Here is a 72,089-nt window from a genome sequence, read left to right as displayed (position 1 = left end):
TGCAAGTTTAACAATACCATAATGGGGTATTGTATCAAATGCTTTAGCAAGGTCAAGGCAGGCAGTATGCAGTTTCACCCAGATTCATTATCTTGGTGACCCTTCTCAAATAAGTCCACTAAGATCAGTAGGCATGACCTTCCTCTGACAAAACCAAACTGGTAGGGATCCATTGTCTGAACATCTGCCATGTCTTTATTGATTACTTCCATAAGCCTTTCTACAGTTTTGCATAGAAAAGACTAGCCACATAAATGGGTATGTAGTTTCTGAGATCATTTTATGTTCCACCCTTATGAAGAGGGATGACCATTGTAATCATCCATTCTCATGGCATGAAGCCTATTTTGAGACTGCACTTAAAAAGCAACTCCAGTGTCCGTTAGGTCATATTTTAGACTATACAGGAGGCATCCTGGGGTATTAATTGGGGTCCATTGAGGCTGTGTTCTTGGCCTTAGTGAGCTGAGGGGTTATGGTTCAAGACATTTCTTGGGGGTTAATTAGAACTGAATTTGTCAGACAGCAGATTCACTATATCATCCAGGTCAGTGAATGTGCCATCATTAACCACCAGTTCAGCGCACTGTGTGCTGCCTTTGAAGTTTTTAACATAGCTGGAAAGCACAATATGGTTACTTTTTTGCCCGAGACCTATCTTGACCAGAAAATAGCATTATTAGACTTAATTAGCCATCTTAGTTGCCTGTTTAATTTTATGACAAAGCTACTTTTATGGGAGTTGCACTTCCTGATTTTAGTCACGATTTTTTTTTTCCTTTTGTGTAACCTGTTCAGTTTTGGATGCTATCAGGGTGGTTCATTTTTGAGATAGTTTTGGGCTTACTTCTGGTAGGTATAGAAACCTCTATGCAACCACTGATGTGGTTGTACAGAGTTTCTGTGATCAATTCTGCATAGAATGATATGTTATCTGGGTTTGCAGGGGCACTGAATTTTGACAAACTATCGCTTAATAAAAGGTAGTGTGCCTTGAAATAGTTTCTGTTAATAGGGTTAGAATTTATTTTGATTTTGAAGGAGACAGCTTTATGGTCAGACCATTCCAGGGAGGACAAGACATTGCAAAGGGGGGGGGGGTGCAGGGTTGTCCTATATTTGTGAATCAAGGGTGTTTGTATTTATGAAGTCCAGGAATCTCTGTCCATGTAGATTTGAAGGCATGTAGGATTCCCCATCTATAGAGGGTGTCAAGTCCTCCCATAAGTAAAGTGTTAGACCTACTACAGACACATGTCATCCAACCTAAGTATGTGCTACAAGTTTTGTGGGACAAAAAGGATGACCTATACTGACTTTGGATATTACATTTCCCAATTTAACAGTAGAAAAGGATAAAAATTGGTCAGATTTTCTGTAAGGTTTTGTCTGATGCAGGTAAAAACATAACTAATTGCAGGCATAAAATACAAAGTACATTTACCTTTGTACAAAATATTTGGGAAGAATGACCGACAATTTATGGACTGGTTAATAGAGGATTCAGAAGCCATCTTAGGAAGAAAATAGAAGTAGTTTTTCAGGGACACAGTCTCTGTGAAAAATTAGGTAAGGATGATTTAGTAATGTCCTAAGGAGGAACTGGGTCTCTAAGTGGTGGGCTTAGAAGAAAAGCCTTGGATAATGTAAGAGAAGCTACAGGCATGTAATTTTCACCTACAATGAAAGAGGATATTGCAGCTAACTGAACTCTGATAGTGGAGTGGCTGATTCCACAATGCAAATGATGGGCAAGAAACTCCAAAATTTCAGAAAAGGAGCTGAGAAAGTGTCACAATTTTTCAGTCGCCCAATCTCCTGTAAATTTTCCTAGTAGAGGGTTTCTGGGAAGAGGACATGAAGAGAACCTGGACTATCAAACCAGGTTAGATTTGGAGAAAAGATGCGGAGAGTTTGAGGGGTGCTTGGGTGAGGCAACCCTGACAGGTAAGATCTGGGTCTGAGCCCTGTGCCAAGAGTGGGTGGTCTACATGAGACCAGAGGGGGGGGAAAAAAAGACACTTGTCAAGGCCAATAATGAGCTACGAGCATGACTGACCCACATCACAGATACTTTCTGTAGAAATTTCAAAATCAGCGGCATCATAAGACAAAGGAGTCACAGGAGCCAAGGGTGTGCTAGAGTGCCCCTGGGCGACTCCCCCTCTCAGGGAATTAAGATTAAAGAACCTTTTGCATTTGGTGTTGGGGGAGAGGTGAACAGGTCGCAACAAGATCAAACCCAATGTCTGAAAAAACACAGTTACCAATGGATTGAGGGAGAACAGACCTGGCTCAACCTGTCCGCAAGGATATTGGACTTCCCTGGGATATGCATTGCTTTTAGAAAGTGACGAGAAGATATTTCCCCACTGCCACACACTCATGGTCTCTCAGCACAGGTATTAGGCAAGATCTGTTTCCTCCCTGCTTGTTGATGTACCAAACAGCCATGTTGCCTGTCTGGATAGACATCATATCCAAGGAGAGAGTCCTAAAAAGCCTGCAACACTAGCAGAACTGCTTTCATATCCAATATATTAATGTAAAGACTAGCCTCTGTTTGGGACCATGTACTTTGGACAGTCTTTCCCAGCCCTGGTTTTGGGGTCACCAATGCCCCTAGGTGATGTTCATTAAGTTTTCCCCTTTGCCTCAGGAAGTTCTTTCAGAAGTATCAGATGTAAAACCTTGGGATTTACAAAACAAAATTCTCTTTCCTCCCTTCTGGTTTCTAAAGAGGATCCTTTGGTGTGTGCAGAATTTCATTCCTATGGCAAACAGAGTTTTACCATCCTTCTCACTTCGAGATAGTCTCCTTAACCTTTAGACCAAAAAGGGTTGATCATAATATGGGCATTGAAATCGGACGTCTTGAAATATTCTGCAGTCACAACTTCATCCAGGCATGCCTTCATATGGAAATACCTGTGCCAACTGCCCTACATGCACCCTCTGTGGCATTACAGATGAAGCCTATAGAGGCACTGGTAATCAACTGTGAGTCAATATATTTTTTTCATCCACAGGCAAGGTCCCTGGGAGACATGTGTGATTTCCTTGATCATATCCCTCTGGAAACGCAATGCATGCCATTGAAACACCCTTACCAAAAAAAGTAGACAGTGTAAACATGCTTACCAAATCTATCCAATGCATGTGAATCACTGTATTGTGGATTAACAGAGGAACTTTCTTCTGAAAGTTCCTTCTCACTGGCTGCTTCCACTACCCTGGAATGTACCACAAGCCCCTTGCTCTGACAGGGACAGTCTTTGGCAGCAACCAGAAAATTTGTCCGACTTGTGGATAGGCTCAGCTGTGTCGGGCTACTTCCATGCCATGGAAGAAATCAGGCCTACCCATCTCATCGACCGGGGGAACTACCAAAATAGTAGGTCAGCCAGAACTGATAGTCAAGGAAAACTAACTCTTCCAGAGAAAGCATCTAGGAAGACAACCCTCCCACCCTTCTGTCTGTGAAATTAGTGTCTATGAATGAGACATCCTCTGGGGGGGTCTACATCCTTCTCTCAAAGTCACTGTCATTGGTAGGGGAATTCCTCAGGAGAATCAAAATGTTTCCTTTAGAAACTTGCGCTTCCTGTGTACCTCTTCTGTGGGTTGTTCAGGAGAGGACTCAGAAGCTGACAGTTTCTGCCAGAACTAGCTCAATGCTTCCAGAAACTGTCTGCCCCAATGGGACAACAGTAGGCTGCACCACCCTAGTAAATCCTATGGGGAGGGCTGGGATCCAATTCTGATGGGGTAGACTTCTCTCTAGGTTGAGAGAACACACTCAAAAGCCTTGAATGCAGAGCACAACACAGATCCAGGGAACCTCACTGTAGTGTGAAACTCCTGAAGGTAGCTCAACCCTAGATGCCATTCAGCGGGGATCAGTGACTGATGCCAGAGCCAAACTATCAAGTGCAGAGCTCCTAGAGGGAGGATCTTATCCTACCCCTCAAGATTGATGTAGACAGTTCAGCTCCAAGACTCAAACAGGGTCACATCGGACTTCAAAGAACTCATCAGAGTTGAGGAAGTATGCTTTGATGCAGACCTGGCCTGGGCAAGAGTCGGATCAGAGCAGCTATTACAGAGTGAGGGAAAGTAGTGGTTCCTGTGACTCCACCAGCGGATGGAGTCAGAAGGCCCCCCAACTGGACCAGAGTCCAAAGAAATTTCAGCCTGTCCACATCTGCTTCAGTGAAACCAAGTGTACCTAGCTGACCCAAGACAAAAGATAGAGGAGAGTTGCCTAGAAAAACAAGGTCCGTCCTGTAAAATTGGAGACCGGGAGCCTAGGGGAAATAGGATTGTGGGAGTATCTGGGAGTCATATGGGATCCTAAGAATACAGGCTATGAAAAGAATAATGTTGGCTCAGGACTGCAAATTTTATGCACCTGACCAGACAAGGGCGTCTATCCAAAGATTTTTTGTTTTGTTTTGTTTTTTTTTACTAGCAGACTGACTTCTCTCTATCCTTGTCTGAACACTTCAGTTATCTTTAGATTTGTCAGACGCCTTTTTAGATGGAGGCAACAGCAGGAGCAGATTACCCTCCCATTCCAGAAGTTTTTTTTCTTTCTCCTGTGGAAAAAGCTGCCCCTTCAAAACGGGGTTTTCTACTTGCATTAATGGCCATTGGCCGAAAGACTCAGATACAGCGGATGCGAAGGACCCAAACAGTATACATACTTTTGTGCATCCAAATGTGGAAACTTGTGTGAAGCAAGCTATTCTGCCTGAAGGCTTATCAGTCAACATAAAAGAAAAAAAAAAAACACAAAAAGTACCCTTTTTAAAATTATATATATATATATATATATATATATATATATATATATATATAAAGCCCCATGTTAGAAGCTAGTAGAAAGAAAAAATTGAAAGGGAGGGCAATATACACAAAGTGCTAACATACAGGTGTACATTATGTATGTAATACAAATAAAGCTAATCCCTATAAAGAAATGAAAGCCATGTACTCACTGTAACGTTAGATCAGTGTTGTCTTATTTTCATTTGGTTCAACTGTTGCTGTGGACTCTGATCTAACTTGAATCCAGTCTTGGCACCTTTAAACCTTTGGATCCAGGGCTCTGACTCCTCCCTTACCCAAAATTCCCCTTCTACCATCAAAATACCTCGGATCAAATTTGCCTTAATATAAGGATATGTTTCTAGTACTGAAAATCTCACTAAACATTATGTTCAAAACAACAAAAAACAGAAGGGGATTTTCCCTGCTGAGGTTTTCATTAGCAAGACTCTCCTAGAGTGCCACCCATTCTTCAAGGTACAGCAGGTGACAACTTGGGAGGGGGATACTGAACCAGACGAAAATAGGATTACCCTGCCATTATGGTGAGAACAAACTTTCATTTCCGTTGTCCCTTTTCACTTGATTCGACTGTTGGGACAGATTCCCCGCCTACTAAATTGCCTGGGCAACATTAAGGAAGGACTTTCATGAGAACAGCAGAGCCAGGAGGAGGAATGAGACTTGGATTGTATACCCAGCTTACAGTGAGACTAAATTATGTAGGGTAGGACCAGGCAGCAGTGGCACAAATCAACAATTGAGAGGTTATGTTGAAAAATTGTGGAAGTTGCCAATGTCAAATGAGCTGTCATTTTTTGGGTTAAAGATAGACCCAACCTGTCAAACAAATGCAGCACAGTTTGAGCACCACCTTGTGTGTGTGACCTTAGAAACACATTTCAGTTTAGCTTTGGATAATGCAAAGAACTGGTTTGATTTCCTAAAATCTTTAGTTATGTATAATACACTTCAAAGGTGCCAATATGAGCAAGTAGCTGCATCATAAGCCCAACACATGAAACAAAATGCTCACAAAAGAGTATGTTACTCCAGTCTCTTTATTGTTAAGCGCTTTCTTTCCCAGTATACACCTCGGGGACTTCCTCAGAACAAGAAACAGAAGAAATTACATTGCTCCAAGTAAACACCCTTTATATGCAATGAAACAATCAATTATTCTCCCACAATTTTAAAGACAGACACTAAAACACTAAACTTTTGTACTTTAAATATACACACAAACAACTTTACAAGAGGCAACAAAAAGGGGGATACAGAAACCAATACAGGTAAATGGTATCTACATACATTCTAATATTGTGCTGACTAATAATGGCAAATGTGCTTCTTACGATGGGTTTAAGATCTATATACCGATTCCGTTTTGGATATAAACTATTTTTCTTTACTTAGGAAAGGGTTTAAGTTTTTCCCCACCTTAAGACTGAACACAGTGGATGTTATTACTGAGTTGAAGTTATTTTACTAGGAAACTAAATTTTGTTCAAGGGACAGGATCCCCCTGGAAAGGAAAAATTGAAAAAGAAAAGTTTTTAATCCACCACTGCACCCCCTTATTCTAGCTTTTGAAAAATCTTGTGAAGTAGATATTCCGAACAAGTTTAAATACTAAGCTTGAAAAACATTTTAATTGGAGTATTGAACAACACACTTTAAACAATTTAGAACAAAGAGCTAAGAATTATGAAACCCGATAAGGGTGGGGGTGTTTTAACAGTATTGATTATATTAATAATCTTACAATGATTTTTGCTGACAATGAAAAATATCAGGTTGCATCTAGAAATGAAGTCATGTTAGAACACAGAAAAATCCAACTATTCTTAGAAGATTCGCTGTTAAGAAGCCATCCATCTACCTGACTTCTGAACATCCATTTATCCCAACAGCCTTTAGCATCCCAAAAGTACATAAGTGCATAGATGATTCCCCCATTTAGGGTCATTACTTCAACACGAAATAGTTCCACGTATACCCTTTGTACATTTGTAGATAGAATTCTTAAGGACATGATTGGTTCAGTGGACTATTTGCTAAAGGATTCTTGGGACTCTGTCTAAATTTAATGAGTCTTGGTACAACTATAGCGTTATTTTTTTCCACTGTAGATACAGTGAACTTATTCACTTCCATCCCTCACAAGGAGCGTTTGGATTTATTCTATGAAGCAGTTAGAGAACGCACTACAATTTCTGATACTATGCTGAATTTTTTGATGGCTGTTATGTACCACATTCTGTCCAATAATTATTTCATATTTGAGGGCGAATACTATAGGCAAACACAAAGGTTAGCAATGAGGGCAACATGTGCCCCCATTTACGCCAATTTGCTTTTATATGCATGGGAAAAGAAACATCTTCACAAGTGCTTTTAAACCTTTATGGTGTACATACTATCGCTTTCTGGATGACGTGTTTATTTTATGGAATGATTCAAATGTGGACCTTGATGGGTTTTGGACCACATCAATCAGATATGTGCATTTTTTTAAATTTACAGCCAAACATTCAAGTGAGAAAAGAAGAGTATTTGGATGTGATTTCTAAGGACACATCCAACAAACAATTTGCCTCTAGAATATTTCGGAAAGACACCTTCTCCAACAGCTACCTTGATTTTCAGAGTAGTCATCCCTTTCATATCAAGAGAAACATCTATAAGGGGCAGTTGGTAAGGTCTGCGAGAAGGTGTACTGCATAAGACACCTTCTTGGAAGGTGTTTAACATAACAAATGTTTAGGGTAAGGGGATACCCAAAATGACTTCTTGAAGTAACAAAAGGAATGATGAAAGGATGGGGATCAAAATATAAGCCCTTATTGGGAAGTGTGACCATTCAAAAAACGGGTAGTCATACTCGCAGGGTCAATTTTGACACTAGTATGGTCATCCCTTATGGTTCAGGTGAACGTGCATTGGGAGACATAAAAGAGAATTGGCATACATTCAAAGGAAACTGATATTTTTCACACACATGGTGAGACACCAAGCTTTATATACAAAGCTGGAAGGAATTTTAAATATTTCACAGGGCACACTTTCATCAAGACTATGTGTAGCAAAGGAACTGCTAAGTTGCAATCAATGTCCCTACATCTTAGATAGCGACGTGGCCCTGGTAGCCAGGCATGTTAGGGGCATTCCTCTACACAAGGGTAATTGTAATACGGGAGGTGTTCTATTTGTTTGCCAAACATGTTCATATTACTATATTGGCAAAATGGAAAGGAATTTTAAGACCAGAATATATGAACACCTTTATGCCATTAATAAGGTGAATGTAAATAATGCATTGTAGAGGCGCACACTAGTATGCGAGGGCGATACAAGATTTAAGTTTGGCATTTTAGAGGTTATCCAAAGGAATTTTAGAGGTGGTTGGTGGGAGCTTCAGGTTGATCTTAGAGAGTTTTATTGGATTATTAGATTAAATGCCACTGCTGAACCAGGGTTAAACTACCATATTTCCCTGGTTCCTGTTCTAAGAAAAAGCTTTAAACATCTGAATTTTTATTGTATTTTGTAGAATATATTTTTAATAATGTAACATTCAACATTTCCTAAAGTTTTTTGTATGTATATTTTAAGTACAAAGGTTAGCATTTTAGTCTTTACTGCGGTGGTTGTGCGGCGGTAGCATTGTCGCCTCACAGAAAGATGTTGTCCTGTTCAATTCTCAGCTAGAGCGTCTTGTGTGGAGTCATGCGTGAATGGGTGCACCTTCGTTGAAGGTTGTGCATCAGGGCCAGCAACTCTGCACATAAAAATCTACTGTCAATCATTAGCGGACCGGAGTTCCGCTGTGGCAACCCCTAACTGGGAAAAGCCAAAAGACACAAACAACAAGTGTCTAGGTCTTTAAAATTGTTGGAAAACTGATTGCTTCATTGCATATAAAGGGTGTTGACTTGGAGCAATGTAATTTCTTCTGTTTCTTGTTCTGAGGAAGTCCCCGAGGTGTATACTGGGGAAGAAAGCACTTGAGACTGAAGTAACATACTCTTTGAGCGCATTTTGTTTCATGTGTTGGGCTTATAGTGCAGCTACTTGCTCATATTGGCACCTTTGAAGTTTTATTAGTAGTTTTTTGGTGCCTTATCAAACGGATTTGTCGTTATTGGTGTTTGAAGTTTAGTTCTATGCAGACAGATCTGAAGTAATCTATGAACATCAAGTAAATGCAATTATGTATTCCACTTCATTTGAAAACTTTGGAAAGAAAACTGGTAGATTAATGGACAGATTTATGTTGGACTCAAGATATAAACCAGAGAAAAAAAAGGAGGCGTGGTGGCATACAGACATGCCAGTACCTGCTGTTTTAGCAGTTCCATCAGCTGCAGTAGTAAATAGGTGCATGTAAAACATACAGTAGGAATTTAAGGTAGATAGCAGAGGAGCCCACATTCTTCTGGGTAGCCACTGGCAAATTACCAGAACGAATTGCTGATCTCTTGGTCAATTCTCTTTGGAAACATGTAATGGTTAAAATAGTTCAGTGCTCAAGGAAAAGGTTGCTGAAGCCCAAGTCCATTTTCCAAATCTGTCCAGAGCCCTGGATTCCCTGTTGGGAGTATACACATGTACTCTTTGAAGAGCTCCTTCATTGTGGTTGCTGCTATGACCATAGCATCCACATGGGGAACCTTTACTCCAGGAAGCTCTACCCTTGGGTGCTGCCAAAATCTTGCTTTGTTTTGTGAATAGTCCGTGCTTTATTAGGCTCCTTCCAGGCCTTCTGAGCCACAAAAATCAATGAGGGAGTCAAGGAGGGGGAGCATCTGGGCAGAAGAGCCAGCTTCAAAAGCCTCCAGGAACAAGAATTCTTCCCTGGGATGTGCATCAGTGGCCTAACCCCCCTTTCTTTCATCAGTTCTAGAATTTCGCTAAAGAGGTTTCCAATGGGGGATCTAGAGGAACCCTCCCAGTCATCTAAATTAGTCTCTTCCATGGCAGATTTTGGTGATGAACCCAAATGCTTTTGTTTGTAAAGTTGTATTCTAGGGACCTATCACTGAAGAACCTCTGGTAATGTGCCCTAGTCAGCCTGGGAGCAAAGCAAGAACTTGAGGCTTTTGACAACTGACTTTCCCCACTGATGAGAGAGGGGGCAAAGTCTAAAGTAGTACAAGGAGATCATCAGGACAGATATGAATAAGATGGAGGCACCTCTCAACTTGGAGACAGCCTGCTGGAAGGATGAGGCCAAAGAGGAAATCAAGAGTTGAGGATCTCTGATGGGGGAACAGATTTATCCTGAAGCTCTGGATCCACCCTGGCTCCAACATTGGAGCAAAGCTGTAAAGAGTGCCTTGAGGAGGACCTATGTGAAAATTTCAGAGTAGATCGGTCCCATTAAGCACTGCCCCCACACTTCAGCTTTTACTCTCATTTCAATCTGACAAGATCAGAAATAAGCCAGACTAGGACACACCCCTGGAGAAGCCCATGCTGGAAGATGCTATCAGTGTCGATGGAGCTGCTCTGAGAATGTTTGGATCCAAGGGTTTAGGTTCCAATGATTGGACTTGGAACAGTGTAGTCAGTGTCTCAACCCAAGGGAGCATAGCAGAGACTATTCCCTACTGTGTCTGCATTCAAAGTAACCTGTCACTCTTTCAACATCCGATTTGGTGAGCCTCCAAGAACAGGCAGACCTTTAAGTGATCAAGAAAGCCCTGGACCGATGCTGCCATATCGGTGAATGGAGATGCAACCTAACTAGCTCTGGGGAGAAGAGATTAACAGATCCACGTAGGCTTTAAATCAGAAAGATTTGGTACTTTCAGCACAGATCCATATAAACTGCAGAGTTAGATTATTTTCTGGCTTTCTCAAGCTCTCAAGAGTATTGCTCTCTCCTTCTCTTTTGAGGCAGATGAAGGGGAATGTCAGATTCCCTCAATTGAGCAGGAAGACCCTTTAGAATTAAGCTGTCCCTTCTACTTAAGGGCTTTGTGACCAAAGGAAGCACAGACCTCAGTTTGTGTCACTGTGCCACTCGCAAACAGTAAACAAAACAGTGAGGCTCTTTAGGAAGAATCTTATGGTCACATTTTGAGCATTTCTTGAAACTTGTTAGCCATGTTGGTGGGGGGGGGGGTGTACACACCAAACAACCTTAACTTTTAGAAAAAAGGGAGAATAACTCCAACAGTAAAACGTTAAACTACTTATGACACTATTCAAAAGTTATGTAAATATAAACTACTTGTGTAATGAATATTTTTTATATTTTAGATAGAATAGCCAAGGACAATGGTTAGGGAAGGAAAAAGGGTGCAAAAACTAGCTAAAGCTGAAATAAAAATATTGGTCAGAATAATCAAGAGACTTGGCGAGATCAGAGCCCTGCGACCATTCGGTTCAGTTAGAAAACAAGATCTGGGGTATTTTGAAGGTGGAAGGGGAATTACAGGTATGGGAGGAGTCAGAGACCTGGATCCAAAAGGTTTAAAGGAGCAGAGCCCAGATTAGAGTCTGATTAAAGCCCCCAACAAGAGTTAAATCAGACAAAACCGGACAAAATCTTCTAAGAAAGGTCACTAAAGTCTTTCCTGAGCACCAAGACTAGTCAATTGCTTAGAGAGCAAACAAGATTTGAGGTAGCTCATTCTCTACATAGGGTTTATGGGCAGGGGGAGGAGCCTGAGCACCAGATCCAAATCTTAGAAGTGGCCAAAGTCAGATTAGAAACCCTACATTGAGGAAGAGACATCAGACTTTAATAGGATGGGAATCAACTTTAAACAGAAGCACTTTATACCCCAGCATTAAAGAATTGCCTCTTTCAACTAGTGTTCCTTTTCCAGTGTTCTGAACACTCCTTCCACTTTGTGCAGCATTATGGGAATTTCAGAGAAAGGTTAATAAACCTGGTGACAAAAAATGTTATGCACTTATGACAGAGCAGTAGGAGTGGAGGCGTCAAACAACTTGCAGGATTAATGCTGCAAGCATTAGGACCACTTGGAAGAACCCACCCCACATACACAGTCCACACTCCAGATCTGAAATAGCTGTGCAGAGGTGCACAAAGGAACTTAACACCTTAACCAACTTGGACAAGGTAGGTTGCATTACCAAGTAGTCTCACTTCTGCACAACTATGCTGTGGGAATCTCTACCATAACTAACAAATCTTCCAGGTACTTTTGTATTGGTGGATCTTATTGTAAAAGTACTGTCTGGGGAGGATTCAGACCTAAACACCAGAGGTATTAAGGCAAATAAGTGGCAGGAGTCAAATATCAGCCTTTTGAAAAGAAAGCTATGGACATAACCACGTCTTCTTAAAAAAGTGCTTTAATAATTTCAGAGGTTAGTTATGTGAAACATTAACATAATTTAATGCACTCAGCAAACAGTCATGCAAAAGATAAAGATATTTCAAACTAGGAGTTGATCAGAAGAAATTGAAAGCAAGTCTGGTTTTGCTGCTGCTCATGGGAAGGGTGGAGGGTTGTCCAGCAGAATGAGAGGAAGGAAAACCAGAACTGAAAGAAAAGGAATCCTGTAACCCATAGATAAAAAGTGATGCTCACCTCCCTCCCCCAACCATGCATGACAACAGCCTGTTATGCCAACAGATGGAAGGACAAATTGCTCCCACTGCCGGCACAGAAGCAACTGGGCAAGGTTTAATAGCTGCTGCAGTCACACCACTCAGGAGAGCCACAGCTGCCTATTTACTGACCAGAACCAGTCTGCAGGTGTTGCGGCTTTTCAGAAACAAACTGATTATTGCTCTCCTCGCCAGAAAGGATGTTATTCTGACTAACAAAACTGACTCAGGAATTTGATTCTTGGAGGAATGCTGCCTAGGTAAACTTGCAGCATCTCCATGGTACAGTTTAACCTGAATCAGTAACTTTTGAACCATGGAATGAACCCTCACCCACCCCAATAACTGCATGGTCATACAACAGAGAAAAGAAAACCACCACACAGTGAATCAGTGCTGGAGTGAAAACATCTTCTACAGAATTGGGGGTATAATGGGATGCTGACCATTGCAATCTACACATACTTCGCTAGATTCACTCCTCCAATAACTTCTAGGATAAGAATAGACAGACTTCTATACTTTTCTATCAATGGAGTTTTCAGTCAAATGAATTTTCAATTTAAACTGAGTTTTCAATCAAATCAGTTCGACCATTTGGGTTTCCAAAAAATGAACATTCAAAATGACAGACTCCTGGGGAGACCATGTTGCCACATTATCAACTTGGCAGACAAATGGGATGAATCACCTCCTAAAGCTCTTCTGCAGGAGTCTACTGCAGACAGTAGACTGGATCAGAGGCAGTCACCAGCCCTACTGCTTTATCAGCTCCAAGACCTCTCTGGACTTGGTGTGGCCTGGGGGAAATATACCTCTTGCATGCCAATCATGAAATTGAAGTTAGAGATGTATAAAAAAAATGGATTTTTTCCCATATGCCAAATAAAGAGATCCAGAAGTTTCCAGGTAGCCCACAGCCATTCAGATAACGTGGCACAGCAAAAAAAGTTACAAAATAAGACAGCCGGAACTAGCAGTTTCAGAACATATTTCTGCTGACTAATCCCATGACTACCAGTGTTGAACATTTCTTGCTAACAAATCACAGAAATCAAGTGTTAATGCAACATGGAAGTAAAATATTAGCAGTACAATTAAAAACAGCAGTGCACACAAGTCAATTTTGTTAATGTAAACTATACTTTTATAGTAATTGTACATTAAAATAACACAGAAGATGGTTAATACTTTCTCTACCTACACCCTTACAAAAGGGAAGAAAAGTGAAGTTTTCCTGCACCATCTTAACTGGATTTAAGAGACTCTACAAGTGCTGCTGTTAAAGTCAAAGTATGACCAAATGCTAGAGTTGAGAAAGTGCCTTTAAGCTTCTTTATACCAACAGAAATTTCTGTATTTCAGCACTGTTCATTGCTACTACTCCTAGACTAAATTTGAGAAAGTATAGGTTGTTGGCTTCCCCCAAACAGCTTCTGACAGACCCAGCTGTAATAGGAACTATTCCATTTGCAACAGTAGTAAAAACCTTGCATAGGTCAAATAATGTTAGCTCTTTCATGAAATATTAGGGTCACAATAGCATTCATGCATTCTAAAATATGAGCCAGTAAGTTCACAAGTTTCTCCCAAGAATATGCAGATGGAATTCAACTGAAAAGATTTACAAGAATCAAAGTTAAAAAACACCACCAAAACAAACCACACATCAACATAGTGGAACCTTCATTATTCCCTGCAGAATGTTGTGGATCAAACCTCTATTAGTGGGTGTCAAAGACAACAGCGCCCTTCTCCCACATCAATATGAACCACACAACTACATATATTCAAATAGTTGTTTATTAGACAAGTAACATCTCGTAAAAACAGCAAAACATCAAGAAACAAAATGACTTTGGGAGAGAGAAGTTGCATTTCATTAGTCAGACTTGACACTTGGGAGGAAAAAAAAAAAAAAAAAAACACGAGTACACAAGCCATGGAGGAGAAAATCCTGGGTAATGTGTACAATTAGAATCTGATGGAAACTTGTTACAAATTCTAACTACCCAAAGCTTAGAAGTACTTTTTTTTTTTGCCCACTATGAGAGGCACATTTTATTATGGCTAAAATATACCCAAGCTGTAACCCTGCTCACTTAGCCTTCAATAAAAATCTTCATGAACTGCTGCTAGGGATACAGAACAAGGTCTCGATAAATAGATAAAATGTGCAAAACTATTAAGGCAAAAACAAAACAAAAAAGGGCAAATGTAATTTGGCACAAAATAAAATGTTAACACTTCAAGTGCAGGTTTCCCTTGTTTGAAACAGTGCTTACAGATAGCAAAGGCCATTACTAAATGCAGCAAAAGCATTTTTTGTGCAGTCAGTTACTTAAATTGATAAAATATAAAGTGGTCACGGCAAATTTTACCTTAGCTGCCCACATTTCAGTCTTCAGACAAAAAAAAAAATTAAAAATGTCTCCAGTCTTCGCTCTACCTTTAAAATGACCAAGAACCATTATGAGTCTAGAAAAACTGAGGGCAAAAAAACTACTAGCTGGTTTCAAGCCAGCCACACACATTTTACAATTAAAGATATATGCGCATATGGATGGTATCGGGTTGCAGCTATACATTTAAAAGAGGGTATACAAATTGGGTCATAACTGAACTAGCCCAGCATTGTGCTCAAATCCTGGAGATATAAACAGAAAGATAGAAATTACAGAGGTAGAGAATTTCCCCCTTTTGGATTCAGTTCGGATACTAGTCAGAGGAAAACGCAGCAAAGTTTCCAGCATTTAAAAATGAATCAGCACCATTCAGAGAATGAACTGAACATAGTATGAACATGCTGAAGTACTGGGTATAGCAGTGAAAAAAAGGGGATTTCAAGTTAAGCACCAAACTACAGTGCATGGCAGGAAAACTAAATTTGCACCCCCCAAAATAAAACAAATGCCAATACGGAGCCTTGGCCCCTTTTTTTGTAATTTCTTATGGCTAGGCTATGAATGCCAGTTACAGCCATAGTTTGCTTTTCAGACTATGCAAATTTTGAATTTTAGTTAAACAGGATGAATTACAAGGATAGGTCCTCTGTCATGAACTAGACTGCAGCAAGCTCAATAGCATTTAAAGGGAGATGATAGAAAAACTGGAGTACATGGAAAAATCAGACAGAACAGAGAACTTCACACAGTGACTAGAGATTAGGACTGAAACCTAAATCCTGCAGATGTAATGCAGGACCTTTAAGCCACCAGAGTACACGCATGAATTTAAACAGGTACAAGACCATACAGATAGCTGTACTATACAGGCTGGAAAGGGTTCTACAGTCATTTCTTTAGAGGTAGTACTCATGAGGGAGTGTTCCTTCTTTCTCAATGAGTCTTATAACTTTGTTTTCAGTTTCTACTAGTTCTTAAGAACACTCAGACAAGCCAAAGACCTATTCTTAATGCATTTCCTCTACTGCTGTTACAAGTAAACCCAGAACTATACTTGGCCCAGAACACAGCATCTGCTACATGCATGCTACCGTGTTTTGAAACAGGTTAATTCATCCCATGCTTTCAATTAATCCATGCTTTGAATTAACAATTACAACCAAATACAGTCTGCAGCAAACAAAACGCAGGTTAGCAAGTGTTCTCAAAGATATTTTTACAGTCTAGTGTGGATCCTAAATGATTACTAGGGCATCCACAGAAACCTTCACATTCAAGGACAAAAAAACTCTACAGCACTGACTTGACCACTGCAGTTTCACGTTAATCATACATATAGTGCAATATGAAAGGAAATGTGTACTACACTTCCATTTGCACATGCCTTACTTTACAGTAATGTAAAACCACTTTTGAGAGGAGTGATATGGGAAAACTGCCCTACTTATTAAAATACTATTTAACCCATTTGACAAGTGACTGGTGCTCAATTCAGATAGTCGCTCATTTAAATTTCCATGTTGACAGGCTTCCTTCCAGGTTCCCAGTCCTTCTCCAAAGGGCATCCCAAGATGCATTTAAAAAGATAAGGGAAATTTTGGTCAGAACAGTGAAAACTTTTATTCAAGTCAAATAAGTGCCATACAAAGGGGGCAAATTCACAACGACCACCATAACAGGCAGTCAAATTTGAACACCAGCACTTCAGAAAATGGTTCTGAAAAAAGCTGGAAAGGACTTGAATTCATTCACCAAGAGAATAACAAGGCTGTGTTACAGGGTACAAACAGCCCAGCCTCAGACGAGACACCCTTGCAGTTTAAGCGGCAAGCGAGATCTGGGCTTAAGTTTACACATTAAAGAAAATACAGTTTGGGAAGCAAACCAGTAGTGACCATAAAAATGTAAGACGTGCTCTTGCCAATGCACGTGCCCAACTCTGAATCCTGCAAGTATACAGATCTGGAATATCCATTCAGTATTAGAGTAGCATTTACATTATGTAGTAAGTACATTAATACTACAAGTCCACAAAACAAACCCAAGACCGTCACTGAATACCTACTCTCCAAAATTCTAGCTTCTTGTAGTATTTATATATTAGCCCTTTAAGTGTAATATGTTCAGTACTGAAGGAAAAAGTTAAGACCTCTCAGCCAGCTGCAACCAGTTTTTTTTTTGGGGGGGGGGGGGGTGAAGTTGTAAAGATGAAATCCTTTATAACCCCATAAGTGAAGGCAGTTAAATCGCCAATTAAACACTGCTGCTGAAACGGTCCCTATGCAGTTACACACACACACAGAGGTTACACTTGAGTACCAGAAGAGAAGAAAAACTTCCGCTCAAAATAAATAAATCATATATTAATTTACAAACATTTTGAACAAAATATATACTATATACACTGTGTAAATACAGTATTTACAGCATTCACATAATTCACAGCATTTAACAGATAAATCGGGACTAACCTGTAACAAAGATATAGTAAATGCAGCAAAATGTGTGATATAAAACAGGCACTGTTACAAGTAACTAGTCTTATTTTCCTGACCAGATGAAAAACAGACCCTTGGTGTTAAAATCATGGCATCTGTCACTGTTAGCATGTAAATAACCTGTAGCAGAAGTCCCAAGCCTGTCAAGGCATTGTCTCATCACTATACCTATACACCCCTGCACAATAGAAAGAGCTGTCAAGTATGTACACATATACATTATATACAAATACACAACTATTTACATACAGAAAAAAATTACCCAGTATGAAAAACTACAAAAATGGTTATGACACGTGCATTTCCTGAAGAAATTCACAGGAAACAGGACCCCATAAGTGTGGGACTTTTGGCCATCTTGGTACTAAAACCATTCAAATTGGGATTCAGTGCTGCAGGTTAGTTCTGCAAACAAAAAGCACATGGTGCTCATACAAAATTCTAAAGGTCAGTCTGGAAGAAAACTTCCTAGTACCAGTCAAAAGCAGCCCCTTAACTCTTAGCGAGACACTATTCGAGAGGAGAGTGTTTGCTGTAGTTCTTCATAGCAAAGGAAGTACTTCCACACCAGGTGACAGAGGTAAAGTGGTAAATGCAGTTCAATATGGCAACATGCCAGCACATACGTTATACCCGCTTCACTTCGGTGAAATAGAATTGCGCCGGTTTGAGGTGGGAAGGCTTTTCATAATGGTGACATAGGATTCTTCAGTACAGTGGTGCGAGCCTGCCATTTACTGAAGTAAACTCAAGTTGTTTCAGGATACAGCAGCAAAAATGTTCAGTTACCAAGGCACAGTCAACTGTCAGGCAATGTCATCATCCATGCTCACTATTTGTCTCTGTAAAAATGCAAATAAAGGTTTGTTTCAGTAAAGGGATTAAGAGAGAAAACACAATTTTCTACAAGATGGTGTAAATGCAAAAAGTCACCAGAACAAAAGGGCAATGCAAAGGGCTCAGACAGATCAGGCAAGCTTAAGTCAAGTAACTTATAAAACAAAGGATTTCAACCTTTAACAGCTCAGCTACCTCTGGTGTATAAACTAGAGTTAAAGCATGTCAATTTTGAGATTTGGTGTTAAAATACAAGTCAAAGATTTTCTTTTCTACAAAAGCAGAGGAGAAACACCACAGATTCAAGTGTTCTGGGTCCATAGTATAAATGGACACACACACAGCTAACATAATGACATAACTCACTTAAATTTAGCCAACTTTAATGAGTAAAAGTAGTATCAATATATCTTCCCCCACCATGACCAGTTTGCTACCTTTATTAAATTTAGTATTAAAAAAAAAAAAAAAAATATATCAGGACAGTCATTTTTACCCCCTTTCAAAGGTCCAGAACCATGCAAGCACAGTGACCACATTTGAGAGAGAGTTGCATGTGCATAGCCCAATGTGGAGACTTTGGAACAGTAAACAGGGCCCATACTGATGGGTGCAATAATGCTCCTCTCTGACACAGGACTTGACAGCAACTCTCCCAAGACACCACTACAATAAAGAGGTGCCATGAGACAGCCTTACTGTAGACCCAGGGATAGTAACGGATCACATATTTTTGCCTTTTGTCAGGACAAGCAACAATTCAGAAATGCTGCAGATATGTCAGTGTGCATGGTGTGACTGTGTACTTATAGTAACAGTTCTGCAGTTGCAGAATAAAACAGTATTTAAGCTACCATGTACTAAACCATTAGTGTTTTTTGTACTTATAGTAACAGTTCTGCAGTTGCAGAATAAAACAGTATTTAAGCTACCATGTACTAAACATTTTTTTTTTTGGGGGGGGGGGGGGTCCTGCAGTGTTCTAGCAGAAATGCCAATTTAGTTGAAGGTACCACTCAAAACACTATGTTATTTTGATCACAAACCACTATTTGTTCTCTTCCTGAAGTGGAAACCAAGAAGTGCACACGTCTGCCCAATGTTTAAACTCCCATTTTTCATCTACAGCCTTTAAGATAACAATTCCACTTAAAATACTGCTACACTGTCAAGAGGATCCGCAATACATCTTACTGGTTAATACATCATGAAAAGCACTTTCATATGGATGTTTTGCATTTACTACATCAAAAGTTCAGAATGGGGAGAAAAGCATGTGGCTCCTCACGTGTTGCAGTAACCAGGTTACCAAGGGTACTCACTTAGCCTTGGTGCCAGACCATGTCCTAACTCTCTAGCTCTACATAAAGCTCAGAACTCCAGTTCATATATGTGAACAGGGAAGTCCATCCTTTAATCAACTCAAGGAAAGTTGTGAGTCTAGAAGTCCCAGTAACCCATACAATGCCATCTATTCCTACCACATAATCCAAAACAAAAAAAAAGTGTAAGAATGCCAGTAAAGGTGCAGAATGCAAGGACAGTGTTAAGACTTTCTTGAATAGGACTGCACCCTAAACTAATGTGGAGACTTCCTATAGGCAAAAAGATTCCAGAGAGAGAAGATAATCACCTGGTTTAAAAGGTATTGCTCTGCTAGTGGGATACCAAGTCAGATAAGTGGTCAACAAGAGTCCTATAGTTCTGTAAATAACTGTTGACAGGCATTCTGAAAAGACCCTGGGATTTACAGAAAATAGCCAGTGCTCTGAACCACAGCTTATGCTTCTTTCTTCAAGCTCAGGAATCCGAGAGAAAGCAGACTGATTTTAGTATGAACTATTGACTATCCACTACCCTGTGGGGACTGGAAGCAGAAAACTGCAAGCTCCTTTGTGTGCTTGATCAAATGAGTATTGAAATTTGCTGTGAAAACATTAAGCATGTATTAAACATTCTTGCAGTCAATGTCTTGGCAATTTGATTGGTTGCAGATGGCCTATATTTTAGCAACTGTGCAACTGAGGGGGAAGTCTCAAAACAAAAGCACACTACCGCAAGAATTTGTGCATCCTTTGAGTGCTTGGGAGGGGGCAGAACCCCCCACATCAGGGGAAGCATCTACTTTGCTAAACTGGGAGTTTAGTAGCAAGAGAAGTTTTTACTGGACAGGAGAGATTCACACAAGATGGATGAGGAAACCACAATATTATGCTCCATGTGTATCAAATGGAAGTTGGATAATCATACCAAAATTTGTACAATTGTAACACAAATTTTAATTTCCCAGATTAGCTGCTTTCTACCTATACTCCATGGGGCTAACTGGGGAAAATGGTCCAATGTATTTAGAGTTTTACCAGGTCAATTTCTTGTGATGCAAAAAGATTCAGGAACATGGTTAGCATTCCATAACATAGCCCCAAAGGAAATGCTGTAGATTGTTATAAGGGTACCTCTGCCCCTGAAGTGCTTTTGAACCTCATTGTGCAGTATCTGGCAGTCATCTCTCACCTGCTTTAGGTGGCCCAATAAAGAGATGTAAACTAATATGGTACCTGCAAAAATTGTGAAATATACATGCAATAACCAAGTAGTATCATACAAGATCCAACAATAATTGGATTCCTTCATCTTCCCTTGCAAAACAGCTACACTTAGTAAAGATGTAGCACTCCTGAAGTGGTACTTTGTGCCAAATGGGCTTGCTCAGTTAGCAAATGTTGCTCGTATGAAATAAGCAGCACACAAGGAAATCAAACAAGGAGAGGTCCTAATCAGCATTTTTTTTTGGCAAATGAGCCCTGAAGACCACCATGTTCCAAAACCACTGGGAACAAGAGATGAAACAAAGCGAGCATTCACCCATGTCCAAACACCCACAGGATCACTTGTCCACGAATGCAATAAAAAAGCTCCTCCATGACTAGTTATCTGAAGGGAAAGCATTCAGACCAACTGTCTGCCCACCCAGCAGATGCCAAAAATGCACCAAGGGTCTTTTGTTGGAACATCTTTGATCAAAAAACTATACACTGGCACACCAATAAACATTTCTGCAGTTAATATTTGCTACATATTCAGGCCCACTTCCAAAGAGCAAAGACAGGCTACTACAGCAGTCTCCATCTTTATGCAACAAGGGAATAAGTAGCATGACTTGCAAATGGAAAAAAGTAGAAAATAGTACAGGCTTTACTTCTGCAGTGCCCACTTTACGGAAATCACCTATGCCTGAAATAAAATGTCCTATACCACACAACAGTGGTGCCAACTAAGCAGACGTTGCTACTGTGTCAGCCACATTAGTTCAACCAGCAGGCACGAAAAGGCTCCTGCAAGGGTGACTGTGGACAAAAAGCAGGCAAGTCCATGCCAAGAGACTGCAGGACAGCACTTCCTTGTGGAAACCAAGAGACTAATCCCCACAGAATATGCAGAGCAGAAGAGAAACTATGGTGCATGTGAATGCAGTCAGCTTGCACTGTGTACTAAATTCCTATTCCACAGAATTAGAGTTTAAAAAAAAAAAAAAAAGTTTAGATCTCTGCAAAAATGAGGATCACAAATTTTACTAAGAAATTACAGGGAAAGCAGCTAACTGTTTTAGAGGACTGCTGTTAAGGACAAAGATGCATTATCGAGAAGCATCAGTGTCCATGCCTGCAAAACAAAGTCAGTGAGTGGGCAAGAATGGCCTTCACAGGAACTGCACAGTAGAAAGGTCTTCTAGTGGGGAAAAAGTCTGAAGATGCCTTGCACAAACAATTAGCATATTTTATAGGATTCAGCCTACCCAGACCATTCTGAAAAAAACACATCAGGTAATCACAACCAAGACTCACCCACAGTAAATAGCTACCATTAGTAAATACAACACATTCTAGGTACTAGTCTGCACAGGCCACTTATTTCAGTCATTTTTCTTCTTGGATCTCTGGACCAAGCAGATAAATTGAACCAAGAACAAAGGGTACATGCCTGGATGAAAACTCCCCAAAGTAGATATTGGAAACTGTCCTTTGACATCCATTCTGTTAAAATGCAACCTTTGATAGTGCACACGTGACACGACAGTGCTTAAAGCAAAGCAAGAGACCTCCCCCCACAACACAGAAAGTTACACAAAATGCTTGTAGTGTCATTGACTTAATAGTTAGTACACATGGCTTTCGTAGTAGGTCAGAAGGCTGCGGATTCGATTCCTACAACAGATGATTGTAGTGCTGCATTCCAGTGTGTGCCATCCTTTGTACGATATGTACAACCTACGTCCCATTTGCCAGAGGTGATGAAGCTCAGAATTGCTAAGAGAAAGGGACTCTTCCCAGTGCCCTGGCCGAACTTAGTCTAAATACCCCCAGTGCCCTGGCCGAACTTAGTCTAAATACCCCCCATGAAGATAGTGACGCTAACCCAGGTCAGTCAAAAGACAATAGTGTAAAGCAACATTTCAAAAACAGAAAACTACAGTACACAGAAACATACAATTCCACAAGCAAGAAAGCTGCAGTGTTTGGTGATGAAATCAGGGAAAAAAAGAAAGAAAAAAAAAAAGAAAAATTCGGCCTAGCATTAGCATCCAAGAGAAGAAATCCCACACCATTCGATAGTCGGTGAAGATTCCAGTCTGCGACAACTGTTAAATACAAGGAGCAAGACATACATGCCGCCAGTTTAACTCCATGCCTATGCAGACGATTCTTACCGAAGGATAGCTGTATCCGTCCTGACTTCTGCAGATATGGACCTCATCCTCTGTAGTTTTCTGATAGACTGGATTGTCAAAATTGATGCTGTGGGTATTTTTGAGCCTCCAGTTTTTCCATAACAGGTAGCCACCAAATGCAGTCAAGCACAAGAGCACTGCAAGAAAACGGATTTAAAACTTAAAAACTTGTAAATTATATATTTTTTAATTGATTATTCAAAAACATGTCCGTTTCCAAACTACAGGTGTGAGCACACAGTTACACACATACAAGACAAAAATATACAATCGAGAAGCTAAACAAAATTGGGGGGGCACCTGCTTTACCTTAATTCTAAACAAGGTATTCTAAAGGCTTCGCCACTACTCAAATGGCACATCACTCCAGCATACGTTGCAAGACCCAGCAATTCATGTTTCTTGATCCAGGCACACAAAGTCTCAACACAAAACTAAATGATCTCCTAAAGTTTTTGGGGCGCTCGAGACAACAAACTCTGGTAGGATCCCCCCCCTCCTTACCTTTTCCAACTATATGAGGGGCTGAAGTCTCAACTTCAGGTGGTAGGGAGAGCATTTTTCTCCAAGGCTGTAGAAGGTGCAAGGGGCTTTTTAAATAAAACTGTTCCCATTTAGAGACTTGCAAACATTAGTCAGAAGTTCTATAGTTAGTAGCAGTCTTAATTATTCTGCCTTTCATCTGTACTCTTCTTCATCCACATGAAGTTTACTGCAATGGTTTGCTGTCCTTGGCGCAGTCCAACCTGGCTTACTGCAATGGTTTCCTATCCTTGGCACTGTCTAACCTACTCTGATTCACCATACGAGCCAAGTCAGTCCCAAATCCAAGCAGTTTAATGCATTACTAGTGGCCCAACCAGTAAAGTAGTATTGATTAGAGTCTGCATATAGTTAAAACGATTTGACAAGATACATACTAGATTAAGGAAAGGAGAGAAGATTACTCACAAAAGCCTCTGCTCGATTATCCAAGGCATACCAGTCAGCAGGATAATGAAGGCCCAAGAGGGCTGTAGTAACAATCACAGATTAGAATCTTGCTAAAACCAGGGTCCGAAGTTTTAACTGGTCTAAGGCTTGAGCATTTTTAAACCCCTTTATCTGTACATAGACTATTAAGTGTACAATAAGCCAGATTTATCCTCAGGCTAGCCAGCAAGTTTCTAATCAGATCCTTCAAAAGCAAGAAGCACAAACCCAATCTTTACATCAAGTTTGAAACTTTAAAACTCCTTACCAATAAAAAGGTAACACTGAGCAAAAAATATACTGAGTCCACAAATTAAAGTTTAGGCATACTTGATGTCTAAAATTACTAAATATATTTTACTGGACCAAGTCTCCACACTTGCGCCAAAAGCCTAAAACTATCACTTTGTCCGCACTCCTTCCACCTTCTGAAACTAATGCCATGGCTAGCTAGCTGAAATCCTGGCCCCTACAGACTTTCAAAGGAACATGCAAATTGCAGGCATTTGACATCTGACTGCATATTAGTTTCAAGAGGCTTGCTCGCTTCTGAATTTAAAACTGCCAACCCCTACACATTTACAGTAATGTAAATGCAACTTCCACATCACAACCAGATTATGTACCCTCTTCTCTGCAGGAGTCTCAAAAAATATATGCTTTTTTCCAGTCTATAACAACTTTTTTGGAAATTTCCCCTTCTGAATGAGATCCAACTAGTCTCCCAAAGTTCAGGAAAAGCTCCAAATACTCAATAAAAGGCAGAATGTTTTAGCGACACAACTCCACACACCCTCAACCAAGACAGCGATTACAAACTAAATCTTCACGTGTACCCCCCAACACCACATTTATCACCTCATTCCTTTCTTTCACTCATTCAGCCTCCATCTGCAGAATGACTTTTCAGTAGAGACTTTAACTCTAACTAAAACACCTGAAGTAAAGCACAACTGACATTTGTACATCAAGTATTATATAAACAAACAAATACATACCTATTGGTATTACGATGTATAAAGCAGTGGGGTGCTTTGATGTGGTATCCTCTACAGCTGCATTATTCCGAACTGTCAGGAAACAAATGCAAATAGGTTATCAATTATGTAAGAGACTTGCAATTAACCCCAACATAAAATGTTAAATTCTGCAGTACAGTTCTAACTGATCATTCTAGCATTCGTAACTGCCTCTTCTCCCCACCAAGAACATGGATAAAGAGCAATGTCCAAAAACACCCTTTTCCCCTTCCCCGAGGCAGTGGCAGAACACCCACTGAAACCTTGACAAGACAGCACAAGTGCCTGTTCAACAGATGGAGCCACTTTATCAATTGGTTTTGCATTACCCCACCGGTTAATCCCTGGGGTCCAAAAGATTTACCCACGTGCAAGATCCTGGGCTCCAAGCCAGCCTACGCATTAAATAAGCAATGCCAAAGGCTCCTCAGGAAAAGCCAAAACCACAGGTTGTTGGTCCTTTCTCTGGCTAGAGGCTGAACTGATAGGGAGGGGGTAAAAAAAACAACCTATCCAGTCCAGTCATCAACTGCCCATCAAAAGACAAAGATCCTTAAAGTACCATCACTTTGTTTTTAAACACCTTCATCACCACTTAATGTTTTGTTTGCCTGTGGCTTAACAGAAAAGGAAAATTGCCAACATTTTTTTCCATCTGGGTATGACATACATCACATGTTGCTACCATCAGTCCAACATTACTAAAAAATTGCAGAATTCATGCCTTCCCTTAAACTTCACTTCTCCTCCTGATTATGCATGTATTGTTCCCACATTTTACATTTACTTCTATGTAATTTGCACCCTTCCCTTTTCTAAAGATACCTCCTCAAATTATTTTACAATATTCAATATCTCAAATACAGCTGGTGTAGCTTTTTTGGCAGGTTAACAAACTTAAGGCAGAACTATGTCTAGGCAATTCATATCCTTTATACAAGCTCTAAAGAATATTCTTCCAACTAACCTAATTACATTATCAGAGAATGCAAATGCTTCCAATGCTCTACTCAAAATCCCAGTTTACCATGTCGTTCTATTAATACCATCAAATGTCAAGTCTCCCCTCCATAAAACCAAACTGACCCATAACTATCAATTACAGCCAACACTTTTGCCATTCTTTAGCAAATACAGAACAAACTTTACAAGTGGTTTAAAACTGAAATGGACTTTTATGAAGCTGGATCTGAAGGTTGCCACCTTCTTTTAATTTTATAATACTGTTAAAGTATCCCAGGTTATCACCATTTCCTCCTAATTTCCAAACTTCCAGTGGAATACTATCTGTTCCTGTAGACTTTCCTGAAGACTCTCTCTCATCACCTCCAGTATAAATTAAATGGGTTTCTTTAATTTTTATTACTTAACTCTTTCATTTTTAACCTCCATTTTCATTTTATCCCAGTCACTGGCTTCATCTACTAGTCCTAACTCTCTCCCATTTTCAGGGGGTCATCTATAACTTGATCTCCCTTATAACTACCGCATTAACACTTACTCATTTTAGATTCATGGGATGATACTAGGCTACTGGCCCAGAGGCCCTTATAAGCCTAGCCAAGAATTTCACCCATGTTCCCTCAACATCACATTACAGATCATGCAACACTGTGCAAGAACCTATGAACACTGCCAAAGGGCTAAAAATGAGTCACCGTACATTACACTTTGCACTGCTACTTATATTGTATAGTTTCACTTGGCCTCCTTTGGAGAAGGAAGATTATAAATAAAACTTTCACTGAAAGCCATAATACCTCTGAACCAAAATGCTCCTTTTACATGTAAAGCCTGGGAAAACCTCCCTACAGTTTTTAAAGTAAAGCACCTTAGCTGATGGCGTAAGGGACAAAGCTGTGACAACACAGGTAACCCAAATCAAATTAACTCGTCACTTAAGGGAGCAGGCACAGCCACTTCATTCCTTACTACACCAGCCCTCTCCTTTCACAGTGGAGGGGATGCACATAAAGCATGCTTTCCCTGATGGAGGTGGAAAGTTTGCCAGTGGCGATTAAGGTAAGTGGGCAATAATTTTCCTGGTGATGCAGACAAGGCACATTTCCCCTGGTGCAGAAGAAAGCTTCCTGCAAAAGTTTACTGCAATTGGACTGGAAAGTTCCAGCTGGTTTAAGTCACCTGCAGTGGAAATCTGTGCTTGGCTTCTCTCACTTTACATGTTCCACTTACAGACCACAAAGTACATGTAGCCAAAAGCCAGAGATAGCTGCCTTGGCAACAGTTCTCCTAAACCATCCCCACCCATGCAGTGCAAATTGGTTTGGTTATAAGTATGGAAGTAGACTATTGGCAAGTAGTAGAATACATATTCCTTCAATTAAGGGTAGTAAATCAATGAGAGCACAACTGAAAACCTAAAGCATGCATGCATCCAGATACCAGAAATCTAACTACAAACTCTACAAGAGGCAGCAACAATAAGCAAATATATGCTTAATTTTGAATTTACCAAGCCAAAGGAGAAAAAGAAAATATAAAACACAGGAAAAAAAAACAGCAGTGAACAGTTTTTTTACTTTGGTAAAAATGAATCTGCAGGTTTTAGGGGAATATGCAGCTGTTAAATAGCCGCTTACTTCTTGGGGAAAAAAAAAAAAAAAAAAAAAAAAACTTCATGGCAGAAGTGTCATGTAATAAGGAAAAAATTGTCCGTTACTTTAATACACAAGGATAGGGAAAAATCACAGAACCCAAATTCCTCTAGCATCCTACCAACAGAGATTGGGTAGTCTACCCAATTAAACCCTTACAGAAACAAGTTAGTTAGGGGGAATAGGTCAGGGTCTCACCTTGTTGAGAAAGCATTTCAGAATGAAGAGTAGAGTTTGGAACCACAGTATCACTCATTTGCTTTGCAGCTTCAGTGGTTCCAAGATTTGGTTTTCTAGTAGTCCTTTGAGGTATAGTTTTGGTTGTAGGTGACACTCTATTGCTTGTTGTAGTGCTGCTGGTAGTAGTTGAGGAAACCAATATCATGGAAGCTTTAGTGGAAACAGAAGGCACTTCACCACCTAAAAAGGCAAGCACAGCAAATAAATTAACCACACTGCAAGAAAGCCTAGTTTCAAAGAGCGCCAAAAACTACACTCAGCTGCTACTATGCTTGCAGAGTGAGACTAAAATGCAACTTGTTTTCCAGAAATATTGGGGGGGAGGATACTTTCCTTGACCAAGCACCACTTCCCGAGCCCTCTTGTACAAAACAGTACCAAAGTAATACATCACAGAACGCCAATATCTTTACAAGCATCAAAAGGAATTAAAGGAATTCCTACAACATGTAGCTGTTTAGAGGGGAAATGCAGCACACTGGCAAATTTATTCATGCCTGCTTAAAAGAATATGATGCATACAACAGGTTAACTAGTTCTGCCCTAAAACAGAATGCTCTCCTGGTAAAACTGTCAGAGTACCACAAATATGCTGCAGGAAAGAGAAAGATCATATCCATTATAACTCACAGTAAGAATCAACACAAGATTCAGACGCATTCAGATCAAAATACAGCCAATGATTTTTTGCTGACCTCCATAATTAGTTCAAAATGGAACATAGCACTTACCTTTAATGCAGTTTCTCATATCGGTGGCGAGCACTAAACCATCTGGGCAGGCACATGTATACTTGGGGGAGTGCTTTGTGATCTGAGGAGCAGGCAGGCACAAATATTCACAGCCACCATTGGGGACATTGCTCCCTTCACACCGGTTTAAACCTTGGGGGACAGAAAATGCAAGAATTAAAACCAATTAAAAAAAAAAGTCAATCAATAAGAAATGGATTTTATACGTTTCGACACTTCATACCTTTTGGTTGTTTAAGATGGTGGTACAAAACTAGATCTTCTGGAGAGAAGAGATCTTCTGCAACCCTCACAATATCACCCCCGTTCAGTCGATTGGCACTAAAAATAGCTTCATTCTCCATATCTGTCCAAAACACTTTATCCTGCAATAACAAGTTCTACATTAAGCTGTATAAATTAAGAGGACTGTGACAAAATCTGTTCTAACCTGCCTCAAAACAGAAAATGTATCTATATCCTAGTTATAAGAAATAAAAATGAAAGACTTGTTACCATATTGGGGGGGGGGGGTTACCATGTTACACAATAGGCCAGGAAAGGCTCCCTACTGAATGAAATGTCAGCACTCGTGATGCCAAGTGAGAAAAGCCGGACAACAGCAACAGCCAGACCACAGAGAAAGAGTGAATCTTTGGAGGGAGAATCTAAATCACAGCTCCTTAAAACCTTTGCAGGGGGGGCTTGCCCACCCCTGCTGGAGGCAAACCCCTGAACTTTTATACCAGCTCCAAAATTAATCACACATGGGAGAAAAGGGAATAGTCTGAGAAATGAAATCTTGAACTTTGTATACCAAGTCCAACTTTTTGGCCACTTTCTGAATTTCAGGACTTGGCTCTGGTTTGGACATTTCATATGGTTACTATCAGGAAACCCCATCATCTACAGCAGTGCAGCAATAAGACACCTCAATGCACTTCTCTTAACTAGAAGTCAATCTGGAGGTCCTATCTGCAGAAAACTCTGACTACCAGTAGATTCCATATCATTGAATGGGGGGCACAAGCAAAAAATAAGAGGGGATTTTCAGATAGAAATAATGGAACCAAGCGGACCCAACCTGGGAGTGGTACATACTCAGGCATGTGGTGGACACTGCAAACTGCGTGGTCTTGGTGTATACAGTTTGGAGAGTGGTGTGGTCAGTTGTAATGCTGATCCAGCAGAAATAGGCTAAGCAAACTCGCCCCTAGCACTGAATGCCCATGCCCCCACCCCAAAAGGCCTTATGCCTACACCATTTGAAACAAAAACTGCAGAGGTAAAATTCTTCTTAACACAGAAGGTAGCCCGTGGAACTTTGTTTTACCAGACTGACATTTCACATTCAGCTTGATTTCAGCAGCTGAATGTGCCGCGTAACATATAAAATGAAGCTGTAGGCCAACATGAACTTATATTTGAAAAGTACTGTAATATACTACATTAGCAAGTTTAATATACACGTTACATTTTGAGGTAACCAAAAACCATTAACTATTTTCCATTGTGGTGCAGAGCAATTTACAACACTCAGAGTACCCTCATCAAAACTGCAACAACTGTTTCAGTACTATTAACTGCAAGTATCCCAAGGATACTGTGACACAAGCACTGGCACGGTATGGCCAACAACTTTAATACAGAGATGTAATGCTTTACTCATTGTTTGTGACCACCATTTACTAAAGTCAGAGCAACAACCAGATGGCAGTTGGCAGCGTTTGAAATGCATTTCATACCTCTCAACTGTCCAGATTTTTGCCTCATTTTTAGTGTGTTCCTCATACAATTTGTGGTTTTCTGGCAATTCTGAAATGGCAGTAAGCGCATTTCTCCATAAAGAAAATTATTAGAACAGCTCTCACAAGGCACTACATAGAATTATCAATACGTTCAGTAGGATACAGCACATTTGAGGCTAGTGTGAGTTCAGAGTGAAACCAGGCACAGTGTGTGTGCGTGTATGCATGTGCTAGCAGAGATGGAAGTCGCGCTACCTCTCTGAGGTGAACTGCCCAGCACAGTGGGCAGAGTCCCAGTTCCATTTCACTCAGAACTCTCACTACTATGCCTCAGGTTTCACTTCAAAAATGCCACACCAGCTTCCAGTTTCAGATTTTTGCATTATAATCCATCACACAGGTTTCACTTCAAAAATGCCACACCAGCTTCCAGTTTCAGATTTTTGCATTATAATCCATCACACACACTGGAAAGTAAGAGACAATACTGCTTGCACAATTTATATACAGATTCAATGCCAAATCTAACCTTACAGATAAATAACCTTTACATTCACATCTTACTAAGCCACAATGAAATATAGTAGTACATCAGAATAAAGTTACCTCAAATACAGTTACTGCAAATGGGTGAGCCAGTTTCTCCTGGTCTACAATAATGGTACGACGGTTTCCTCCATTTGTATCTACGCTTGACAAAGAGTGGAGTTTGGAATCAACCCAGTAAAGCCGCATATTTGGAAGATCTGAAAAAGTATACAGTTGTAATTATATATTTGTTGCCCTTCCTTTTAGTAGGAATTAGTACACAGAAATGCATTTTTGAAAAACAACCTGCAGTCAAGGAAGCAGTCCTACTCCTATTAGACTAATTTTTTGAGTTTAGCCACCAAACTAACGTCCATGTCTTCTGCAATTCCTGTACTGGGCTGGCAAAAATAAACAAACATTCTATGGCCTTGTGACAGCAATGATGCACATTTGAAAAACAGCAGCCGTTATACAACTATGTTTACTCTTTTGGGGGGGGGGGGGGGTCAAAGATAAGCAAAACCACACTTAATACTGCCCAGCACCCAAAGACATCAAGTGGTTATAAATGCCAGAAGTATATGGGAACTGTTTTGGTATACTGGCAGGCTGCAAGGGCATTAATGTCAGTGCTTGAATATTTGTAGGTCATGCATGTATCCACTTCAGCCAAGTGTTATGTGAAGATACAATGGCAGCACCTACACTCACCCATCTACCTTTTACCAACTATGAATAACTGAACTGGAATTCAAGACTACTATAACCTACTCACTTACCAAGGGTAATGCCATTAGGCCACTCGATGCCATCAGTCACCAGTGGAACGCGATCAACACCATTCAGGCCTCCTTTCTCTATCTTGGCAGGAGTTCCCCAGTCAGTCCAATACATGAACCTTAAGAAAAACAAGCAAACAGATGACAAGACTAGACAGTAACCAGAATTACTGCAAAACACTACTTTCCTGACTAGATGGGACCCTCTATAGGTACACAGGTGGTTACAAGGCATGCAGTCCAGGAGATTAAGCCTGGCCTAAAATTCACAATTGCTCCAAAGCACTGTCTGGTACAACAGAAAGCAGCCTGTTCACAGTTTAAAGCATTAATCCTCTGTCCTGTCAGACTGACACAAATGGCACACAATGCCACATCAACACTTCATGCTAAAATTAAGTGAAAACAAGTACATAAACTCTACAAACAATTTGCTGTGCAACATTCCAGATGCACAGCAATAAAACAAGTGATGCAGCCCACTTTATGAATAAGGCAACAAAATTTTAAAAACATCTGCTTCGGTATCACATTCTCTGTAACCCATCTTTTTACAGCTGCACAATAAATCTGCATACCATATACTATACACACATACATAAGCATATACACATACATATATAATAACACACACTGCCTAAATGAATCCTCCTATACCAGTTCTGAGGCCATTTTTATGAACACTAACTACCCAACTCTACATCATGCAGTCATGAGACACGCATAAAAGCCTTACTAATTTCCAAGTGCAAGCATACATCAGATTAGAGGGGGGTGTCATTACTGCACACACAGAAACCAAAATTACTCTGTCCCAGTCCTTTCCATCTTGCAAGGGAGCTAGCACCTCCATTATTTTCTATGCAAGTATCATTTTCACTGTATTAAACATTAAATGCTGAGGTCAAGTCCTTAGTTACATGCAACCAGCACTCAAGAGTTTCTAGGGATTCTGGTTTAAGTCAAAGTTCCCTCAAACCCACACAAATGTTGCTTTCTGTAAAGTTTAACAAACACATGAATATGTACAAAAAAAATGTAATTACCCACTGGTAGGATCCACTACAATAGCACGAGGTTTAGCAAGACCATCTTTGAATAATGTTGTCCTCTTCAATCCTCCCGTATTGGCTACAGAAATTGTGCTGAAGACAGAGTCTGTCCAGTAGATGTTTCCATGAACCCAGTCAACAGCAATGCCATCTGGGGACTGAATTTCCTGTTCAATAACTGTAATGTGATGGGAAGAATTCCCTGCTTTGTCCATCAGTGCACTAAAGGGAAAAAAAAAAAGACGACGTGTTGAGAATAATGCTCGATATCTTGCTCATCTTTCAGTGCATGTCTCCAGTGTTCACGAACAACATTCAAAATAAAAACAATTTTGCTACAGTGAACATATTTCAGTAGAATGCTTCAGGTCTCCATCATAAAGACCAGCTGTGGACCTGATACAAGACCATAAATGGTGGGCGGGAAGTGAAGGAAAATATAATGTGCAGATCACAGTGCAAGTCAAGAAAAGGCAGGCACATACTACTAAAATTCACAAACAACTAAAAAATAAGTTATCAAGAAGAGTAAATAAATAAATAATACTATCATCCACACTTATCTGAGCCCAAATACGGCATACTGGGTACATTTCATTCAAGCCGAGCAGACTGCACTTCATTGCATCATCCATACCCATAAAAGCAAGACTACCCGCTCAAGTTCAAAAGACTAGGCTAGCTGCCCATGCAGGCGATTTTAAGCCTAGCCAAATTTCCCGTGTGTTTAAAATAACTTTAAATAATATAACCACATGGGATGATAATACTGGGATCCATGCAAGGGATAAAGCCCTTAGAGCCGCCGCCTCTGTCCATTACATTAGTAGTACTGGGGCAGTCCTGGTGCAAATGTTCCGTTTCATCTTGCATCTATGCAAATATTTACATGCTGGTATAGTGTGGTGGTGTACATGTCTGTGTTTAAGTATTTTAAGATTGCCAATATATAACTTGGGAGTGGGCAGATTGCATAGAAACTTCTAAAGATGCCTTGGGAAGAAAGGATCTCCTATTCCAGTTTTAATTTTGAAGGAAACTACTTTATGGCCACACTAAAGTGAAGAAGATATGCAAGGGATGGTGCAAAATGCTCCCATTAGTAAGAACAAGATCCCAGGTGGTATTCCCCTAGTGGGCACTGTTCCCAGTGCATTTGTATTGACAGAGTCCAAGAATGTCTGTTTGTGCACTAGTTGGTATAGGTTCCCCTTCTACAGTTAGTTTAGATCACCTATGAAAATGGTACTGGTGATAATACTGAGCGAGTGTACCTCCTACAGACAGGCATTTTGACTGTTTTGTTACATTTCTAAAGCTAGCTAATATGTGGTATGGGACCTTTAATTTTGGAAGTAAAAGATTCATAGGTGAATGGTAGGCTAACTCCTGTGAACAGCCATTTTAAGCCTAGCCAATAACCTGAGGTCAGATACAAACCCTGTACCAACTCAAGAGCTTAAAATCCACCAAAGCCATGTTTGAGGCTAAACAGCTATCCTGTACCTTATGTCTATGAGGTGAAGACCTTAATTATGCTGAACCGACCATAATTGTTATTGTCGTCACCTCACAGGCAGCTGATGGGTGTCTGGGTGTCCGGGCATTATGAAGTTCTAGTGTAGCATGCCGATTTATCAGCCTTGATAAAAAGCCTCTTTTGGCTGGAGACGTGACACACCACTTGTCCCCATCCTGTGCAGTGGTCTAAATGTGGAAGTTAATAGCCCTGCACAGCCAAAGTGCTCAACCCTATTTTAAACCATCTCTCAGGTCACTGCAGATGTCAATGTCTGCCAAGGTTGAGGATTTGTAGGGAATAAAGATTCTTGTACAGGCTCCTAGCATTGATCTGTACTACCCTTAATTTTTCTTTGCTTGTTTCATTATGTTGGTTGGTTTAACAGGTTGGCATTGCCTAAAAAAAGGCAGTATGCAGGTAAACAGTCTTTTACCAATAATAGAAACCCTACATGGGACAGGTGCAGTTATCACTGGTAAAGCAGCATGGTCTGTCGATCATATCCTTGCAGGCTGACAAATATTGGCCCTCCCCCTTTTGAATATCACCATAAGCCAAGCCAATTAATGAAGTCCACTTTTTGCACATATCACAGCAATCATCCTTGCAGAAGGTGGGGATGCTGCTCAATGCTAGGCTCATACCTGCCTTGGACAGTCCGAGAGCACCATCTTCTCTCTTCATACGATCCAGAAGTCATTAAACACCAGCATGAATTGTGTCATCCTGGTACTTGATCAAGGATGAGAGTACACGTGTGAGCTGACTGATCCTGGCACCAGACAAGCAACTACACGCTTTCCTTGCTCAACCTGGTAAACAGGCAAATATCTTACAAGGGAGTAGTCTAACAAGAACATCTGGCTGGGTCGATACCTGCCTTACCGGATTCAGCATCTGTGACTTTAGGACTCCTTGTGCTATGTGAGCAAGTAGGCTTAATATGCACAGGTGTGATATGCGATGGCCTTTGAGAGATATGGTGTACTGCTTATTTGGTGTCCATTTAATATGCAAGAGATTTTTGCCTCCAAGAACATGAAATATGTACAGCTTTCACAGTTATGATGTTTGAATAATAGATCAGACAGCATGAAACCATTTTAACCCTGTCTCAAGATACTCATTTCAGTCAGGCTGTCTTGCTCTGATTTTTAGTATCGACACACCAGCAATTTTAGCTTACAAGATAGCAGACATGTTCCTAGGCTTAATTACTCAAATATATTTTAAAATACCACTCAAAGCTGGTATAAATCACAAATGTGACAGGCATACCAGCATTAAATTCTATTTGCAATCTCCAACACCTTTCCCAGTGGATGATAGCACCCTGCCAGTGAGGAATGGGAATAACTGAAGATGGCGAAACCTGACAGAAAAATGTGCGCCCTCCATTTTAAACACTACAGCTTTTACCATCAGTCTGCCTCCAATCAGACCATTCCAGGGGTCAACAGTCTTCTGAAGCTCAGTTCACCTCCCTTGCCATTACAAGCAGTTTCCTCTATACTTATGGGCTAGCCATCAACACCTTTGTAGGATTTCTGTTTTAATATGTGACATCTCTTCCAATCTTCATAGCTGACAAATGCAGAGAGAGAACACTTTGCCAAGTTAACGAATGTGAACTCACATGTACTACAGTTGAGAGAAAGCACACAATTTTGCATCCTGCTTTAGGACATCTACACTAACAGCAGAATCATTTCCGAGGAAGGAAAATGCGGACTAATAAATTTACCTGTATATTTTCTTCTGCGACAAGTCCGACCAGTAGATTTTGTTCTCAGAGATCTCCATATCCAGAGCAACTACGTTTTTCAGACTAGGAATCAAGCTCTTGTAATCACTGCCATGTAACGTCATTCTCCTCACTTCATGCCGATTGGTGAAGAATAAGTAAGCTACTGTTCCTTTAAAAGCATAAAATTATGCGATTAGTTCTACAAATTACTTAGTGTATTTAGACAAGATGCAGCCAAGATTCACATTTGTCTCATTTTTACAGTTCTTTGAGAAAACCCCTTTAGTTTCTTCCCATTGCAAGTCCGCAGTGGCTGAAAAGCCATGAAAAGAATCATAGAGATGATCAGAGATATAGTAAACCTCCAGACACTGGATCCAACCCAGTTGGTTTTGTCAAGGGCAGATCATCGTGCCTACTTAGTTTGGTGGACAGCAATAGATTAGGGTAAAATCATTCACACTGCCTACCTTGGCCAAGCATTTGAAACAATAACCCAAATTCTGGCATCACTGAAACTCAAGAGATTAGGTACAAGCCCATATGTCACCCTGTGGATAGCCAACTAGCTCACAGACAGGACCCAGGGAGTTAGAATTGGGAAGTCCACCTCTACAATAAGGCTAGTCACAAGTGGAATCCCTTTGGGATCAGTCCTTGAACTGCTCCTTTATGGCATTTACTTCTCAGAAGTAAAGGCCAATGTCAGTATCTCTGGCTAACTAAATTTGCAGAGGATTGCAAATTAGGAGCCGTTACTGAATCCCACCCAGACAAATTTTCTCCAGGAGGGGCTGACAACTGGTTAGAGCCATGAACTAAAACTAAATGCCAAGAAATGCATAATGGTACCCTTTGAGGAGTCATCCATCCCTGGTAACTATCATACTGACAACACACCCCTTAAGAGCGGACTTAGCAATCAGGGGACTTGGGGACACAACATAATCTAGCCTTTGACCATTATATGTCTATAGTGGTAAGAAAGTCATCCTAGGTTGCACAACTTATAATGGTATGGCATCCAAGTCCAAGGAAGTCATTGTTCCACTGTATTCAGCATTTATCAGACCCATCATTAATTACAATGCATCCCTTGGTATGTACCTAATCAGGCATATCCAACAACTGGAAAGTCCACAGAGGTTCCTCACTAAAATATTGGACGCAAGCAAAATGTCCTATGCAGACCGCCTCAAGGCCCTATCCCTGCATTCTGTCTTCTACAGGCTTTTGAGGGGAAATCTGTGCCTGGCATACAGAGTCTTGTCAGACACCACTCTGATGGACCTCCTGCATATCCACAAAACAAACAGCACCAGAATTACCCATTCTAAAGACTTAAACCTTACCCATGATATAAATAGGACCTGTTAGAGAGGCATGTATTCCAGAGACTACCCTTTCTATAGAATAGGCTCCCCATCCACGTGAAGCAGAGTTCCTCCCTAACTCAAGTGTAATTTGGTCAACTGGATGGGAAACTGGAAATTCATCCCTGGTTTGGCACCCATGTCTCTAATGGACACAGGTAACCTGTAAATGGTTAATCTCCCAGGCCTATGCTTACACTTTATCAAGGGTATCAACTTGAGAGATTTGGGATGCATGGCTAGGCTTAAAAAGGCCTTTGTGGTTGTTAGCCTAGTAAACATTTATGGGCCTACAAGAATTATGCTAAACTTCCAAGCAGGCTTCTTAAACACATTAGCTAGATTAAATCAAGCCAGTATAAATTAAATACTGCAACACCCATCTCAGCATGGTTAAGTAGAAGAGAAAAACTACACACTCTAGATGTAGTAGTACAGTCTTGTCACAGAATTGTTGGTAGCATTAGTTATCCTTCAGTACCTGCAATTCAGGTCTTAAATTTGTGACCTGCTTTATTAAAAAACAAAATGTTTAAAACGAGCTTCCTTAAGAAATCTTTCCACCCAGATAAGTTGGAAACAAATGCACGATTGCTCAGAATGTTAAAAGCAAAATAGTCAAAAAATTTGTTTTTGTAACCAAGAGCACTGAAGTCTTACCGACTGCCTTGCACGTCTGTGTACTGGGATCCATCTCATACCCAGTGGTGCATTCACACTTATAGCTTCCTTCCAGGTTCACACAATTCTGACTACAGATGTCAGGATCCTCGCATTCATCGATATCTAGGAAACATTAAACAAGACCACCTTTGAGTTACATTTCTCACAAGAGTGCAGTGCCATAACGATTTAATATAGAAACTAAACGTGAGAAGTCTTCACACAAGTTGAAATGCTTCCAACTACCCATCCCCATAATGTCTTACTTGTAAAGGCAACCACCACATTTGTCTACTTAAAATTATTCCTGAACAGTTGTTAGGGAGCTCTTAAATGCTAGAACATAATGACTATAACCACATTGATGTACAATGAGAGGCATTGCTTTAATTCTGTAAACTCAGTCACTCTTCGGGATATTAAACAAGACCAGAGCAGCCAACCTACTGCCTTTTATCCAGTCACTACATCAGTGCCTCACTACTCACACAAGACTTAAAGGTTGGATATGATCAGTGTATATTGTCTGCCAATGACTGGCCTATAAACAATTACATCAGTTTTATTAACTTGCTTCATACAAAGGCACAAACAGTACTTAAGAGAAAAAAAGTCCCTAAATAAATTTTATATAAAACCTGCAAATCCCACTACCAAGGGAAGGGAGGTAAAGATACACACCTTCACACCTAGTCTTCTCCACCAATCTGAAGCCAGAAGGACAAAGACACTCGTAGCCAATTTTTAGGTCATTGCAGATGTGGGAACAGTGGCCATTGTTGTTCATACACTCATTTTCCGCTAAAAACAAGTATAGAGAATTAAGGCATCTTAAATTAGTGCAAGACAGCTTATACAATGAACTATTTCAAAACACATTTCCATGTTTACAGCGTCACTGATTTCTAACTTAACTTTTTTACTGTTTATGACCTGTGCACATTCAGCTCCTGTACGAGTGTCTCACAGATGCATTAACACAAGGTCACGTGGTCCCTTTCTGCTCAAAAATCCAGGGCTCTTCCTACAAATAACAGTAATAGAGATATCCCTTCTCCCCTTCCCATAAACAAATTCTCCTACTCAGTGTCTTTCAAAGATTTATTGTATAATAAAACAATTAATAGCGCTCACCAATCCTGAAACCAAATCCCTTCCCAAGCTCTCCCCATCTCTGGTAGATGCATGTTTTAAAAGGACAGCATGCAGCTCCTGTCTGCTCTAAGCTGTATGAACACTTCCATACAGCTTTAGAGCAGGCAAGAATGCATGCAACACTTCGCATGACGCATTCCAGACAAGCTAATGCTCCCAGATTAACCACAAGCCAAACCAAACAGCTTTACTATTGCAGCAAGAACCAAGTGAACTTCTAGTCTTGGCAACATCCACCTGATGCAGTTTCTCCCTTTAGTGGAGAATCTTACAGTCCGTTTGGCTGCTCCCTTCTCATCATATTTACATTAAGCCAAATGCATTTCTTAAATCTGATAGTCTATGGCAGAGTCTGAACAAGAATGGCCATTAAAAAGAGAAGCCTGGAAGGGAACAGCACGATGGGAATATTCAAGAATCTTTGTCAAGTCTTTATGAGGAAGGGATTTCAAATTACTGAAAATAAAGTGTCCAAAGGTAGCCAGTCGCACCATTTTTTTCTGCCTAGACGACTACTTTCTTCCGTTTCAGAGAAATGGAAACTCCCAGATTAACTTGGGCCAAAGACATGAACATTCAAGGAGCTGCAATCCCATCATGCAAAAGTGATTCAATAAAGCGCCAAGCCACCCCACTACCATCAAGTCCCAAGCCTTCTGATGGATCCACACACACAAGACTGCATCAGGCAATGCACTTCAGGAATTATCAGCCAAAACTAGCTTCAAGTACTTATTTAGTAGGACATACACACTTCCCACCTGTTTATCATTTAATGAAATTAGTGCATCCAAATTCTCTCCCCAGTATGCAGGACCCAAAATCTCATCATATCCTAGCCCTCTATTACTGCCACTACCCATTTTAACAATCGCAATGTACTCTGAACTAAAGTGCCTGTTCTACACAAGATGAAAGAACCCAATATTTTAGACAATCATATAAAATTCCATTACAAACATCAATACCCCTGAAGCCATTATCCAGTTGGCCTTGGCCTTAACTACATCACTCGTTTGAAGAGATATTTCTGACCTCACCCAGATTATTCTGACCAAGTTGTCAATTTTCAACCAGTTCAAATATCCATTCAGCAAGTGACCCATCTAGCATCCTGCAGAGACGCCAGACTCCCTGTAATGCAACACTAAAAACTTAAAATTTTCCAATTTCCAAATTGCAGTTTCTTACCACATTCCTTCAATGGCTCATCAGACCAGTCTCTGCAGTCTTTTGATTTGTCGCACACCTTGTCTATGCTGATACATTCTCCACTGCGGCACCTGAATTTATTTATACCGTCACACTTGGTTTCTGTTAGGAAAATAGAATACAGTAGTACACAAGTCACATATAATTACACAAATAAAAGTCACATATAATTACACAAATAAAAACTACTAAGTTACATTGTTCGTAAACAAATTAGAACCAAAAAACAATGGAGACAAATCAAAATGGCAGGCAGATGCAGGCCACAATAACTGGCAATGCCAGCACAGCAATATTGTATACATCTTACACACACACAGCTGTGTTCACATCAAGTGGTGCACCCTTATACTGTGGCTACAGACAATCTGCATCACAGTCATTATTGGGATCAGAAGCCAAGAGGCGGCCTTCTAGAAATGTTATTCAAGCCCAATTTTTACCCATCTCTATCAGCATGCTTGCTAAAACAAGCGCCATGCTCATAACAGGTGATCAGTGCACAGGTTTAACAGTAATTTTGAATTTACAGATTTACAACAGAAACTACTACACAAGTTTGAGATTCTGACAATTTTGGAACTTTGGGCAGTGCAGTCAATAGTCTCACACAGGATTCCAAATGTCCTAGAGTTACACCAAAACCAATTTAGACACACTATTGCTCCAAAAGTTTTTGTCTACATACCATTGACACAGCCAACTTCGTCACTTCGGTCCCTGCAGTCAAATTCCTTGTCACACTGACGATTCCCACGGATACAAGTTCCATCATCACACTGAAACTGATCTGGGCGGCAAGTAGGTTTAACTACCAAACACACAAGATCCACTGCATTAATTTCAAGCAGATTAACATTTCTACACAAGAGCAGCTAGAGTCTCACATGGATAAGACATTTTCCAAATTTAGAATTTCAGGGGGAAGAGAGACAAGTAGATTCACTATTCACAAAAATTCCAATGAAGCAGAATACCTTGAAGAAAATGTCACTAACAGAATGCTATTGCATAGAAAGAAGGCCTTACACAGGTTTTGGTCACCCATACTGATAAAATAGTGGCAGTCTGATCAAGAAGCAAGTGTCCCCAGGAGTACACACTGGTACCAATTTTATAGGGCATCATGCTAGGCCCATTCTATATCACTTTGTTATAATCAGGCTTTTGATAAATGCATATTGTAGCTTGGGATGGTAGCTTTCACACAAAAGCAGCCAAGCATACATATTTGCAATGCCACAGCTAAACAACCCAGTCACTGTAAAAAAAGCTGCCAACATAATTAGCACCATTTTCACAAATTACAACATAAGCACACTCTACCTAGTCCACAAACAGAAAAGGCTAAAGAAAAACTTACCACAGTCTGCTTCATCAGAATGATCCCTGCATTCGAAGCCACCATCACAACGCCAGTTCATATGAATGCATTCACCACTGCCGCAATGAAACTCCTGTGCGGAACAAGGATTGGGTGGCTTGAGAGATTTCTGCCCATCACAGTTCTGGGGCCACTCATCAGATCCATCTTTACAGTCAGAATCCCCATCACAAGCCCACAGCTTAGGGATGCACTCAGAGTTATTGCACCAAAACATGTTAGGATCGCAGGTCGGGGCAGGGCAGTTTTCCTCATCGCTCTCATCTTCACAGTCATGGTCACCATCACAGACAAATGTTAGAGAGATGCATTTTCCACTTCTGCACTGAAACTGATCATCACCACAAACCTGGGGAGCTGAGACAGAGACATCCCATTTAGAACAGTACTCTGCTTAAGGTCACTTAAGTACTAGGTGTGGAAGCACTTTGTAATAAACACGTTTCTAAAGTTGTGCACAACATACTGTGGTACTTTTTCAAAGCAGAGTAGTGTACAACAGTGCCAGAAAACTTGTTCCACCCTTACTTGTGCAGCTTTTCACCAGTGATCTGCTGTACACCCGACAGCCATGCATCCAGTAAACATATGCAGTCAGATTGCTGCCATTTTGTAGGAGCATCTACATCAGTGTCTCTTCTGATGAACTTAAATAAGTCAGGACCACTTTCTAGAGTTTACAATAAAGCCTATATGCAACAGAAGTGCATTAACTGGAACACAAAAGATCTATACTCCAAAGGGAGTACCTTTACCAGTATTAATGTTTAAAAATCTGTATGAGAGATATCTGGCCAGATGCTCATGACAAAAATACTAGCTTGTAAAAATATACTACCAAAGTCTAGAATCCATAAAACCAACCAAGATCTGCAGGAAGCAATACTGCCCCAAAGCAGTTCTAAGCTTCTTTGTTCTATACAACCATCTCTATGAAGTGGCGCTTTAGTCAAACTCATCAGAAGCTATGCATCAAGCTACCACCCCACTTCCTTCCCACTCCAGCCTTCATTTACTCTTGAAAACAGCATCCAAATCTCTTCTCCTGTAATTATATTTTCTTTCCAACTTGCTCCTCATACCCATTAACCATTCCCTTCAGTTTTATTAACCCTGCAATACATAGTTCACCAGCCTGCATGCTCTTGCTGTGTAGCCACCAGTACTGTTCAATACTCCATTAGGAATATTCCAGTGCCTTAGCCAGTGGAAGATAATCTCATCTCTATTGTCCACTCCTCTGAGATACATCCAAGTATCCGATTGGACTTTGTCCTTTCACAATACAAGGACAATTAAGTCTTGGCAGCCCTCCAACATTACCCCAAAGTACCAATTAATGCACATTTTGTGGGTATACTCTTCTAAAAAAAGCATAACCTCACCCCTATGCAAAGTGTAAACACATACTTTTATCAAGACTCACTCTGCACATTTATGCTTCAAGTTTACTTACGACAATCTTCATCAGAACCATTTTCGCAGTCCGACTGACCATCACACTTCCAATCAACTGGAATGCAACGATTCAAGCGACCACCACAAGCAAAATGAGCTGGACTACACGTCTTGGACTCTGGAAGATTTAATAATGCAACACTTAGACACAAGGAAATAGTTCCATAATAAAGCAGAGACTATGCAAGAACTGCATTCTTCAGCTGCACTTGAGCGACTTATGTTGTGAAGAAAAGCAAATACTCACTGCAAGTTTCTTCAGACTCATCAGATCCATCAACACACTCTGCTCTGCCATCACAAATCCAGCCATGTGGAATGCAACTTCCATCACCACACTGAAACTGGTTCCTGAGACATGTAGAAGGCACTAAAAAAAAAAAATTCAATTCAAAAGTCAATTACTTTCAATAAGGTAATTGAAAATACTGAGTAAACCACAAAATTATGCTTACATAAACAAGCAACTGTTTTACTATAATCTGCAAGTTTATAATGGAGAACTTTGCCATTTGCTGTCCTTCCAAAAGGACAACTGTACAATATAGCACAACAGTGCACATTAACAATGACATCTTTTGTCAGTTACTCCACCCCCACCCCCCCAGGAAAGTATGCATCACAAATATACTCATATCCTATTGTTGGCTACATACCAGTACAGAACTTGCATCAGAAATGGCTCAAAATATTTACTGCACTGTACAGCCAACTCCTAAATCAAAAAGACACTTGCACATGGTTATGCAAAACACTAATCTAGCAAGGTTCTGTCAACCAGTCAGAAATAACTTCCAGTGCTTTTAACATTTGTTGGCATCCTGGTCCCAATATTCTTCAGCCACGAACCAGGCCAAAAGGATAAGAATAAATGCAACTATAGCTTAGTTGGCAAAAATGCATGGGGAAAATGAAGAGTACCCCAACAAATCCTTCTTGCAGAGGGGGAAGCGTCCACACACTGACTGAAGTCCCTGGCACTGGAAGGTAGAGATATTGGTAATTGACAACACTGGACTGAAACAGCTGAAGTGTTAAGCAGAAGCATAGTCGCACGCATCCACACTGTCATAACGTTTAAAATCACGATCACCAAGACACCGTGCTCTCCATTAATTGCCAGACTTTTAGGTATTGGCACCAAGTGAAGCTTATGCAGTTAGGTCCCACAAAACAAATTAAAAAATTTACCGAGGTCAGGGCATAAATGCTCAGGTAAGAAAACCAGGATGCTTATTCAGTCACTCATTCCATTTCTTGGCCTTCAACCTGTTATGAAATAAGGATAGAGTGTTTTCCCAATGATATGGGAATATAAGATACTTGCAAATCCACCACAGGATGACAAAATTGAATAGTCAACTGTTCTAACACTGCTGTGTAAATCGATCAAGTAACCAGCCGTTACGCAGTCCAATAGAAAAACAAGATTAAAAAAATGGAGAACAGTGAGCTGAACATAACTTAACGTGTTCGTATTCACAGATGAGTAACGTTCAGTCCAATACCCACCAGCATTTCAACCCCAGAGGTCCAAGCTTTTCTCCCCAGTAGGTACAGTGTGTGTGTACATACATACATGCACACACTATGACAAACCATATGGCTATCAATTTAATGATCCAGCAAGCTTGGACACCTTTCCCCCACTGCACCCAACAGTTATCTGGAATAAAGCACTCCTGGCATCTATCAGCCTTCATGGTATGCATTACAGAAACCCTATCCACTTGGGTAAAAAAACTCTTGATGGGACACAAGGTCGCTTAGTTCTTTGGTTACAATGCTAAAATAGTTTGAGGCTGAAAAACACCTATGCTCTCAAACCCCAATCCAAGAAAAAATAGAGGTAGTTGTCTCCAGACACCAACCTCTACACCAATGAACTGTGTGATCAAAGTAGATGCCCTACCCTCATGGCAGTGGGCCATGAAGCTTTAGTATATTTAAAGCATATACCAGTTTTGTTTCCAAAGAACCTACAGAATTGTCCTTTACTTTGTTGGCTCACTGTTAAGAGTACAACTGCAGTCCAATGCTCTTGCACCTTTAATGAGAGCTTCTCTGTGGCAGCATTTGACAATTCCAAATTTATTCAGTTAGATGTATTAGCTTATCTTAATAAAATCAGTAAGATGTCAGTGGGAGTGCTGCATAATCCTCTGTTCTCCCTTAGAGGAGTGCAATGAATTTACTGACATTTGTCTAGCTCAAACTGCGTGTGCCTCAAGAGAGATTCTTTTACACAATCAATTTTGACTACCTGATATGAATACAAAAGTTATGGACTTTTTCAAGCTGTAGTTATTTCAACCACTGAAAATCTACTCCTGAAACTGAAAATGTTAAAATATTCAAATTTGGAGGTATTGTACTCTGCCTGCGCATAGCCCGAAACTAAAGTTAATCAGTCCACAAGCTAGGGAAAAAACAAATGATCAGACCATACTAAAAGGGCCAATCAATGCTGACGGGAGCTTTTACTAACTGGTGCAGAAGCCGGACAGACTTCACGTCACAACCACAAAGCTAGTTTCAGAATTTCAAAAGTCTGTTGAGCAAGTCTTCAGACTGAACACCTACATTTCACAATAAGGGTGAAAACAGTGCAGTCGTAATGCATTCCCATAGCTGTATGGAGGTTACCACACTATAATGCTAGTCAAACTAGTAAAAGCACTCTGATACAAACCATTTATTTTTCATACACCTTAGAGTGTTGTTCGGACTGTCTAAATTCAAACCACCCCATTATCTGGGTTAACCTGACAGCAAGTTCACCTTGCCAGAAGAGTGTTTTAAAACAAGAGACATTATCCTTGCGCATGGAAATACACGCTGAAAGTAGAGGATACCAAGAATCAGCAAAAGGGGTTTGAAATTAATTTTTCAAAAGTAACAACCCAGAAGCATAAAATGTTGAAGGTATATATTACTCACTGTATGCGAGCTTGCATACATCATGTTATAGTTCACATGCCTTCGGAATCTTCAAAAGTACCCTGGATATTGGGGGGAAAAAAGCATACAGTAGCATTCCTCTCCAGGAAAGAGAAGGCATCCCATCTTCTAGGCCTTCTTACAAGGAGTACTGTAAGAAAATTGTGACAGTTGACAAGTTTACTTGAACTCTGCACAGAGGCGTCAAGTACAAGCCCCCCTGATCTACTTTCCATTTGTGAGAGTCCACCCTGGTCTTGCTCAGCATATCTGTCACACAAATTTGATCTGACAGAACATAGGATACCTGTAGAGTGAGACTATCATGAAGCTACAGCCCAAGCTAGTCTGCAAAGGGGGTACAACTTTGTTCCCCCCTTGGCTGTTGATTTACCACATGACTGTGGACTGTGGTGAAGTCTGTAACCACCTGAAGAGGTCCATGGGACCAAAGATGGTTCAGTCAACTACCTTGATTAAGGCAAGCATCTCCTCGATTTACCTCCCCCCACACTTATTCCTGAAACTGCTGCCCAAGTAAAGTCCAAGGCATCTGCCGTGACCGATAGTTTAGGAGCAGAGAGGGAAAGGCGAAACCTGGACTTAAGGATATCTGTTGTCTCGAATAATTAATTTCTTTGACAAACCCCAGCAGAAGGATTTAAGATAAAGGGTGTTTTTGTGCTGGGACAAAGATTTCAGATACTGTATTTTTCTCATGTGGAGTCTCGCCATGGGTATCATGAGAATCACAGATGTCAAGAGACCCAAAATCCTGACTAGCAATGACCAAAGTCCTAGTGGAAAACTTTAGAAATAGATGTAGATACTTCAGAGCTTTTCTTCCACCGGAAAAATTGAGTTGACATCCCAGGAAAGTCTCACTTTTGAATGTTCTCATGGAATTCCAGCTTGTATACATCACCCAAGTGAGAAATTCCTGACACTTGGAAATCTATCCATGAAAAAAATGCATCCTTCCTTCTTTTACCAGAAACTATTTTACAAGAAGGATCAATATTCTGAATTAAACCCATTGGCCAGATTTTGTAAACTACTCCTATCCAAAGAAATTTGAAGAGTAGAAGATAAAAGCTTGGTTTCAGTTCCTGACAGGAAAAATGGGTCCAAGTGTGTTGCCTATGGCAGCAGCAGCAGCTTCCCCAGGAATGTGTGCAGCATTCTGATACACCAGGGAAACATTGCCTGTTCCCTTTCCCACTGAGCTACACCACTGGAATCTAGGGTAAAAGATAAGTGATTAGGTGCAATAAATGGTCAAGGCACTCACCCAATTGCTAGCCTGTTGTGGTGACAAAAGCTGCTTAAACGTTTTCTTTGCGGCTGAAGGAATGACTGTAGAACCAGTACCCAGTTCCATGGTAATGCTGAAAATTGTGCCGCTTTCCCAGGTAAGATGAGAATCCAATACCAGTAAGCACTACCAGTATACAAGTTATATACCTGCAACACAAGTAAAACTAACAAATTCTCTACAGAAAGAGAGAGGTTGTTACTATACACTTTTAAAACTAACAGGAAAAAAGGTCCACTCCATCTAATATAAATAAAATGGAAGTTTTTCTCCACCAAAAAAGAACCCATCTGCCTAGCAAAGAAGAGCACAAGCCAACCGTTGATCCTCAAAAGCCACAGGGGAACATGCTCTTCAGTGGCAGTAAAGCTCTGAAGGGCTTTCTGCCATAGCAGTGATCATAGGAACATCCTAGGTTATGTAACTGCATTGTCAGCCAAAGGGTCTATGTACATTTGCCCAAGGTACACCATGTTTAAAGTGTATGGGATAGCATAGAAGCAGCAAAGATATGATTTATGGGGAAAACGGGAAGCACCCTCTACAAACTGCTTCCCCACAGTCAAAGCTTCAGATGTAGAAACTGCCCCTATAAATCAATCCACTGTTTAAACCACACACTGCAAAGTCTTACACTTAGGATAGAAATAGAATGTGTAGCTACAAAAAAAATCAAAGGCATGGACCTGGTGGAAGAGGGGGGTGCGCAGACCAAGCCGTTTGAGCATGTGTCAAAGTTAACGCAAGTCGATACAAGAAACTCAGTTTTTAGATGAAGCAATCTGCTTAACACTGCCCTGACCACATATATATATATATATATATATATATATATATATATATATATATATATATATATATATATATATATATATATATATACCACAAATTTCTAAATATTCCAAAACGTTCTTCTCCCTAAAGGGCAGGATAGGAATATAGCTTGTGAAAAAGCTGTAGCTTTCATTCTATAGCTTGTCAGAGTGTATGATACTGTTTGTATGGGGGGGGGGGGGATGTGATTTGATGCTGTGTGTTTCACCTCTTAACAGGCAGCACTTTTAATGTAGCCATTTATGATACAAACTCATGAAGCCAAGGATGGAGGGGAGGGTTTCAGATTAGAAACTGAAGGCACGACATAGCAGCTCTTTTGGCTCACTACACCATCTTGGAGGGAAGTGTCAAAGGCCTACTAGTTGTTACAGACTGAAGTACAACAGGAAAGGAAGTGTTTTGCCATGTGGAAGATTCAGCTAGGAGCTCTTTAATGAGAGATCAAGGTCTATCTGAGCAAAGTCTTTGGAACATATTTGTTACACTGAAGTAGAAGCCCATATCACCCCTACAGAACACTGTCATTACTGATTAACACTGACAGATGTTGACAAAATCCTGACACAGCAACTTTCATTCCAAGCATGCAGGATTTCTACATGCCTGACTGGGACAAAATTCACATGGAAGGAACTAGAGAGATTGAATTTTCAAGCAACACAGTAAGCACAGCATTATAGCAGAGTTGCACATTCCTAAATATTCTGTGCAGAACTGAAGAGCCACTGCATACAGAATGTATCCCTAAATGGATATGCAAGCAGCCATTTTACAACTATAAAAATATAAACCATGCCACTGAAAACTATCAGAACTAGCCCAAGTCAAGCATAACAGAGTTATTATGGTGCGCTTGCTACAAGAGATTGCAATACGATCTCTTGGAAACTGCTTCTGCAGCCACAACTGAGTAGACAATGTCCAAGGAACCACAGATCAAGAAACTTGACAAGTAATTTCACAAATGCAGAATTGTCGCCTTCAGCATAAAAGCATTTATGAAATGCACAACTGGTTTTGGAATACTTAATACTTTATAACTGCAATACAACAGCTTTCTAGATATGCGAAAAATCGCAGGCCAATAATGTCACCATTTGTTTATCCAAGTAACTTCAGAGGAAAGCCTCTGGGGTACTCCTGCCTGCTTACTGGCAAAAATAGCTACCTGGTTAAACAACCAACATTAAATGGTTATGAAAGAACCATCAAATTCTGGGAAAACCCAAAATAAAAGGAGTGCCTACTGCAGCCATCAATGAAACTATCGAGCAGATTTAAAATAAAGTCAGCACAATAAACTGCACCAACTGTCTGACCAGGAACATATTCTTAGCATAACAAAACAAGTGTCCACAACAGTAGATGCCCTTGGATGTCATACAACTACACAGCAGATAAATGTTTTGGAGGTTCTTAAAAATATTTATGTGGGTGCATGTGGCCACACCTCCCTATACCACACCACTGTTTGGTCTGAACAGTGACACAAAGTATATACAATACAGCTCGGGTCTCAGCAGTATAATAAAACCAGCTCTGTGTTTGCAGTAGACACCACCAGTTTCAGAAAACATGATGTGTGTGTGTGTGGGGGGGGGGGGGCAATCTATATGGAAAAAGCTGTTCCTACAGCAGATGAACAATTTGTTCAATCTAAGCAACAGTAGAGTGTTAGGACAGCATGAAACTATGCAGGATACCACCATCCCACCACTTACATACTGCATTATAAGTAAAGACTTACTTATGGCCCAAAAAGGCACACATGGAGAAAAAAATAGGATGCATCCTGCAGATACTTTGAGCAGGGTAATTGTCCTTGATAAGTTGCCCCCAAAGACTACCCAAGCCACCAAACATCATGAAGGTTCTCAGGAAAGGTCAAAAGCATTTCTCCACAGGCGGCCGCTGAAAATGGCTGCGTTCCAAGTCAGACATTCCTGGTTAACAAATGTAAAACAGAATAAAATAAAAAGCAGTCATGTAACTGCTGCCCAATGAGAACTCCTCACAGGGTAGTTATAGCAACATCTGGTACAAGACCACCACCACAGAATCTTTGTCAAACAAAAATTGAAATGCGAGTGGCACTTGTCTTGGTCACTTCACTAAAGGGAAGAAACATAACTATGATAAAAAGAAAAAAAAAAAAGTGACTTCCAAGACAAAGTTAATCTGACGAAGCAGCAGGCACAATGGAGAGCATGAGCTTTCCCTTATTCCAAGTGGGAACTTATGTGTAAGCAGTGGTTAGGGGGTTGGCAATTGACCTACAAAAACACTAGAAATGGCAGCCAAAACAGACTCCATGCAATGTTTAACGTCAATGATGCCATCATATATTACGAAATGATACAGAGATAATGGGATCCATGTCTCTGGCAGATGTCCAAAATCTTCACCCCTCACATATTCATGTAATAGAGGGAAACCTGCTAGAAGGGATGGCCAAGTATACTGAAGACCTGACAAAAGCCAGTCAACCAGCTTGTTAAAATACAAATTTGACATGCTTTGCCAGATTTGGAATAGAGGTAGTCAAACTAGGAATTAGTAAGAGAAATCCATTCTGTAAGAAACAATGAAAAAAAACAAGTCCAATCTGGACAGTAAAGAGTCAAGAAGTAATTTTGGTGGCATTGCTATAATAAAACTACCCACCATTACCATCAGTTTCAATCCAGTCTTCACACAAGATCCATTCTAAAAAAAACACACCTAACTCAAAAGAACAGTTTTTTGTACAGAATATTGACTGCCCAAAAGTAATGCATGCAAATTGTGCCCTGCTCTACTCAAAACAAGCAGAATTCCAGGTACTACTTTCAAAGGAAAGACAAGAGGAATCCATCTCTCAAAACAACCCTGCAATCTATAGGACTTTTGTGCCTGCAATAGAAAATATATCCTACAGTGTCAGACAAAGCAACATTACAAGAAACTTATTTTATACACATTAACCTGGTAAGCCCAATGGACACAAGTGTCCCTTCAAGGGCAACTCTTGAGCACTGTCTGGTCAACTGACTTACATGGTGACAGAATAGGCAAATAGAGATGAAAGAATCAAACGCTGTACCCTGGACTACAGAAAATAGCTAGCAAACTCAGTACCATAGTCTCCTACATCAACTGCCATTAACAATATAGATTTTTAAAGTAATTGTTTCAGAGTCCTTGAAATTACCACTTCTGGCAAGGAGAACTCATACTTGAGTTTTAAAAAAGCAAATTGCATGTACATACAAGTATGTAACTATATTTCAAAAGGAAGCCTGCAACACCATCCTCCATAGCAGATGACAAGTCTCACCAACTATGGACTACATTATTTTGTAGAATTGCACACAATGTACATGCACCATGACCACTCCAAAGTTAATTTCAGTTGAGAACTAATTCTGGTTATAAAAAATAAGCAAGTACACAACACAAGCAGACTTGGGCCCTTGTAACCCCGAAAACAAAGCCAACACTTCCAATTAGTATTATACTTTAACTTGTGTGCAGTCAATTGATTTCTGGCAAGACTGGTGCTCTTCTCCGCATTTTTGGGTTTGCATATTGTTTAAAGTTTGAAGTCTGGACTGTGTGGGAAGTCGTCAGCAAGGCTATAAAAGCAAAGGCGATGGGGGAGGGGGATTAAAGTTTCACTGGCACCAAGTGAATTTTTTTTTCAAGTGAAGGACTATGGATAAGGCAAGGTGAACACTTCTACAATTTGAGAGAGGAAAATAAGGATATGAACAGGTTCAACTGTAAATCGCCACAACCAACCGAACTGCACTACAAACACTACCCATACACTAACATTTGGGAGGAGCTCCTCCACGTCAAAAAATGTACTTTAGTGTTACTTCGAGAACCCACAATAGCTGTTCTTTTAGGTACAAAGAGAAAGTAACAATGCTTTACAGCCACAGCTAGAAACAGGTCATTTACAGCACAAATAAGGCAAAGCTTGGTGTCAGCTGTCACCTGAAGAAATGGTACCTGGGAAAAAATATCAACTCTACAAACTACTCTAAAAATAAAGAAAAACTCTATAGAAGTACCTGCATCTAAAAGCCATGCATCCACCAACAGTAAATTCAAACAAAGCATTACACTGAACTACAACTGTAAACATATGGCTTTCTTTATCAATGTCAGACTAAAGTGAGAAGACAAGTGACAAAACAAAGATGCACACTGCACATACAATCTCAACAACTGACTAGCCTTTTCAACACAATGCTGCACATTTAAAAAAATTCTGTTCACTTCTCCAATTCTTCATAGATATGGATTATGGACATAACTGATGCATAAAGTGCAGGTCAAATTTTTACTTTTAACCCTACTGTCTAGATGCGGCCACACCCAGGTCTTCAGGAGCCTGAAGTGTGCACTTGCCTGCTAAACAATGACAAAATCTGGATCCCAGACCACAAACCAATTATAAATTAATCTCATCTACAGTTTCCCCAGAAGTTGGGGAAATGCAGCTTTGTTCACTGTATTTCCTCCACAAATTTACATAAAAAAATAAGGTTTGGTTAATTTGTGTGTAGGGAATTCAGAGACTTTAACCTTTGTTTCTATTAGAGACATAAGTTCAATTTCTTTAAATTTGTTTCAATAGTGCAACTGCTGTAAATAACCATTACCCATGCATCTTGTGTAATATGTTAACTAGTCTAAAATCAGTTCTAGGAAGTACCCTTCTTCAAAACAACCAGGTCATTTTACTTCACCCAATCTAAGGGGAGAACAATTTGCCAAAGCTGCAAGAGAAATGAAGTTTTGGTACCTTAAAAATCAGCAATAAAAGTAATTAACACACATTAAGAAGAACCAACAGACTGCTTAAAAAGCATATCCTGGAACACTGAACAAGATGGGATTGTATGCTACATTCATTTTAGGTAAGCTCAAAAAGGTCACTCACCATAGCACACAGTCTTGGACAGACCCACCATTCTCATGGTTCTGCCAGCTTTTTAGGATAGCTCTCCATACTTTTATAGTTCCATGGCACCCCCCCCTCCCAACTCTACTCCCTATATAGGAATTAAATCTGAAAATAATTTTATTGCAAGTCAGGTTCTTGAAGACAAATTGTCTCACCATCTCTACCACTTCAGTTAAGACAAGTGCAATCTCACTGTCCTTGGAGGCAATTCCTCCCGCTATAAAACAGTCATTTTATTGTACTTTAGCACTGCAATATTTCTATTTCCTGCTCCACAAGCTTCCAGAACCGACAATGTGCTAGACTTGGGTATGAAAAACACTGTACAAAGCAACGACACAGGCCCTTCTTGAATCACCCTCCAAGCCAAAACACCCCTGCATTTGGCAAGCCTTAATCACGACCACCCTACACAAACAGAAAGTGCTGAAAACAAGTCTCCACTACCCTGCCCACGCAGTCACATTGGGGTTTACCTACAAGATATTACCTCACTGTTACATTTTAAAAAACGCAGACATTCAAGTTCAGAAGCAAATAACGATGGTGAGGAATACAGGTTCCAGTACAAACTATGTAGTTCACTTTGCAAATGCTTTTTCACAGTAACCTTCCAAGTGCCACCACTCAAAACATCCAAGGGAGGGTACCATTCCACAGGCTTCTCTGTCACTCAGAGCTGACATCACTGTCTCATAAAAACAAGTAAATTTTATCCACTTGTGCAGTGCCCAATACCAGAACAGCACCAGATTTAAAAAAAAAAAAAATCACTCCAGCTTTCACCAACCTCCCAGGGACACCATGAGATTAGCTTTTTTTGAGCCACCCAGTTACAAGGATACCACCATCACTGTGGTTATTTATAACTCTAGGACAGGTAGAGCCACTTAGAATTAAAATCACCAATATCAAAAAGTAAGCAGGCTGTAATAAAGGCCTGTTCATTCATATAATGCAAGAAGTGGAATCTAAAGACACCAATTTCATCAATTCTACTGGATGTTTGGCGAAATGAATCTGAAGTACCTTTTTTTAATCAAAGTTTTAAAACAATTTAGGGAAAGCAAGACTGCTAAAACTAAAAAAAAAAAAAAGAACTTTTTGAGGGTATCACCACCATTACAAAGAGAGTAAAAGAAAAGTTTTGGGAAGCTCATATAGAAAAAGGTGTAGTTAATATGTATACACAAGAAACTAGTTGAACATAGGACAGCGAGAAAAAAAAAAAAAAAAACACAAGCACATTCCACAGGTGAAAAACTAGGATTTATGAATTCAACTAATGCCAAAGAAAAAAAACATGGCAACTGCCACCACAGACAGAAATGGAATAGATTACTTGGTTGCAGCTTTAAATAGCTTCAATTCTTTCCTGTTGGTTTAATGTTTTGAAAAGAAGTCCTGCAACCAAGAGAGGCCTATTTGTCTCACATTAGTGCAGCTACAGGTCATGACATGTTTACATAAACTTCATGAATGTCATTACCAGATCTCAAGTTGTCAAAGAATAGCTTACTGACTGGCATTACTAGAATTCCTACCAATTTTTCATTCCATGCAGTGCTTAAGCACCATCTGCTAGGTAGGCAAGGCAACAGGGATCTCAATGGGATTCACCCTAGTCTTTTTAAGAGATTTAAGCTGAACACTGACATCACTGTGATGAAGTGAGGTATTGCCAGCTATGCCAGGAGTAGTAAGGCAGTAGATGTATAACGTATGCCAGCATAGCTAACTGGAGTTTTGTAGACAAGTATGTCATTTGTATACCAAACTGATTTGTACAGGTGCTTGTGTTGAAAATGCATTTGTAAAGTTGCTTGTGTTAAAATTTAACAGTAAGTCCTACTGGACAGAAAGACATACCTGTACCAACTGCTGAAATGAATCTATTGTAAGAGAGGAAACGGGAAGAGAAGAGGTTAATCTCAGACCAGCTATCTTCTGAAAAACAGTATGAAATTACATTACCTGATAGGCCATAAAGATTGTATCTTACAGTTCTGTTTGCAGCCAGAGACAAAATGTCTATGAAAACCAGGACTAGGAATCCTACTATATTGTGTGAATTAATTGCCAACCTGGAAGGGTGGAAGTTTCGGAAATAGTTTTATAGCTTCCAGATGCTATAAGACATCTTGCTATAAGACATCTTAGCAAAGGTGTGTGTGTGTGGTGACATGTGCAAGATCCTGGCTCAAGTTTCTAGTAAAGGAGGAAGTGTCAGAACCAGAGTCAGATGACCAGATGTGATGTCATTCTATAGCCAGTACTGAAATTATATTTAGATATTAGTGAGACATCTCTTAGCTCTCAGCAGTCTGTTTCTGAAACATGACAAAGAAAGAACACTTAATCTTGCCTTGCTCCAATAAAAGTGAGCTAGGGGACAGTCATTTTTTAGGTCAGGAAAAGTGAGATAAGCATTGTTTTCTGTATCTGTCTGAACCTTCCCCCATCTGTGTTACTTTTAATATTTCCTGTGACTGTTTTAAGTAAATATTTAGTATTTTCATGTTCTTTGATTAAATATATTTAAAACTTTCCATCGTTTTCATTTTTAGAGAACATTTTAATCTTTAAGAGTACTTGTATTTAGTTTGGCAACACTGTAGCCACTCCCGAAAGCCTTGATACACAAATGGTGGTGCATGACTAATGCAAGAGTAATTGGGTACCCTGGTATGAGCCTTAAAGTAGCCATCTGGTGGCAGTGAAGCTACCTTAGTCTCAGTGAAGTTGGCACAGCAGGTGAAATCTGTACCAGCCTTTCCCAGGTGTGCATGCACGTGAAAAATCAAATCTGAAAGAGTGTGCATCTCAGTTACTTGGAACAAAGACACATAGAACAGATTTCTGCAGCGAGAAAGGTTGAGTCTTATTTAGGGGCCTAGGGAAGAGTCCAGCCCTGGGATCTGGAGTGTCCTCCCTGTGTGCTCTTAAGGGAAATTGTGCTTGGTGCAGAGAGACGCATCTGAAAAATACTGTGTATCCACTTTTGTTCCTAGTGAACTGGTGTCAGTGTTGAGGATTGAGGCTCCTTGATTACTGGCTCAGAGGAGGATTGAGGCTCCTTGATTACTGGCTCAGAGGAGGAATGTCGGTCACAATTCTTCAAAACACGAGAGACTCCAAAAGCCAGGAAAGGATCTGCATTTTCCCTTACCAAAAGTTGAGAAAAAAAAAGGGGGGGGGTTCAACAGTTAAGTCAGCCCAGAATGAACAACAAGGAAAATGCAACTAGACTAGGGCAGCCCAGCTTCACATCAGATCATGCCAGCCAAATTCAACAAATCCAAGACTATTTTTGCTTGCTAACCTACATAAACCAGAAGGACTATAGATTAAAGACCCAATTTAAATTTCATCCAGACTCAGTACAAAGTAAAACCAATAAAACAGCTTTGGAGTGGGTCATATGGTGGCAGCAGCAAGATGCACAAACAAATCATCATCTAGACAAGCTATTACATCTGCCATTAAACACAGTGTGAACAAAACTGACTACTGGGATAACAGGGCAAGTCTTTTCCTATATGAGATGCTGAGCATAAAGTAAGCCTTTTTTCCTTATAGCCCCCCCCCCCCCCCATTCTATAAATAAGCTTTATACACAAGAAGGTGCAAAAATAATATAGCTTGGCAAGACTAGGAGAATGATCTAAAAGTCAGCACAGGTAAAATTCAGTGGAAAAATACTGCATCTTGGAGACAACAGCTTGCCAAATGTAGTAATAAGAGGCAGACAAAATGCAAGGGACCTCGAAATACCCACACTGGCAGTTAACTAGACAAACTAAAAGTGTACTGGCATATACAGATACAAGGAACCATTAGAAGAAATGAAGGTGTTAAATATCCACATAGGAGCTGTCTAGAGTCCCACTTTAGACAAAGCAAGGTGTCAGGCAGATAATGAATGACACACCCAGAACTCTAGATGCAATTCTATGAGCTTTTCACTGAATGCCACATCAGTTATAGGAGATGCATATGACTAAAACATACAGGAATCAAAAGCCAAATGGACAAGCTTTCAAAATTATGTGCAAGAATACATACAGATGCAATTAAAGGATCCCTTCCAATAATGTTGTGAAGAACTAAAGTCCTTTGAAGAAGCCAAATGGACAAGCTTTCAAAATTATGTGCAAGAATGCACACAGATACAATTAAAGGATCCCTTCCAATAATGTTGTGAAGAACTAAAGTCCTTTGAAGAAGTCACAGAAAAATGAGAATATCCTAGACAAGACCATTCTTGGGCGATGTGGAAGCTGTTGGCTCTCTTTGGTAAAGGCAGACATAAAAACCTCCCAGATGCTCAATCTTTAAATACATACATAAAATCTAGCCTTTCAGTTTTGAGATTTAAGGCACTCAGCTTACAAGCCCAAAAGCTACTCAAAGCATACCCAAGGGAAACTCAACTAAAGTTTACAGCTTGCTCAAAAGTCTATTCCACCCTGCCCATCCCCTTTGGCAAGCACATTTGCCTGAGCTATCAGAACTGTTTACGTCAGTATCTGCATAGTGGATACTCCTACACCACAGTCAAATGGCTGAAATCTTTCAGCCAAGGTGCAAAAAGAAATAATGCAGTCTTACCAGGTGTATGAACATTATATGCGTCAATTAACACAAAACAAGACTTCCACTGCCTACAGTCACCTCATATAAAATAAAAACTTCACACTAGTAACTACACTGGGGACACCGCCAACTTAATGTGCGATTCTACTTTTTGAAAGTAAACCTTTACTGTACTGGCATTGCCCAATAAAGGGAAGGGGGCACACCTTAACCCCTGGCTTTGGTAAGGAACTAAGCAGGATATTTGGCTGGCATGATCTGAACTAAATCCAAAAATTGTCCCGTGACTGCATAACCCAGTACTTATTCCTTTCTCCAGTTAAACAGGGATCTTTACCACCAGAAAAAAACTACAAATACATATTGCAGAATTTCAGTTCCACACCATTATCCCTACCCAACCAAGTATATTGCAAGGTACCACCCAGTGTTTTCACATCCTGCGATTAGACATACCCAATTAAGACCCGAACCAAAAAGAAAATTATAAATAAGAAACGCTCACCCTGCTCAGAGAACAAAATCTCCTCATCCTTACTTTCTACCAAAGTCCCAGTTTCGTGGTGTGACTAAGTGACCCACCACATTTATACTCACCTCCTTCCCAAATAAGGAAATTTGGGTCAACCCACTACTAATCTTTTTCTCTGTAGGCTACAAAACTTTTTGGCAATACCAACAATACACACTTTAAATGTCAAAATCAACTCTCATAATAGATTATAAAAGTAATCTCTAGGACCATAACAGTGCCTTGCCAAAAAAGTTAATTTTAATGGTAAAAAGAAAAAGTAATATCTAGGACCATAATAGTTCGCTGCCAAAAAAAAGAATATTTTAATGATAAAAGAAAAGTATTCTGAAACAGCAGTAATAAGATTCGAGAGACACACCCTCTACGTTTCCGCTAGAAAGATCCTCGCCATTTTACGGGCACAGCCCAACATTTTACCGCTAAACACCGCGAGTACGCTTTGAGTGCTCGCCACCCACTGAACCACACGCCCAATATCGCTTAGCTGTGATTGGCTGAGAGGAGTGGCTCTGCAATCTGCTGTTATGAACTACCCCAATCAGAGTGCAACATCAACTCATTCATCGGCGTTTATAATGTTTCACCTTTATAAAAAAAAAAAAAAAAACACCGGTAATTCCTGGAGCCGAAGCTTCATGTACGGAATAAAATTGCATAAAAAAAGGCCAAACCATATAGTCTCATTCTTCTACTGCTAATATCCTATCGAAACGTATGTGGCAACACATAAATTTGATGCACTCATTAAAGAATATTACAGTAAATTAATTTTTTAAATTACACTTTGCATACTAACCACAAGGTACGACAAAAACTTCGTAATACATATTTATATCAACGAATATAGTCAAAGCATAAGGCCTAAATAAAAGCAAGGCTATATTGTGGTCACCCAAGACAAAAAGGCTAAGTAATTTACAACAAATGTTCTAAGCTACTGCAAAAGCAAGGTGTGCAAATAGTGAACACCTATTAAAAACAACTTTTCTACAACAGACTCAGTGAAATAAGAGATTTACCGCTTACAAATCCAACATCTCGAAAAAAAAAAAAACTGTCCATTTGCACTATGAGAAACACGTTTCCTCCACCTGACACACTGTACTCACACACCTGCTATAGCGCCCGTTATAATCCACACAACCTAAATAGACACGTTTTCCAAAGGTTCAGTATTATTACTCTCTTACCTGATTTAGCCCAAGTAAGATATACACACGAAGACATAACGAGAAGTAGTAGTGGAATGAAGTTAATGGTCATCTTGGGATGCTTCATCTAATAGACAGGAGACTTTCTAGGGAATGTCAGACTTATTTGACAATATTAGCTACTTCAGAACCGTTCAATCCTAACCCACCACACTAGGTATAGTTTGTTAGCAGGTTCACACCACTAGTGCTGGGTAATGAATGGAATGTACTTATTTTGGCAATTTGAATTGGAGTATATTAGTGGAGGGGCGGAGCTTACGATGGGGTGATATGCGCTCATCATTCTACGGGCGGGGCCCATAACACACCACTACTCGTAGCTCAGCTCCCTAGTTTTAACTAGTGAGACGCCGGAAGCAGCTGATAATGTTTTGGAGGTATTGAGTTTGGTGTCAGATTTATTTTGTTATGTGGTAACGTTTTTTTATACGTGCTGTAATATTTTTCGTATTTATAGCTCTTGGTCTTTTCGCAGTTTTAATTGTTTGCGTGTCTCACCTTTCACAGTCTTTACAATATTGCTGGCAAACTCGGGTTACGAATTTTATTGCAGCTTTTATCAGAACACAAGTTGTAGGATATCCCACAGCATCAGATATTGTTCGTGTCGTTTCTTTACAACAGAGATGCCGTTTTCGCGAGAAAAAAATCTGGGAATGGCCGGCACTGTGTTTTAAGTATAATATTTAGGACACACACATACTCGGAATGCTGCAGTAACTTACATTAATGCATTGAAACATAAAACATTACCATAACATGTCCGTAATTGGGATAAAACACAAAATATTTTCAGGGACACAATTTATATTTTGTTGCCCGAGTTGTCTATTTACACAGTGCCAGTTTTCAGAGTTAAGGAAAAATGCTCCAGTCCAAGATGAGATGACAGACCTCTCAACTGTTCTGATTTTTGCCTCGTGTTTTTGGTCTCTTTCTCAAAAAATTGCATTTTTCTGGCAAATCATTGAGAATTGAAGTCCGAAAATAACGAAGGACATTTTGATTTGCAGACTTCAAAATCTTTCAGAAAATGCGTGCTAATGCAAAACCTGTGCTAAAAACTTTATAAGTTTGTAAGAGCAGTATTTAAAATTTGTATCAATTTTTGGGCCTTTGTCCCCTATTTGTAATGTCTTTGTCCAGATTTCTTGCAGTAAGAAGTAGAGAGGTATGGTGGTTCCCTTCTTTTGTACCATATCTTAAACTTTACCAAGCTGGCTATTACTTTAAGAAACTTCACTTTATCATCCTGGATTGAGGTAGAATACTGTTTGCATTGTCTGTAATAAAAAAAAAACAGAAAAAAATATTTGTGAGGTATTTCTGTGGCCTTTCCAGTTGTTGTAGATGTTTTGTGAGGTACATGCCAAAAGGTGCGTTGTACTCTATAATTGGTCTAATGAGTGACAAGTAGAGGGGAACAATGACCTCTTTTTTTCCTGGATGAGAAACCCTTTGTGATGAGGTGTGCCATGTAGGAGGATTTCCTAACTACTGTGGCGATGTGATTATCAAAGGAGAGACAACTGTCCACCTGTGTCCCAAGGCCTCTTATCACACTTTCGGTGTTAAGTAGACTACCGCCTATGTGGTAGTTCATGGGTACCGAGTTTTTACCAAAAGGGATGACAATGCACTTTTTGCCATTGAGCTTGAGGTCATGGCTTTAACATCAGGCATCTGTCTCGGCGAGGCCCTTTTGTAGGATTTCCACATCTTTTGGAGTTTTGATTATGGCTCCTAGTTTGCAGTCATCTGCGAACTTCATTAGCCAAAGACCTTCTGTGTTAGCCTGTACTTCAGAGAAGTAGATACCAAACAGGAGAGGACCCAGGACTGAACCCTGTGGTACTCACTTGTCACTGGTCTGAAGTTGGATTTGGAGTCTGCTACTTTCATAGTGTGGGTTCTGTCAGTGAGCCAGTTGGCAACCCATCTTGTGATATAGGGATTTATACCTAGTTTAGTGAGTTTATCTATAATTCCAGAGTGGAGGATGGTGTCGAAAGCCTTGGCGATATCTAGATAGGCTGTGTGAACCACCTTACCCTCATCTGCGGCTTTGGTGACTGCTTCAAAGAGGTCTGTCAGGTTTAGGAGACATGATCTGCCTTTTACAAACCCGAACTGGGTGGGGTCCTGAGTTTGGAGATTACCAATGTCATTGTTTATAAGTTCCATGATGATACGTTTCTTAGCCTTGCAGGCCAGGTTAATGGGGCGGTAGTTTCCAGGGTCCGTGGTGGCTCCCCCTTTGTGGAGTGGGATAACTGTCGCTGTGCGCCATTCAGTGGGCACATAGCCTGAGGTGAGGCTATGATTGAACATGGTACTTAGGTGGGGTGCCAGTTCGTTCTGTAGTTCATGTAGAACGCAGCCTGGGATGTTGTGTGGTCCCGTGGATGCTGTGTTCTTGGCTTTGGAGAGTGGGTTTTTTACCTGTGCAGCCGTGATTACAGGAGCTTTGCATTCTTCCGGTATAGAGATGGGCCCTTTAGGGGATGAGAGGGGAGTAAAGTTAGCACTGAACCTATCTGCCAGGATGTTGGCAATATCAGTTGATTCTGTATATTTAGTGCCATTGTGCTGTAACTCAGAGCAGATCTGAGTGTTGCCATTGAGATTCTTGACATCGCTATAGAATGCTTTGGTTGTCTTTAGAGTCAGTGGCGATTTTGTTTTCGTAACTAGCTTTGGGGGATTTATGAGGGATGTCCGCTTCTTACTGAGGCTGACCAGGGAGTTCCTCCAATCATGGGATTTTACTCTTTTTTTTTGCAACAGTTTCTTTCTTCTCTTGTAGAGTTTGTTTATGGCAAGGGACCACCAGATTGGCTTCCTTTTTTTGTTGGATAGGATCTTAGTTCTGTTAAGGATTGCACGATCCATGCACTTGTGTAAGTGCTTATAAAGTGCATTTGTGTAGATTCAGCGGTCATACCTCTATTGTCCGTCAGCATGGGTGTCGTGAAGTTTGCCACTTCTGTCTTAAGAAGGGTGAAGTTGGCTTTGGAGACATTTTTTACGGTGGTTACCCTAATGGGGGGGTGGGGAGGGATGTGGATGTCTAGGGTGATTAGCTTGTGGTTGCATCTGACCAACGAGGAATTGACCTCTGGTGTGGAGCACCGGTTGCCCATGTTGGTAATAACCAGGTCTAGGATATTGCTGCCCCTGGTGGGGGTGTGGATAAGTTGATCCAAGGCATTGGAATTTATGAATTCCAGAAAACGTTGACCACAAGAGTTAGTACATGAGTAGTTTTCCCAGTTAATGGTGGGGTAGTTGAAATCGCCCATTATTAGGGTGTTGGGTTGTATCCTAATATTTTCCAGTGTATCAAGAAATGAGGAGTGGGAATCCTGGGGCAAGGTGGGGGATCTGTAGCAAGCTACAATTTGGATTGCGGTCTTGCCCAGAGTTAGTTACACTTGGATAATCTCGGATGCATTATGCTGAGCAACTAGCCTGGAGGTATGGATATCCTTAATGAATATGGACACGCCTCCGCCTTTAGTGTTTCGGTCCAGGTTAGGTGGCCGAAAGGTGTGGTATGAATTATAGCCTGGTAATGCAGGGGTACTGTCTGGAGCCTTGAACCAGGTCTCTGTCACTGCACAGATGTCGATGTTCTCCATTTTAAGGAGTTCCTCGAGTGAGTGCATTTTGAAATTTAGACTCCTAGCATTGATTAGCAATACCCTCAGATTCTGTTTGCTTGTACCTGTTACGGTGGTGAATTTGTCATGTGAACCTTGCCTAAAAAAGGCACTATAGGGGTGGCTAGAGCCTTAGCCAGTATCTGCAATCCCAGGGGCGACAGGTGCAGGCCATCTCTGGCAAAGCATTGTGGTTTGTCGATCATGTCATCCCAGGCAGACAGATACTGGATCCCCTTAGAATGACACCAGAAGCTTAGCCAATTGTTGAAGTCAATCATTTTGTCCTTATACTGTGGTATCATTCTGGTTAATGGCAGGATGCTACTCAGGGCTAAGGTCATACCTGCCTGGGCTACAAGACTGGACAGCTCCTCCATGTCCCTTTTCATGTAGTCCATGGAGGTACATCTCAGGTCATTCACACCAACATGGACAATGACAGAGTCATATTTGTACTTGTGGAGTGACCTGAGTGCATGTGTTATGTGGTGGATCGTGGCACCCAACAGGCAGCTGACAGTAACTTTCTCCTTGTTTAGTCTGGTGAGTGGAACATCAGTGTGCCTGACTATAGAGTAAACTATGACTAGAGTGTTGGGTACGTTGTCATGCCTTATGGGCTGTGGTTGAGTGGCACGCTGAGTTTGTGGACTATGTGTCATTTGGGTTGTGTTGGGGGTGGAGGTTACTTGTGTTTCTGCTTTGGAGGTCCCTAGACCATAGATATATATATAAAATCTCAGAAGCTTGCCGTTCACTGTAAAAAAATAATACAAGTGGGATAATCATCTGATTCATTACTTTTTTCCAACAGCCATCAGTGGTCTCCTTCCTCATCCTTTCTACAAATCGGGGTTAAATATTAAGTGAACTGGATAGAATCACATTTATCAGGACTAAAAAGTGAAAGCATTTCTTAACAAAGCTATTTGTGTTCATTTACAAAATAATTTATTAAAAAGTATTTTTTACCTATTTGTTAAGTAGGTACACCCATTTTCACGGTGCAAGCCAGGATCACTGTCTGGTTACGTGACTTGCTCAGAGTCACTCAGTAGGCAAACAGAAGTGGAAGAAATCAAACTATGTACTTTTGACTACAAGGAGCAACTCACTAACAAGAAACATTCTTGACAGTACTTGAAAAAAGTAAGCTAGGGAACTTTAAAGGAGACTAAAAAGATTACTTTTAATGTAAAGTATTAAAGATTACTTTTAATATAAAGTCTTTATGATGTACTACTAATTCATATTGTGCACGAAAAGCGCACAATATTGGTTGTACATGGCCATTTTTATAAAATCTTGCTTGGATGCACAGTGAAATGTATTAAAAAACAAACCCATGGATGATTAAAGCTAGAGAGGCCACTAGAAATGTCTCATCAAATGCTGATACAGAAGATAATTTTAGCATGCAAGAAAATTAGACAGACACCTACTATGTAATTTTCTTTCCATTTTTAATTCAGTCTCCATTTAATCTCTTTACGTTTTAGTGGGTTGCAAAAGAATGGAAGCCTGTCTTGATGTTCAGTGGCCCCAGTGATAAAAAAGTCAAGTCCAGAACTGTGTCAGCTATTCTGTATAAACTATGGGAACACTCACATTTGTGTTCATAGGTAGGTACTAGGCTATCGGCCCAAGGGCCTACATAAGCCTAGCCAACAAGGTTCCCTGGCTTACGCCACCCAAGAAAGTTATTTTCCTGTGCCACTGTCGAGCAGAGACACAGAAGTGATCCCCGGGGTGTATTTCCTATTTCCCATCCACTCATCAAGATTTTTCTTGAAGAGTGCTAATGATGAACTTTGCTTGACATAGATGGGTAGTCTCTGAGACAGGAATCTATCCCTCCAGCATGTCCAGTTTATTGGGGTGACAAGGTTTAGGTCCCTGGAGCGTGTAGCTCGGAGGGATTGGGATTTCTTTATGTGTAGCATGTCCAACAGCTCTGGGTTTGACATAGCTTTATATGTTAGGCAGAGATCACTGTGGAGTAGGCGATATGCTACGGAGTAAAGCTGGAGTTTTTTGAGGCGGTCAGTGTAGGGCATTTGTTTGAGGCCAGTAATCTTCTTTGTGAGGTACTTCTGTGGCCTTTCCAGCTGCTGCAGATGTCTTGTGAGGTACATTCCAAAAGAGTGCTAATGAAGAACTTTGCTTGACCTAGATGGGTAGCCTGTTCCAGAGTATGAGAAGTCTCTGGGACAGGAATCTATCCCTCCAGCATGTCCTGTTTATTGTGGTGACAAGGTTTAGGTCCCTCAGTAAATGCCATTATTTCCAATAAATGTGGACCCCTAAGAGGGTTAGGGCCCTGGACAACTGCCCGTTTTGCCACCCAGTGCCAACCCTGAATGTAAATGAGCAAAGAAGGTCGTAGATTCATAGGTAAGTAGTACACAATCAGTCTACAGACCATTACAAATGTAGCCAATAAATTATATACAATAGTTCCATCCAGCCTCAGTTTGGGCAACGTAAGATAAACTAGGGAAGGCTTTCAGGCTGCCCATTCAATTATCTAGGTGGCTGTTTTCCAGCCTTCAGTGATATAATCATTGCAGAGGCTTAGATTAAATAGGTTAAGTAGGAGTTCGTATTGTTATAGTTGGTACTGACAACTAGGCAACCTAGTATGTTGTCAGGGTGTGGGATTCAAATAGTCATATTTGGTACGGAAAATCAAACTTTTATGTTGCCAAGGGCCCATAAATGAGGTGTTCTTAGCTTTTGAGAGGGCTGAGAGGACTCATTCCATATAAATTTTCCTAGCAATTCTAGAGGGTGTCTGTGACTGTGGAATAGGTATAACTGTTGGTGGATTAACATTTGCAATAAATTTGTCAGCTTGGATAGTAGGTACTTTCTCTGGATTAGAGTTAGCAGTATTATTATGGACTAGTTTTAAAAAAAACGTCTAGTGCTATTTTTTAAATTCGGACATAGTTAAAGAAAGATCTTTAGTTATTGTAAGTTTCAATTATTATTTTAAGTTCATATTCAGCTTTGAACTTCTTTATTGTACCCTTAAAATATGTGCTAGATTTATTTAACTGTGCATTAGGTCATTTCTTTCTCCTGTTGTAGAGTTATATTACATAGGCATTCTACCAAGAACCTTTATATCAGCTTAATGAAGTTGTTTAGTATGTATATATTAAAAAGGTGTAATATTCTAAAGAAAATCAGAACAAGCATAGCTTAACCTGGGGGTAGAAATCCCACTGCAACACCTCAGTTTTAGCCCTTGAGAAGTACAAGTAGCATATATTACAGGGAACCACATATATTACTTGTTTTAGTATTCAAAAACTGTGTACTACAGTGTTCAACAACTATGTACTATGGGTTCAGCAGGGGAGTAGGCTACATTTTGATTGGTCAGGTTTTATAGGATCCGAGCCTTACAGACATTAAATAACCAGAAATTTGCTCATTTCAGCACTCTGTTGCATGAAATGCAAAGAAATGTAAATTCTATTTTGTAAGCAGCACCCAAGCCTGGCCTAAACTAGGTATCTTTAGTAACAAGGGCAAACTCATTGTAATACTGTTTCACTGAGTTTGCCCCCCTGCAGTAATGATAGTTACAAGACTTTTTGCATATATCTGACTTAGTACTGTGAATGTTTTGCCCCTAATGCCTCAAGTAATATAAACCTCTTCCAGGGTCACACAGTTTCTGGGGAAGGGCAGTAAACTCCACTGAAGAGGAGTTTAATTAGGTTGCCATTGATAATGAGGACTGCCCAGCTTGTAAAGGAAAGTGCTACCTACAACATTTAATGCTCAGAGTTTGAGCGGTATGGTGTATGGTAATAAATTATAGGTGGCTTCTTGTATTGGTGGTGGGAGGGGGGAGTCCAGGATTTAACAAATAAATGTTTAATAATAGCACAGAATTAGCAAACAGATGACTATAAGAACACAACCTTTTTGCAGCCTAGATGCATGCAGACAGCAGCTTTTACATCTGGTGATATATGCAATGCTTTTACTTACTTTTTCTGTAACCCTGCTCAGTATTAGCAGCTTGTTGATTCCATCCAGGACTTGAGATTGTTTCCCTACTCTGCAATGTAGCCATTATGTTTTCCTGTAAAAACGTGCACGTAGAAAAAAATGCTTCTGGGTTTATGCACATAAACGCAATTCAAGCCACAATTTAGTGTCATCAGAGCTGTTGCTACAAGCATGTGTGATTACCAGGCTGAGGCCTTAGGATTCAGTTTACTGAGTTTACTGAGAAAGACAGTCAGTATGATTTAATAATAAAAAAAATTACTACTCTGCTTTTAATTGGCATGGCATCTTCAGTTGGATTTGTAGTAAGTTGAATCTGGCATGCAAAAGCACAAAACAGCTAGTGCCATGGAGCTCTACACTGACTGCCCACACAGTTCCTTTCTTAAAAATAAGTGATGACTCACAAACTATAAAATGCCATTACTTTGTTAAAAAGACATGCAACAAATAAAGGGTTCTTCTTTTGGCTTTTTCCCGTTAGGGGTCGCCACGCCACAGTCGTCGTCCGCTAATGATTGGCAGTATATTTTTTATGGTGCCAAGGTGCCAGCCCGACACCCAACCTTCAACGAAGGCACACCCATTCACGCATGTCTTTTGAACGCCACTCGATCACGGGGAGGACATGCTGACCCCACACAGAAGGCTCTCCAGCCAAGAATCGAACGGGAGAACCTCTTGCTGTGAGGCGACAATGCTACCACTGGTGTAGGACTTATACACAAATATATACAAATATACACTTCTAGCCTTTACTCAGTATTTTGAACATTATTTTCCTTTATTTAGTACATTATTATCTGGTTGCCAGATAGTTTTAACACACTGTTACCACACTTGGTTAGTATCTTGTATAAATTTTACAAGTAGTCTTACCTCAGTTTATTCCACCTCTCACATTACATTTTTCATATTATTTATGCATTTGGTGTTTACACAAATTACATAAGGTCTAGTCTTCGTTTTATGTATATTGAGTATGCAGTACCCCTTTCAGTTTTAAGTAGTTTTGAACATATTTTTACATTTTAACAGATTTTAATACATTTTATCAACATTCTACATATTTACAAGTAATCAATTCAAATGTACTTATTAATTAATTACTTATTTTTCTTATTTGTATTCTTAGATTTGACACATATATACATTTGAATATAGTATTTAGTACATTTATTAGTATAGAGACTTAGTATTTGACATTAATAATCAATAATTAATAATTTGTACACATATTTATTAACTTATAATTACATCTAAGTGTATATGGATATGTATATTGATACACATATTTACGTAATTTATAGGTTATTTATAATTATTTATATTTTTAGATGTATTTATATTTACTTAATTATACATTTATATATTTTTATCAGATTTTACAACTTTTAAAATCAACTTTAAGTTTTCAAAGTAGTGAAAATATGTTATGTATTTTAATAGCTGCATATTTCACGGTGCATCTACAATACATTTTCAATGTTTACTACATTACATTTATTTAACATTTCCCCATTTTATATTATTATTTATATTTATCTTTACAAATGATGTAAGAAGCATCTTACTAAATGTTTATGTAAAGAAATGTATCGTTAATATTTTAGAAGTACGATACACATCAGCGAATGGTTCCCTTAGGTTCTTCAGCAGGCATAGGTCCCTTAATTGGATTTGATTGTTTTAATTGATTTTAGCAAGTTGTAATTTAGGCTTATTGAAGGTATTATTTAAAGCAAGGTATTGTCCTGTTTGTGAATATCTTGAAAAAGCCTGACAGTGTTTCAGGCGAAAGCGCTTGATGGATTTCACGTTCGTATTTGTTTTTCGTACCTAATAAAATATTCTGTGGAAGTAATTATTGGATTATTTGGTCTGCATCCTTTTACCTTTGCTACCTTGTGGATTTTTGGGACTTAGTTCATGTATTTTACGTGTAATGCTACCACTGCACCACCACGGCTTCACCTAAGAGCTAAAATTTAACAAAGGGGAAATTGTGCTCAATATTGGGTATCACTGTATCAGAAAAGGCAAGAAGGGATTTCTAGTTGCCACAAATGACACATAGGAATACTGGTGTTACTGGCAGAAATAAATTTGGTGCCCTGATAAATAATTTTTCAGGAAAATAATTTTAAAATATTCTGATTCTCAGTGTGAGCATTAAGTTGTTATATTTATTTTATTTTTATTTTACATTTGTTGACCGGGAAAGTCTGACTGGATGCATGTCCATTTTCAGTGGAGGCCCAGAGAGAAAAAGCTCCACATTTAAATTGTAAGCAAAATATAAGGTGTATACAGAAACATATAATATAATATTAAACTAAACCATTTGTAATACTAATTGCTTGGTAATGACAGTTTTGGCATGGTTGGGTCCACATGAACAGACCATCCCAGGATTTTAACTGTAATGTCTTAACCACAACCACTTCCTCCTCAGTTATGCTGAAGCACAGAGCTCTGCCTGTTGTATAGGCATTTGGCAAATGTAAATCGATATGCTACCATTGCTGAGACACAAAAATTCCAAGCACTAATTTACAGAAGCTGGCCCATGGCTTCCTCTCCTGTCTTTTGCTTTTCTTGCTGAGGTTGTGTACATAAAGGAAAACAGATATTTTCTTGGACTTGGAAGTACTATATGGCATGATTCCCAAAAAGTGGCATCTGAGAAAGTGCATGGCAATGCTAATTGTTTTGTTTCTTTTTAAGCAAACGCTGTACTGAAAACATCCTCTAACACACAGTTCATAGAGTGCCAAGTAGACCAAGTCTAGGCTAACAATCACAGACATGTGCACCTTGGCATACAGCCTGCCCACTTGCAGCTGAATTAACTCCCAAGATGAAGAAAGAAAGAAAGAAGACAATCATCTTTAGTTAGACCAACCAAGTACTAGAATGAAGTGACACATTCACAAACAGACTAATTAAGCTTTTTTTCATATCCAGATGGTAGAAAAACTGGAGTTGTTATTTCGCCACATTGCTTTTGCCCTTGGCTCACCCTTTAACTCTGGCTTTTTGCCATCATCTTTTTCTGAATTAAAAATTATGCTTTGGGTAGTTCCTTAACTGTTTCATAAGGTATTTTGAAGTTTTCTGTACTGTCCCTAATCCATCCAGGTGGTCTGGGATGTGGGAAGTGTTTTGCACCTTTACACTCAACCTATTCCTAAGTGAAAGTCTTCTATGCATGACAGATCGCTGACCAAGCTGTTATCATTGCTCGCTTTATGTTTAAACTTTTACCTTCTCATTTTGCTGCTTATAATAGATTCAGCTACTGCTTGAGACAGTCTCATGCAGGCACACTTTGGCAATGTCTGTTTGCTCTGCAAGACATGCATTCAGATAAGAAACACTTGACCCAGTAGGTGAGCTTTATACTGCTTTGATAACAGCAAACAGGAAGGCATAGCACATGAAGCCACAGACAGTAACAGCATCATAAGCCATTATGCTGTATCTCTAGGTGCAAACATCCTTTTAACTGCAAAACACATTTCCTCCCCTTCCCAGATGCTGACACCTTTATATTAAAAACAGTATATCTGATGTAAATCTTTATTTATTCCTTACTGGTAGGACTTTGGTTCCATCCTCGGAACTGACACGGCCATTACCAAGATTGTGCCAAAAACTCTCAGCTAAGACCTACCCACAATGCCCCTCTCATAGTCTCTTCGGATCTCGTTTGCCGCTTTCCTTGTCAGAAGTGCCAAGCCTTCTCTCTCAAGCTAAGTGTCGTGTTTTTTGTGATTATCTATATCATTACCTTCCTTTAGTCAGTTTTTCCTAAATATCATCTTTTCGTCCCAAAGATCTTTTCGTGAAATTCGTGATGAGCAATCACCCCGGGGCAGAGGGGGCAACTCATCTGGAAGATGCCCCTTTTGGGGCAGAGGGGGTCTGCGCAACCAGGGCGCTAGAGATTCCTTCTCTGACCAACCATCCCTTACAGCGGCCCGATTGCTTTCCTCTGGAAGCAGTCGGGAGTCAATTTTCCCTGCACCTACAGGCCTGGCAACTCATAACAACGGATGTGTGGGTACAGAGAATAACATCCAGAGGTTATCATATCCCATTCAATCTTACTCCTAGACCCATAAAACGAATCCCTGATGTTCCACCCAGTCAAAAGGAGGCAGCAGCCTTAGAAATCGAAAAGCTGCTAAGAAAAAAAGTCATCCAGCCAGTCCCACTAGACCAGAGAGGATCCAGGTTTTACTCAAGGTTCTTTTTAGTGCCGAAAAAGACAGGGGACTGGAGACCAATCCTGGATCACAGCTTACTAAACAAATTCATAAAACCTCAAAAATTCTGGATGATCATGGTACACTCCATCCTCCCATTTCTGGGGAAGGACAACTGGATGTGCCCTATAGACCTTCAGGATGTGTATTGCCACATAAAGATGGACAAACGCTCCAGGAGATTTCTCCGCTTCCGGCTGGGAGCCAGTCACTATCCGTTCAGGGTACTGTCCTTTGGTCTCTCGACAGCCCCCAGAGTGTTCACCAAATGTATGGCAGTCATAGTAGCTCATCTCTGACTACAAGGATTCCAGGTGTTTCCATATTTAGACGATTGGCTCCTTACCGCCACGACCAGGAATGTTGTCATACCCAGTCTCTCTTACACTCAAGGCCTTGCTCTTTGCTTAGGTATCACGATCAACATGGACAAATCACAAATGTCTCCAACAAGAGCACTGGAATTCATTGGAGCGATCTTCAACACAATGTCCTGTCAAGCTTCCCTTCCTCCTCACATGCTCTCAAAAATAATAAGCCAGATTCAACTCCTCCTTCCACAGACATTTATCCTAGCATGCCTTGTACTACAGCTATATTGGGATCTATAGCAGCAACCATTACCTTAGTTCCACTGGT

At 40.1% G+C, this 72,089-nt stretch overlaps 1 protein-coding gene across 1 annotated transcript; it reads right to left on the bottom strand.

The window, feature by feature from the left end:
• Positions 1-17,170: 17,170 nt before the first annotated feature.
• Positions 17,171-59,706, bottom strand: LDLR (low density lipoprotein receptor). Its single transcript, XM_044084595.1, has 18 exons — positions 59,462-59,706; positions 43,339-43,461; positions 43,090-43,209; positions 41,613-41,990; positions 40,938-41,060; positions 40,229-40,351; positions 38,564-38,683; positions 37,880-38,005; positions 35,844-36,015; positions 32,572-32,799; positions 31,526-31,644; positions 30,822-30,961; positions 28,712-28,853; positions 28,468-28,620; positions 27,695-27,916; positions 24,861-24,932; positions 22,870-23,027; positions 17,171-18,166 (listed from the first exon to the last, which is right to left on the bottom strand). The coding sequence occupies exons 1-18, from the start codon at positions 59,547-59,549 to the stop codon at positions 18,131-18,133; spliced, it is 2,643 nt and encodes an 880-aa protein (XP_043940530.1). The 5' UTR covers positions 59,550-59,706; the 3' UTR covers positions 17,171-18,130.
• Between the last annotated feature and the right edge of the window lie 12,383 nt (positions 59,707-72,089).

The sequence above is a fragment of the Protopterus annectens genome, chromosome 9.part0, assembly GCF_019279795.1.
Source record: "Protopterus annectens isolate FY-2018-M chromosome 9.part0, PAN1.0, whole genome shotgun sequence".
Taxonomy (NCBI): domain Eukaryota; kingdom Metazoa; phylum Chordata; order Ceratodontiformes; family Protopteridae; genus Protopterus; species Protopterus annectens.
This window is presented reverse-complemented; position numbering and strand designations above follow the sequence as displayed.

What these genes read in the sequence shown, in the direction of transcription:
- LDLR (XM_044084595.1), bottom strand. Translation starts at nt 59,549, where the DNA reads ATGAAGCATCCCAAGATGACCATTAACTTCATTCCACTACTACTTCTC. An exon ending in CGAAGTTGGCTGTGTCAATG is followed by an intron (nt 40,352 to 40,937) that starts GTATGTAGACAA and finishes TTTTCCTAACAG; the next exon opens with AAACCAAGTGTGACGGTATA. An exon ending in TGAAATGCTTTCTCAACAAG is followed by an intron (nt 24,933 to 27,694) that starts GTGAGACCCTGA and finishes GTTTCCTGACAG; the next exon opens with TTCGGAATAATGCAGCTGTA.